Below are 62,939 nucleotides of genomic sequence, written 5' to 3'. Positions count from 1 at the left end.
ACACACCAAATGAGACATGTGCTTTTGAGGTAGTTTTTAACTCTATCATATGTCTGTATAGGTTTACCCCAGGAGATCTAGTTAATCTTGCAGTTCACAGGCATGCATGTTAGAACATTTGGAGATTGTCGTTCTGTGTGTTGATGGTGGTCTCTCCATAATGTCTGGGTTGGTTCTGTGGTGGATAGGTGACCTACCAATGGAATTAGACACCATTTAATAGACAAAAATAAAAGAATGAACGTTCACAGCTAAATAACTAACATAGAACAGCCGTTTATTATAGCTGCAGAATGTAATTTACATTTTTGTTAAAACTGTCACTATGTTATATCAGCACAGTACGAGACAGATCATTTGTGAAAAAATAAAATAAAATCTGATTCCTCTGCCTTCTCCTATTGCTCCCAGTGCTAACCAGAAACAATCAATAGAAGCCAGAAGAAGGGTCTTGGCAATGTCAATCATGTTTATGTATGCACTGCACTTAAATCCTTGTAGAGCAGTAACTTTAGTTGATGTTCCTTTTAACAAAAGGTGGAAGTTCTGTCACAATTAAGCCTCATAATATTCTGTTAAACCCAAAGTTATTCATACTCCTGGCATATTTAGGTTTAATGTAAAGTTTTAATTTAGCCAATATGTTTTTTCTAACATGCAGTAATATCAAATATTTTGGAGTAGCCCAGCCAAAAATGCAACTTGATTCCGACAGTGTTGGTGGTTATCTATACAGGTCATTGTGCGAGAGGCTCGGTATACCCAGAACAGGTCACCACATTCAATACACAGAGACCAATTGACCTATTGTTTATTTTTGGACTGTGAGAGGAAACTGGAATACCCAGAGAGGAACAGGTAGAATATGGAAACTTTACACAGAAAGATAACAGGCCAGAAAATGAACCCAGGATCTTCAAAGTGTTGTATTGTATTATGCATACAATGCAGTTGTAATGTATGCATAATGTCAAATCTTTGAGTAGTAAATGTACTTTGTTCTTATTTTGTTAAGTCTTTGTAAATCAACAATATATACAATAAAAATAATCATAAAAATAAAATGCATTCAAAAACTGAATTAATAACATAAAATCAATGATTAAATGTCAATATGAAGAGTTTACATACCTGTTATAAGTGGAGAAGTCAAAGTCGCCTCTGCTTTAGCTTAGAGCTGAAGAAGGTCTGACTGAAGAAACAAAGAGGAATTTATACCACTGAGACAGCCAGATCACATGATGCTTTCTGCTTTCTTCCCCTGCTGCCAATATGGTTCCTCAGACCTTCTGCTAATACGAGGAGTAACATTTGATTCTGCAATACAGATGTAATAACTTGTGCACTCATTTTGTTAATTCAAAGGTAATTCACAAATGTTCCAACGAGCAATAACAGGATTTACTCCCATGACATCATTCTTAAATGTCACTCAAGTTAACATTTGTAGCATGCACCCCATCTGTCCCTCAGTGTTACCTTTGCCAATAGGGTGATATGAATCTTTTCTAATTAAATGAAGCCAGGAACAAGATTGCTTGGCTAAGATAATTTGTTGCCACCTTGTGGGCAAAAACAAATGCAACAGCATAACAGTTCAAATTTATTTATGTCACACACTTTGATGGAGCTTTGACAGATGGCTCTTAGAGGTAAGACAAAAGTACCAATGTCTTATAAACTGAGTTGTAACAAACAAATGCATGTAATTATGTTTATTTAACAGCACAGCTGACAAAAATATAAAGACTGGCTAAAAATTAGACTTTCATTTTGTTAAAATAGATAACCATAGATCACATTAATGCCAGCGTGATTTGCGGCAGTGTATGTAAACTCCCTACAGATCATTGGCTCATTTTCCAGACTGAGGCAGATGCTTCACAGGGCAGAGATGCTGCCAAAACGGTGCTTTATGGTTGTCACCTACTGTGCTGCTGGACTAAGAGCCTTAAAGACAAACACACCCAGCCATCAGACCTCTACCACTGGAATGGCTCCATCTGTGGGCCCACCTCAGGTCTGTTTTGGTAGAAAAATTGTCAGTTGGAGGGGTAGGAATACTTTTATCTGGAACACGTTGGGATAGGACAGGATGACTGTGTCACCTTTTGATGCTGAGAAGATCTATTATTTCACAGCACAGCTACTAGTTGTACTTTGAGGCAGCAGTTAAGGCGGCATGGCAGCAATGTAACATAGCTGATATCATGAATGGCTGAAAAATCAACAATTGTATTTATGGGGATCACACACGCACACACCCCCACACACACCGACATGCATGCAAACATTAGGACTTTGTATTGACTTCCATTCATTTTAGTAACTCCATTTATGCTTAACCTTGACATTTCCCTTAACCCTAACTGTTACTGCTATGTTCTTATCCCTATCTTTGGCCAAAGCCTAATTCACACCATACCTATAAACCCTGAGCCTACACAAGGGGGCTCCACTGTATTACGACTGGTTTTTGGACCTCATATTTTTAGCAAAATTATGAAACCAAAACAACTAAACCAAAACAGAACAAACAAAAAAGGAAACAGTAGACTTCCGTGAGTTGCTAGAAGGAAATTAACCTCCAGTCCCTCCAGAGAAAGGCATGAGCAGGAAATTATATTTCCTAGGGAACACATGAGTTACGTAGGATCCCTGGAGCTCTTTTGTTTGGTAAAGTATCGGTGGAGAGCCTAAATCACAAGCGAGCAACAGAGTGGGCAGAGCCGTGCAATGAGGTTCAGTCAGTGTGAGAGCTCCAAGAGCAGGGGTGTGAGCTCTAACTGTGCACCCCTCGGACGCCCCGGTGAGAGGTGAAAGAGCCATGAGAATGAGGCATGTGAGCGGGGAGTAAATAGTTTGCTGCAGCTAAATGTGGCCTGTAGATAAGACTCACACAGTGATGGGGTGAGTTCATGGTTAAGCTTTCAGAAACACATTAGACGACATTACCAGAAGTTTTTATGCACTCGTAACCTGCTAGCATTATCTAGCTCTTGAAAGTTTGACTCATTGATGTTATGCGAATTTTGCTGTTTAAAACGCTGTTTATTGGTTCGTATGGATTAAGGTTTATATTATAAAACTTAATTTCTTATGTACTTTAATAAGGACTCAACCAATTGACATTGATCTTCTCTCTTACTTCTCTCCAGGTGTTCTGCTTCGTTTAGCTGTAAGCTCTGGTAGAAGAGTCACCGTCAGCTTGGTGTTTAAATCTTGGTAAAATGAATGGGAAGAATGGCACCTTTTCAATTCCAGGGTTTTGCAAATCATGGATATTAATGATCTGATCTTTGCCTGAAGCATGGAAATGATTTAATATAAATAACCTGAAGTGGTCTTTTTCTGTATGACTTTATCAATAATTGTTTTTCCATAACACTATGAATTGATAGATGGCAGGACTCAGATTTACACAGTTATAACGGTTATAAGGACAACTTACAATTTAACTCTTCAATACTGCTAAATGACTAGTGTCCAGGTCTAGCAAATCATCACCTTTCTACTAACATATTTTAAAGTTGCTAGTTTGTTTTCTTCATTCAAGGTACTTTAACTTCATCTGTCTTAAGAACAATGTTCTGATATTTCTTCAGATGTTCATTCACACTTTTGAAAACTATATATTATTTTAGGTTAGAATGTACTTATTCTTTGCAATCCATCCAAAAATGCAATTCTTGTTTTTTTTATTTTTATTTCCAGTTGTCCTGCTGCAAACCTAAACATTGAAAGGTAACTGAGGGTAGAGTCTGCATTGGAATTTTTATTTTTCAAAAACACCCAAAGGCATAATCTGGCCTTTGTGTGTTTTTGTGGAGACATCCATTAAGATTGGGAATGGTAATATTTTCTAATGACCAGTTAATTTTGATCAGTATTTTTACAGTTAAATTCTGTGGAAGCATCAAAGATATACTTAGTTTTTCACTCATGGATTTGTAATTGTGATGATGTTGTTTAAAAAATGTTGACATTTTGAAAGCTGGGGTTTATTTTTGTACATTTGAGGTTAGACATAAATAGTTGAAAACTCTCTCTCTAAATCATGCCTTGACACATAAAAAATATTAGTAACTCTAGTGAAAGAATAATTCCTTATATTATGACTTCATACATGTTATTTTAAATGTACATAAAGTTACACTCTGACTCATACATGTTTATTTCATTGGTAAATCTCTGTTGCCCGCTGCACTCTGGAGAAATCTCATAGGTTGCTGGAAGAGCAGCAGCTGAGTGTGGGAGTGATTGGAGATGAAGACTTTAATGACAGACTTGTTAGTGTGGATAAAAATCCACAACATTCTCAATCTCCAATATGGGTCATTGGTCAGAGAAGCTTTCTTTGCAGGCGTGATGAAGCTGTGGTGCCTTTGAATCATTTGCTGATACGATTGGGGTTAGAAGAGGGAATGGAATTAGCTCATTCTTCTATCTGTACAAAAAAGGACCTATATAGGAATAAATATTATAAGGTGCCTACATTTAATGTTATGATTGGAAGTAAAACAAGATTTGTACTGAAACACACCTCTTTAACTTGAGCTTTCACTTAAAAACACTGTTCTTTTGCCTACTTCAGTTGATCAGCTTAAGTGCTCCTTTATTGATTATTTATGTAATATTTTTTTTCTGTTTTAGGTAATAGCTACCAGGTACACAATAGATTTATGGTGAACTTGCTTCTTGTTTATTGGTTCGTATGGATTAAGGCTTATATTATAAAACTTAATTTCTTATGTACTTTAATATGGACTCAACCAATTGACATTGATCTTCTCTCTTCTCTCCAGGTGTTCTGCTTCGTTTAGCTGTAAGCTCTGGTAGAAGAGTCACCGTCAGCCTGGTGTTTAAATCACACTGAACATCTCTGATAAAAATACTGAAGAGTGAATGGTTTTAAATGTTCATCACAGCTGTAGAACGCCTTCAGCTATAGAAATGTTCAATTTGAATATAATGCTTTAAGTTTGAATTGTGCATTGACTGCTTACTGATGCTCAGCCCAAACACTGTTCACACAACATACATCGCAGGTACACCTTGATGGCGATGATCGTCAAACTTTCACTGTTTGAGATCCAAAGGTTGACCTGCAGAGGGCACCAAAGTTCAATTATTCAAACTTTTGATCAATCATCACCAGTTCTTTAATGTTTTACACAGTCAGACTTTGTTGAAATTTAAAAAGAAAGAATAATTCATAGGAATCTTTATTACACCTCAACATCATCTGTGTTTATTCCTAAATTAAAAGGATAAAATTTTGCCTTTTCAATATTAGTAAATATCTAACTCTGAGAGATGGTAGAAATCTACTTCTATGGTTTTAGTCAGATCCCTAATGAATGAGATATTCATCCAGCCTCAGCTTCAGTCCAAAACCCTTCTACCTGAAAAATCTTTAAAAAAAAAACTTTTAAGTTTTATTGTCCAAATATTATGCCGACATTGTCTAATTAAAAATGATCATGGGCCAGAAAAACAAAAAACAAAAGCAAAACTCAAACATAGCATAGTTTAATAGAGTAGTTAGATTTTTGTAGTAATGGATAGGTTAATCAAAATTAATAAAATATCACCATCACTGAAGATAAACATGTCTGGCCTTTAAAAGTATATGTATTTGTTAAATTTAATTATTATTATTGCTATTTATCAATACCTGTTAATTTTTTGTGCAAAGCAAAGAATTAGCTGCCTTCATGAGACTGTCGTAATTAATAAGTCTTTTTGGAGATTTCTCATTTACTCCCAAAAACATAATTCATGTTATTCATGTATGATTTGACTAATCTTTGTAGAAAATCTAAAAAGAAAAAAAAAAAAAAAACTCATTGATATGTTTTAATTTTATTTCTGGTCTCATATTTAGTCACAAAATTTACACTTACAGAGTAAAAAAAAACAAAATCATATATATTTACCACAAAGACAAATATCACCCAACATGGAACTTTAGCATACACATATACATTTTTTACATAAATTGTCAGCATCACAAAGCAATATCACATTATCTCAGTCTAATATATTACACATTTAAATTTCATGACAACATGCAGAACATTTTGAGGCAGAGCATGCAGGGTTGGATCAGAACACTTGATCACTGATGAAAGCTTTTGGAAAACCTGCTGAGCACACAGAATGCACACCGAAGTTTCTGCAATACATAACTACGCTGTTTCATTAAGACACAGTGCTGACAAAATCCTGCAGAACATGCACATCTTTTATAAATAATGGGATAAGTGAGCTTTAATTAGTCACAAACCTTTCTAGCAGAGCAATGCTATCTTAAGTAGTTACAGTAGTTTCAGGAGTTATTCAGAGGTGGTACAAATTCCCAAATATAAATAGAGATTTATATTTGGGAATGTAATGTTGGTGGATAATTACAGTACCTTGCAAAAAAGTAATTCCTTAAATCTTCTTTTGACATTTTATTACAGTACAGGCACAAACTTCAATGTAACTTATTTACATTTTGTGATTTTTATGTGACAGACCAAACCAAAGTAAGGCATACTTGTAAAATGGAACATGAAAACAAACAAATAAAAACCTGGAAAATATGGCATAAAAATGTTTCCAGCTTTCTTTACTCTGATGCCCCAAATGAAATACAGCTCAGACAACTCCTTTCAAAAGCCATCTAATGATTAAATGGAGCCCACCACTGGGTAATTTCACATCGACATAATTCTAGGCTGGTTAGACAGCATTATTGAATAAACAGCATCATGAAGACCAGGGAACGATGGCATGTAAGCAGTAAGAAATCCATGTGCCCCATGCCCTGTTGGAGGCAGATCACATGGAAAATACCACTCTAATAAAATGAGACCGAGATTAAACATTTTGGTCAAAAGGCCAAAATGCAAAAGTCTACTTGTGGAAACAGACACACTGGACACATCATGCTCCATGCTTAAACACTGTGGTGGCAGCATGATGTTGTGTTTTCAGCAAAAGCTAGTTCTACTGAAAACTTAATCAGGGAAGTTGAATACAAAATTTATGTCATTCATTTTAGATTTTCATTCATCACAAAAATGTAAGTATCATTTTCCTTCCACTTCACCATAAAGGACTCCTTTGTGTCAAGCTATTAAAATGTATTAAAGTTTATGGTTTACAAAATATGAGTAGTACAGTATGGAATACCAAATTTGCGACATAATAAGGTAGTGATTGTTTTTTGGTCTTTTTCTTTTAAAAGTTTCACTGCTCATATTTTACAGCTGAGGTTTTAAAGCTTTGGACGTCTCCGTTTTCACCGCAGACCAAGAAGGAGGACAACTCATCTGTTCACAGTTTCTGTCTTTGGCCGTTGTCATTTGACATCGCAGGAAACGCTGTTTTTGACTTTGAGGCTCAGTGCTTCAGAGGCACGAAAAGAGAGAGCGCTCATCTTAGAGCTGATGCTAGGATGAGGCCTTGCAGCTCTGCGTGGAGAGCATCGCAGCAGTCTCAGTAAGTTCTTGCGAAAGTTGCGCCCTACAAAACTGTACACGATGGGGTTGACGCAGCTGTTGAAGTAGGCAATGCAAATGGTGAACGGCATGGCAGTGTCAATGATTTCCAGGATGGTGCAATTGTTAGCCAAGATAAGCTGAGTGAGCATCTGCATGAAGTGAAATACTTGGTGGGGTGCCCAGCACAGGAAGAAGGCCAGAACAGCTGCCGCGAGCATGTGCAGCACCTCATCATCCCGGGAGCAGGAGCTTTTCTGGATATGCTTCACCCTTAGCAGGGCCCGCCCAATAAGACAGTAGCAGGTGATGATGATGACAAAAGGTATCAGAAAACCCAGCAGGCTTTTCATGAGGCTGATGCACAGGAGGAGATTGTTTAGCCTTTTGACGTCTTTGTCGTTTGGGTGTAGAATGCCACAAACTATGGTTTTAGAGTTTTCAATGTAGTGGACATCCCTGGTCAAGGCTATGGGAACGCTAAGCAAAAAGGCAAACAGCCAGATCATCACACAAGTGATGTGTGCGTACAGCACGGTGCGAAACCGCCGGGACCGCACCGGATGCACAATGGCCAGGTAACGGTCAATGCTGAGGGCTGTGAGGAAAAAGATGCTTGTGTAGAGGTTGAACATAACCAGTCCAGCGGCAGTCTTGCACAGAAATCCTCCAAAAGGCCAGTGGTAACCCATGGCTGCAAAGGTTGCCCACATGGGCAGAGTGATGACAAAGGTGAGATCAGACACGGCGAGGTTGAGAACAAAAATATTGGCCACAGTTTTGAGCTTCATGTAGCAGTAGATGACTGCTACCACCATGCTGTTTCCGATGATGCCGATGACAAAGTTGAAGGCGTAGACGATGGGCACCAGGGTGAAGATGAACTCGTGGCTCCCAGACATGCCACATGTCAAGTTTATTCCTGCTGGCTCGTCTCTCGTTTGGTTCGGCATTTCCCCACCCCTTTTTTTTTGCAGTGCCAGATCCTTTAGAGCAGGGAACCGTGTCAGTGGGGGGTGCGTCTGTGGCAACTGATACAGGCCTTGGGCGAGGGCCTCGGCACGTCCTATAAAAGAAAATACAACAGAAATGTCACAGACAGTCTGGGAGAGGAGCCGTCATTACTGCTGGCATGGTCCATAAACGCTAATCCACACGAGCACCCATGAAAGTGCCCGCCCTGCACTAGCTCATTAAAGACCTGAACATTAAAGCCATCCTGAAGCTTTATGTTATTTCTGTAAATGAAGAAGCCATGAGAAACAGATGTCACATGTTTTTCAATATTCCAAAAATGTCCTTTGAAAGATCATTATTCAGACGGTCTGTTTTCCGTTCCCTCCTCTAATTTCTCCCTCAGCTAATGAAGGGCAGAAGGGGTGGGGGAGTTGGGGGTGTTTATCAGACTTGTGGACTGACAGCGCCCAGATGAACGTTTACACCGGGCATTATGACCTGTGCTAGTTGAAGGCTTTCATGGCAAAGCTCCGAGCTCTGATGACAATGGCAATAAAGGCAGAGGTGCGAGAGGGAGCAGCGAGGAGAGAGTTAAAGAGCTCCGAGGCTCCGGTCGCCGCAAAAAGACCTGTCATGTTTGAAACCCTTGGCGTGCGGAGATACATCGCACCCAGCGTGAGAACTTCTAATCAGCACACACCTAAACAAACAGGACAGCAGGGATTCAGCACTGTGGAAACTTCACTCTGTGAGAAAATCAAACCTGCGTGCCACAGAAAATTTGCCCCAGGGCTAGTTTTTATTTATTTATTTATTTTTTTACTTCATTTGTATGAGCAGAATGAGAGATGGTTGTAAAAATAAAAATCCTCCCATTTGCTGATAGTCTTTATGTTTAATAGAATAGCTTTGTGGTGTCATTAGTGGAACTGATGCAATAATATTAGCATAAGCCGTGTGTATGTAACATTTAGGCCATAAAGACAGTTCCTGTTACTAATTAGGAGCAAACAAGATGTTTGTGGATTCATTAAACCAGGCAGACACACAGAGAGACATGTGCTGAGCTTTGAGCTCAAGAACAGGTAAATAGCTTGAAGATGCTATAAAAATTAAATGGGCTGATTTAGGGAAATTAAGATGACTGTTTTGTGAGATAATGACAAAAGGCAGAAATTAAGCCCTTAAAGTACCAGTTTGGTGAAACTGTGCGTCTTGCCACAAGATGGCACTCTAGCAATACAATTTCACTCAAATGTTCTTTTTGTCTCACTAGAGAGCAAAAAAGTATTGCATTGAAAGATTTAGGCAAAGATAACAGGCTAGTGTTTGTTAAATTAAAATTACATTTTGTTCTTTGAGAAACTGGGTTCGTGCTGCCGTCGGAGTGAAGTTAAAGCTGTCTGAGCCGTGAAGTGGAACGCTTTTATCTTAGATTCGGGGATCTCTTCATTTTCCACCAGGTTTTAGCGGATGAATTCTCCGAGTGCTAAAGCAACAGTGGTATCGGTTGCAGATGGGGTACTGCGTCTTTGGTGTGGAAGGTGCACGAGTGCCAAGGGCAACACCGTAATGAAAAGTTCTCAGAGTTTCCTGCACAGACCTTCCTTTGTAATGGCTACAGAGCAAAGAGAGACCAGAGATGTCATTGGTGGGATTTCCTAGACATATTCTTTTCTGTGTTTCTGTCTGTGAATCAAAATATCATTCAAAGAAGAACCACACCATTATTTAGAGGTTGAGATTACAATGCCTTGCAAAAGCATTCAAAATCATTGAATGTTTCCATAGTTTAATAAACTTTAATGCAATCTAGATAACATAATAACACAAAGCATCACCTAATGTGAATTGTGAATTGAAATGAAAATGATTAATAGTTTTAAGCATTTTGTACAAATTGATGCCATTAATTTTTCTTCAGTCTTTTTGGTCTGTTACCTCAAAACTGGATGAAGCCATCAAAAGTTATCTCACTGGTAGATGGAGTTCCCTTGTGTGTAATTTAGTGTCAATATAAATCCAGCTGTTTAATGGAGGCCTCACAAGTGAGAGAATGTCAGTGAAGATCAAGAAACTCAGCAGACAGGTCAAGGATAAGACTGTGGAGAAGTGTAAAGCTGGGTTAGGTTACGAAGTAATATCCAGAACCTTGAACATCTCTCAGAAGACTGTTCAATCCATCAACTGGAAACAGAAAGACTATAAAACTAGAAAGACATGGCTGTCCTCCTAATCTGACAGCCCAGACAATGGGACCATCATGGTAACTTTCATGGTAACTCTGGAGCCTCATGGTATCTCTGGAGGATCTGCAGAGATCCATAGCTCAAGCACAAGTCATACAGGGGACACAGTAAACATGTGCAAGAAGATTTTCTCATAACTCAAACATGGTTGTGACAACATCATGATTGTGAGGATGCTTTTCTTCAGCAGGTACAGAGAAACTGCACCGTTGAGACAAAGATGAATAGAGCTCTATGTAAAGCTATATTGAAAGAAAAGCTTTTAGAGGCTGCCTACGCCTAGATTAGAGTAAAAGTTCCCCTTTCAGCAGAACAATGACCCTAAATTTACAACCATGGTTATAATGAAATGATTTAGTACATGTACAGTAAAAGTCACAACTATGGCTAATATTAGTCTGTCACATAATCCAATTAAGTACGGTACATAGAATTTGGGGTTATAACAAGACATAAGGTAAAAAGATTTCAGGCTCTAGAGTTACAGTGAATCTCTTGGTATTCAAAGCATTTCAGATGACCGCAAGTGGAAACAATTTGACAACATATGGACTGTACAGGTTATATCCCAGTATGTGATTAGTTGACCACTGGTATTTTTCCATGAGGGGGATAGTGATTGCTAGAGCAGTGCTATTTAAGCAAAGCTGAAAGTCATGCATACGTATGAGAATCCTGTAAAAATTGTGAGGTAGTTCCAACAGAAGGTTGATCGGCAACAGGTTAATAAGCGCCGCTCTGTCCAGTGAGCTTCAGTTCTGAATGAGATGGTACAGTACTAAATGGTAGCCATAAACCCTGGGTGACCACACTCAGGAAGGTAAACATCTACTTCACAAGCTCCATGAGCAAGCTGCATCCTCTAAGACAAGACAAAGGTCTGTGTGTCACTGTGCCTGTCTACAAACACAAAGCTGCTTACAATGAAAGATAAAATCAAAGTTTTGAGGAAGTTTGTGGACTTTTCCGACCCAAAGCGTACTGACTGAGTTCTGAGTGACACTGTAGTTGCAACATTCCACATCTAATCCTATTTTAGGGGCATTCAAATGTGCCTCTTCCTGCGTGAACTCATGGGAATCCTGCTGGAGAAAGTAACCCTGGCGAAACAGAAATGAGGTTCCCATCAACTGAGTTATTCGAAGCTGCACGCAGCTGTAGCACCAATCCGCTCTGATATGAGCACCACCATCTGGTCAGCCATAGCGAGAAGCAACTACAGTATCTGGCTGATAGAGTTAATGATTTATACAAAGCCCATTAGGAAGCAAGGTTCACCATGCCATTAGGAGACATGCATTAGCCATCACCTGATCGTCCTCTCATTTCAGCCTCGTTTGGTCAACAGGAAGTTCCTTTAACAATAGGCGCTTTCAACTGTTCACATCCTGCACATCTAAACAAGTTAGAAGAGCACACATTCACTTCCATTTGTCACAACTAACTCACGCTTGCATTAAAACTGCAAGACACTATAACTTATCAGTCTCTCCCTGAGGATTAATATTAGTTATATCTAACCATACCCTCTCACAACTTTCCTCAAAATTATTAAGCTGGCATTTCAAGTGAAGTTCAAAGCTTCTCGTACTGTTTGTATTTTGCATATAAGGTATTTTGCATCTTTATGTGGAGGAAAATGAAGTAAATAAGTGACAGCATAGTCACCACCGTGAACATTTTATCCAGGAGCCCCTGATAAAATTTCAACAAAAACGTGAAAACCACTAAAGATCTATTTTAGAAAACATACAAAAACAATGACTGGAAGATATAAAAGATTATGTACAAAAACGGACTGTTACGAAGTTGTACAAATAAAATTGCACAACAAAAGTTTAAAATATTTAAGAAACGTTGCATATATTTGCCGTAAGTGGGATAGTTTTAGAAAAAGATTATGCATGCTGAAGAAAACTTGAAGCAGTGATTTCTTCTAAATTCCAGGTGCTGTCTGTCTTTGTGTATGTGCTAAAAGAGCTTTTCATAGTAAATGTGTGTTCTGAAACTATTTGAAAAAAATTGTGCATGTATTCATTCATATTCCACAAAGAGTGGTGGCAGCATTGTGATGTGGCAATACATTTTTCTTCAAGAGAAATAGAAAAAAGATAATTAAAGGTGGGTTGAGCTGAACATGATCTGTCTATCTATATTTACTGTACTGCCAATGAAGATAAAATAAATTTCCTACTATTTCAGATACACCGGTTTCATTCCCACTGAAAACAAGCTTTATATTTGAATGGAAATGACTTTTAATCTATATTTGCCAGAGGTATGAATAACTGCAAGATTTAAGAAAAATAATAATTGCAACATTGTTGATTATTGCATATTCTATTGTGAATAATCCCTATTTTCCTCATTACTCTTTTTCTTTCTCTACACTGTTCTCCCTACATCTATGTCAGTTGTAGGCATAAAGGACAACGAAAGTCTTTCCAAGTAGCCAGTTTATATCATTAGAATCCATGTCTCTTTTTATTCTTGATATCTGACATAATATAACAAACCAAATGTTGCAACCAAGTCATTTTTTGTGATTATGATATTGCACAGATTCATTTTGCTCTAATATAATTAACGTGTTGTGCAGTTTAAAATAAACATAGAGATAAGTTAGATAGTTGCAGCTAGACTTGATTTGTATTGAGATCTTGTGCCCCCACTGGGCTTATTGTTTAGCATAAGGTAACTGGGTCATGTCTTACGGTTTGCTGCAGAGCAGCTAATGGAAACTGTATACTTCAAATGTCAGGTCCACAGTTGTTTGTCTACAGAACTGAGTCCACATGTGACCTGGACAATTAAATAGAGCAAGGTTCTGCCCATGGAGTGGGCTATACTGTACTATACTCACATGTCTATTTACAACACAACAGATAAGAAGTCATTTTCTCACCTACTTATTTTTAGTCCATTAGAGGATTACTTTGCTGCAGAGCTTTGACACTGCCTTGCTTATAAATATGAAAACATCTAAGGCTTACGAATCATCTGAAAAAGTTAGACCTATTTATATATCTCACATTCTAGTCAAGAATAAAGTCTTTCTGAAACAAGTTCATGCTTCATTAATAGTCTCCTTTATTCACACAGGCCCACCTGATTTTATTCCCCAAACAGTTTTCGCTTACCTTTAGATAACATTCTTTAAAAATTGGACATTTCAGCAGGAAGGCAACTTCTGTTTTGTCAGGAAGCAGATCTAATCCGATGGGTCTATGAACATGATACTTTGCATAGGTTGCGAAATATATTGCAGAATTCCCTTCATGCCATTTCAAATGCTAAAGCAGAAACTTTGCATGTGTTTGACATGAATAACCTAAACAAACAGCAACAATGGGCCTCACCAGTCAAAGCTGTGGTTACAAATAACATGTGGAGTTGTCATTACATAAATATTATTATAACTGCCAGCGTTCTGCCCCAGGACAGGGGGCTACTAGCTGGCTACCTGAAAAATACTATTTAATTACTAAAAGCAACAGAAACCCAGACATTTCTGGCATTAAAACTTTTGTTAGAGTGTGAGCTCTTACCTTCAGCTGTGGAACCAGGAGGTCGTGTGACGCCTTCAGAGCTGGATGAACAGAGGGACAAAGAGAGACCACTGCCAGCGGCTGTCTGTGATTTAACTTAACTCATGGAGTGAGATGAGCAGGACTCCTGCCTGACACACAGACAGACCCCCTCCCCACGCTTCCAAATTCTCTCTCTCTCTTTTTTTCTCACAAACAAGACACACACACATACACGCGCACCCCTTCACATGTACACACACACTACAATGATAAATGGAGTTTATTGGAGCCAGTTAAGTTTTGTCCTGGTCCAGCTATATTTACCCAACAGGTCATAGTCACACTCTCACACAAACAGCGTCACTAAAGTTCTTGCTCTTCTGTTTTGACTATATTCTGTATCTTTTCAATCACTTTTTGCTTTGTACGAACTGATTTAATTTGAATATCGCTGCCATGCAAAGGGTATTCTTGATGTTCTTGCATTTTCTAGAGCTGTATGTTTTTAATCACTTTCTTTTGTATAAACTGAATTTACTTGAAAATTGCTGACATGCCTAGAATTTTCTTGAACTTCTTGCCATTTCTCGAGCTACGGCCATAAAGTGATCTTATCATATCAGCACCCTGTCCGTCGCCCTCAATTCATCCTGAAAGGAGCAACCAGGCTCTGATTATGATGGACCCTGTCATCATGCGTTATTAATAGCTGCTAAATGCTGTCTCTCAATTTGAATCAAGCAGCCTTGTTAAAGGTTCGGGGGTGGGGATCTCAGAAAGGGGCTAAATTGGGGCTGGCAGGGAGGAGCTGGGTTTTACAGTCATTGCTGGGTTTCTCCAAACATTTCCTGTTTAACAGTGTGAGATTCAGCTGTTCTTATTTTACTTCTTTATTTTATTATTATTAATTTTATTACACACTCCCTGGGATTCTGTTCTATTCCCCCAAAGTTCACCATTGTTGCAAGGTCTGCTGTATGTAAACTGGCTATTACTGGTCCTAAGTGGGTAAAAAATGTCCGCTGTGTGGATTTAAATTGATGCATGTTGATACGAAATGTCCTGTGGCAGACGGCCCTATTTTATACCAAGTACCAAACAACCAAAACTGCGAAAACATAAAATATATGGACAGGCACTTCTCCAATGTATCTCTTTCAACTCTCTTGTGACTGAAGTCTTTGATAAAAATAATTATTTAAAGCAAGATCTTTAGCACTAAGGGAAGTAATCTGAAGCCTGCCCACTTTGAGAACGTTTAATGCAGCTACGTTATAAAGGAATGTCTATTTTTAGGGACCACATGCAACTTCAGGCACAGACCGGTACTAAAGGTATTTGTCTCTCACTATTTTCTCTTTCAGGATCCTGACAGAAGTTGAGAAGTTGCCTCCCTACTTAAAACATGCTGAGGTGTAGCGAGGCCTTGGCTGTTGTGTAATAGGTGCACAGAGTTTTAGTAAACAAAGAGTTGCAGATGACCAAAGTTGTGAATGTAAAATAAAGGAAACACAAACAACTGAGGAGCTGCAGCTAGCCCGATTGGTGACTTTTTCTCACTCTGGTGTGACCTTACCATTTGAAAGTGTCCAAGTTAGAGCGAACCTCGACAGGTGAAAATACCCAGGAGGTCAAAAGGGAACTAACACAAAAGTCTGGAGAAACTCTTGGAAATACAATGACATGCAGGTATATATCTCTTCAGTTTTATACCTGTTGTATTTCAAAGAGGGCAGTTTATGTCACAGTTTATCTTGCTTTGCACAGCAACAGAGCCATTTACACCTCTAGCGGGATTACAGTTCAGCTCCATTATATCTTCAATTACTGCGAATGATAAGAACTATCCATTAGGTTAGGTGTATTCTATGAGAGCAGAAAGAGTCTGTGGCAGCAATTCCTCGCTGCCGCAGGAACAATCAACGGCCTGCATCTGACCCCATGAGACCTCTCAGGAAGCGGAGACGAAGAGTTATGCATCAGGCCCTGAATCTCTAGCTGTATATTCTACAAAACAAACATTTTTTTATTTTTTTTTCGTGGGGACAGGATGTTGTTGCAACACCCAGCACTATAACAGTGATTTACACTCTTGGACTACAAGCAGAAACAGATGTTGATAATTTAAAAATGGATATTTGTGAGAATATGATGTGGGAAATATTATTTCTCCAGGGACGGTACTATTATAGAAAGGAAAAATGGTGTTTGTCTGAATTTGTGGACGGTACAGCAAACCAAAAGAGAATCCCCTTTCAGTAGTCGATCCAAGATATGTCTAAAACAATGTTTTGCAATGTTGTGCAACCGAGGTAAAATACTGGCTTATTTATTTCATTTATTGATTGCATGTTGCATCATTTCTGAATGAGTAAGGCCAGAAATGGGATGAGGCTTAATCTCTTACACTTATTGCCCTGAGGTATGGTAGTGCTTAATGTTCTTGCTAATCAAATCATTCTAACAAGATTAGCTTGGTTAGCGCTTAAGCTGTTGTAGAATGAATTGTCGTAATTACTGGTAGCACAGGGAGCACTGCGGGGAAGGACAGACCTTGTGCAGCACAGCAACACAGTCGGTGAAATGCCAAACCCAAAGCAGAACCACCTACTAGAGAAACACAATACTGTGCAATATGTGAAGATTGAGTTCAGACCATAAAGTGCTTATCAAGACTGAGTAAGGTGCTGTTTAATCTTCTTACGGAAAAACAAATCTCTCCCTCCATATTTATTAGCACACCTTGTAAAAATCGGTAAAGAGATTCCAATATCTTAAAATAAATGAAAATGTAATTTTTATATAATCACGTTACATTTGCATCAGCTCTTCAAGACTTTTTCTTTTATTAATTAAAGGTTTTTACATACTGATCAAGTTTAAAAAGTACTTAGGGGCACCATAAGTTATGGTACTGATGATTTGCGAAAAAAACAAAAACAAACAAACAAAGAAAATAATATTGGGGATTGTCTCCCCATTTAATAAAAGTAAGCAAATTTTATAAAGTAGATTTTAAAAAAATTTGATGCAATTAGAGATATGCTTATTTTAGAATCATTTATAAAGCTTTATGTACCATTATTGTACATAACATCGACAGGTTTATACTGTATGGTTTCTATAAAATTCACGTTGTGTGAACAGATTGCATTTTTAATTAGCATTAACAAGCCATCTTGGATTTCATCATAATGAATAAATACAGAACACGAATACATTTTTTTTCTTTGCACATATGGCATTCATTAGTTTAAAATATTCCAAACTCTCTTTTGTGTATTGCAACATTACTCTGAGCGCACAACAGGCAACATATATCAGAGGTGAATGACATGCAGTCTTAATGATCATCATAAGTTTTTAATAGAAAACTGTCCACCTTGTAAAGTCTTTCAGTTTCTAGTTGCTATGCATGTCTTCCTCATCATTCCTGTGGGAGCTGAACACATTTTATCTTGGCAGGACTGACACAAAGAACAGGTGGAAATGATCAAATATTTTCTGCCATGAAAGCTCAGTTCAACTTTTACTACTTTTTAAGGTATTGTAAGATCTTTGGCTGTTCCAAGGGGATTTAAAGTATCCCTTAGAGCAGAACGGATGATTAGTTCGAGGATTCACAGAAAATAAAACACAAAAGTTGTAAAATAAAGAAGAAAATATGTCCCCCTACCTCTCTGCTGCTCTACATCTCCTCCACCACAGTAGAGCAGGATAGTTAGCATGACCACCAATGACATCAGACAAACAGTTTTCCTGTAGTATTAGGTTGTTTCTTCGCAACAATCTTGAGCTTTAATGCGCTGAATGGAAACTAGGTTGGTCTCATTGGACCAGGCCTCCATCTTCTAAATGCTTGTTGCAGTGTTTGTAGCAAACAGCAAAGCTTTTATGATTTTGTTCTTGCCACTCTTCCATTAAGACCAGATATTTTGTATGCACAACCAAACTGTCAACGAACTCTTCCACAGGAGCTCTGGCTCTTCAACTTTTCTAGAGTTACCATGGGCTGATTCATGCTTTTCTAGTCAGTTTTGGTGCTAGTTTTTATACAGGGGTATCAGAATAAAGTTGGCTGTATTTCAATCCATGCCACATATTTCAGAGTTAAATAAATAAAAAAAAGAAGCTAAAAACCATATATTTTTCATAATCTTTTCATGCTCTACTATGTCTTGGTCTATCAAATAGCCAATAACATACATAGAGGCAAAATAAATCTTCCTCAGATGACCCAAACATGTTAAATGTGACGTTAAGTGGTCTTTTAATTCCCCAGTGTTACGTGAAGCTGTCAAGGACAGCCCTCTCACCATCCTTCTTCCGTAGTCAAGGTTCAGAAAATATTTACTGCACCTCTTACTGGACCTGTCTTGTTACTCCCATGACCAACATATGTCAAAACTATGACTCTACCAGAGGTTGTGTGGGAGGATGACAGTAACATGACCAAAACCTTAAAAACATAATGTCCTCTATCACATCAGCTGGGTACTCTTTTTCATTAGTTCAACTTGGACCCAGGATTAAACACGCTTTTTTTGTTTGTTTTTTTTTTGTTATCATTTTTTATTTAGCTTTAACCATGTTACAACTACAGTACATCTTAACACTGTGGAAATCAATGACCCAAAGGTTGATTCTTGGCATGTAAAACTATGTTGCCGAACTCCTTTAGTTTGGAGAAAATTAACAGAGATGTACAGACAACTAATCTTTTCCACAAACAGGAAGTGTCTAAAACACTGGAGGAAGGCCTGTGACAGATGCTGAATTAGTTGTTGTTTAGTTCTGAGCTCCCCAAGGTTACTTTTTTCTTCTTTTTTTTTTTTTTTACATCCACACATTCTTTAAGGGAGGGATGGGAAAATGCTGAGGGGGGATGCTGAGGGAGGCTTGCTACTTCGCATTCAGCATAACCTCTCCCATGAATGTTTTGGGCTCCTTATAAGATCTTTAGTGGATAAAACCATTTTTGTACCTCCTTCCAGTCTAGTGAAGTATTTCAGTTGGTGACGTTTAAATTAAATAAAGGCCGTGAGATGTCATACTGCTGTTTTCTACTCCCATAAGGTAACTATCTGTTCTGTTAAGCAAGTATTATAGACTTTTAAATTCAATAAAGGCAGTGAGTTGTCATATTGTTGTATCTAACTCTCTTAAGATACCTACCTGTTCTGCTACTGGAGTATTATAGACTATCCCAAAGGAAGTGATAGATTCACCTTCAAGCTAAAATTATTTCTCTGAAGACTAATTTATGTTTATTAAAGACATCTTTCAATACATTTAGACATATCTGGATCTAACAGAATCAACCCAGACAAATAAATATGCCACTGTGTGTTTTAAAGTAACTTTTCTTTTTTTTCGCAATTTTTTTCAACTTAGATTTTACTATTGAAATGTTAAATTGGAACCAATTTGTAATAAAATCTGGCTATACATTAGGTTTCACTGGTTACCGTTGAAAAGCTGTGAGTGGGTGTTCATCGTTGTAAATGTGTCTGAATATTTCTGTGCAAAGAAAATGTTTTTAACACTCAGTGACGTACCGAAACCGTCTCCAGGACCCTGCCAGACTTCCCTTCTGTAAACATGTGACCATCAGTGATCTACCTCTCCCCTGACCCATTTCTCAAAAGAGCTGAACAGCCTTATGAAATTAAAAAGTCAAAAGTAAAAGCCGGTATTAATAATAAACATCAGATAAAACAGGCCAAGCCTCTGAATTTCTCTTTTGAAATTAATCTCTGAGCTTTCACAGCCCATGTACATACACTCTTCCCATTCAGACCCCTTTGGGCCGTCCTGTAACTTTGTGAAATGTTGGGGAGTGCAGGCTCAGCTGAGTCAATAGCCCTGGGCCCCCTCTGAATCATATAACCAGCTCCAACATCCAGTAAGAGCCATGGCAGAGATGTTGTGTCATCTCCTCATCCCTCTTGAAACAAATAAAATTAGTCTTTGAGTGTGTTCAAGGGAATTGGCTCAGTAAATGATTATCTTGTTTTACCACAAATAAACAAACTTTTCTCAGATATGGCCTGGCTTTTAATTTTAACATCTTAAGATAAACACAAAACAAATAACTGTTGCCTCAATTACTTATTGAAATTTGGGGCTGATTGCTGAAAGCCGGTGGGGATTCAAAGCTCTAAAAGTTTGTGTTTTGTCACAGAGAAAAATCTGGGTTTAAGCCAAAACCCTAGCAAAACAAAATGTATGTACGTATGTACTGAAGGTTCTGGGAAACATATCTGTTCTCTAACAAATGTACTGCTTTATATTCCTACAGTAATTGGTAGATTCAGATTCAGATTTATTCATGTACCAAATGGATAATTATTGTTACATCAAGTACAGTAAGAGCTTTCATAGTTTTTTTTTTTGTTGCTACTTTTATGATACGCACACCCACTCACCACTGAATGCATTGGAGGCAAAGTGCAGTTCAGGGTCTCATTAAAGGACACTCAAACAATAAAGGATATTAGAATGTGTCATGGGGATTGATCTATCGACCTTCTCTATGTTAGACAATAAGCAATGTTATTGTCTAACAAAGCAATGCCACTGCCTGGTTTCCTTCTAATTCAAAGGAAATGGGTGTTGGACACAAGGTTTTTACCATTTTGCTCACAAGTTCATAAATGTTTCTTACGCTTTGCTCATGTGCCATTGTAGATCCTTTCATCACACTCCCAGTGGATAGTCATGTCATTTCTAGTGAAGAATGGCTTCCATATGACACCTCAGCTACAAAAACCCGATTGACAAAGAGGCTGTTCTTCAGCAAGTTCCCCTCATTCTTAAAATCTTATTTATAGTAACCATTTTTGTTAACCTTCCAGCCAGTCACCTTCATTCTCAATAGGGATGGGCTATGATATCTGCTAATTCCTGAACCGATGACAGCTATACTGTTCTCATGCCTTCCACATTTAGCCTTTTTAAAATTATTTTATGATGCCACCCTAGAGGTCCACGAACAATGGCTTATTTTTACTGCCTTTCTTCCTAGGTACATTTCCATCAATGCTCTGTTTTCGTCATAATCTGAGGTAAAAGAAAATCATGCCATTAAATGTCTAATGTCACTTACAACTTGTAATGTAAATTTAAAGTCCTCCCACTCCCCAAAAAACAAAAATAAACTAACGAAGCCTGTTTCAGATTGACACAACATTCAATATTTTGTGAAATTGTGTTTAGTAAGATAATGTTTTTTTTTGTTTCATAAAGCAGTCCTTTATTTATAAAATAAATAAAAGTGACTCAGATACTAACCTACAATTCACACCACAGCCGTCTTATATGGCCTGCATTAATGTTTTATTTTCTTCCTCTGACTCACTCACTGCTGACGTTCAGGATGCTACAATCTCTCCTTACTGTTTTTCTGGACACGTCAGGTGTTTTGTCCTTGCAGTATCTCCTGTACAACTCTCCTCTCTGGTCCATCCTGGCGTCGACAAGATTGGGAAAACTTCTCTAATGTTCTGACGCAACTTCACCCCAACACATATTGCTTTATCACTTATTGCTGATGAACCATCTGCATGGTGGTATTACTGCCTCACAGAAAGAAGGTTATGGCTTCAAACATAGGACCTTTATATGTGTGGTTAGTATTTCCTCACCCTGCAGGTGTGTGTTTTCTTGTGCTACATGTATTTCCTCTCTCTCTGTTTTGACATGACTCTTGTAACATGTTGCCTTGCTGTTCCAGTTTATGTGTTGACAAAACACACAGAACGATGTTTCTTTCACTTGAAACTGCTGCTTCCACTTATTGCTTTTAGAGACAGTTCATAAATTTTACATTTTATTGCATTAACAGTCCAATTTCTGTCTGACCATAGTGGGCACTTACAAACATTGCACATCACCAGTTATAAATACATAATCTCCATGGTGAAACATGATAATGGCAACATACTGCTGACAGAAAGTTAAATAGAGGACATTCATAAATAAATAAAAAAATATAATAGGCTGTAGTGTCATATTAAATAAATCAGTCTCAGTGGAATTTATCTATATGCAACTCACTTACTGAATTGGGGCAATAAAATAAATAAAGTTTGCCAAATTACATTTTCAAAAATGCAAATTTTTGAAAAGAATTGAGTGTAAAATATTTAGGCAGAGATTTAAGCATGAAAACAACAATAACTAAGCTTCATTTAAGATGTTTCAGATGAAATTATATTAAGTACCTGTAAATTGACCTGTATATTTGAAAATACTTCCAAGGCAATATTGCAAACCGTTGACTTTGGTCTAATAGAAGCAACTATTATAATTAAAGTTATAAAACTTAATCTGAGGATGCAAAAAAATATACTGAGCAGTATGGAAAGTTTGAGTTAAAACAGCAGCGTTCCACCTTTGTATCCTTCACACTGAGCTGAAGTGTAGAACTCAATGTTTCAACAATTATCTGTGGCTGTATTACAGACAAAGGCAAGGTTGGAGATAACAACAATTATATGAGGAAAAATACACCATTTAACTGGCCTATTTAACTGAGTACTGCAGTAGAGTACTCTTGGTACTCATATAAGGAGCACATTTATTTAATCCCCACCTTGAGCCAGTTAAGCTGCTTGTGGTGGTATAATAGTGCAGAAAGTGTTTTCTTAGTTTACTTTGAGTCTTCAAATGTCAATGAATCATGAGTCTAATGACAGTTCATTAGACTAGTTCAGTTCATCCAGCTTGGAAAGCACATTAAGGCATCATGAAAAAAAAGAGAATAAATTAAAAAATAATTGTGCCAAACACCAAATCTAATGACATAATCTAGCTACATGCTGTATGAGAACTGACACACATCAAGCCAGAATTGGAAATAAAAATGATTATTAGGGAACCTAAAGACACTCTCATAACCCTGTTGAGTTCTCTTTGCCAGTAATCCTTGTGTAGATATTAATCCCCTGTGTGCTCTAAGAGACATGACCTTTAACTAGAACATTCTGTATTGCTCTGGCACAGCTCTTCTGTAGACATCAAATGGAAACATTAACTTAAAGTCTGAAAACTAGACTTAAAATGGCCTTTACCAGCTTTTTTGAGTCATCCTTCTTCGTCACCAGGTTCCTGAAAGTTGGCTGAGTACTCTGTGACTCTGAGTTCACTTGATCTAAATAAGCAACAGGTCAAGACCGATCTTCTAGTAAACTGCAATTCCCTCAACTCTTGTTTGTGATACATATTTAAACAGCACATCTAGACACCAATAATATGTTTACAAGACATGCAAAACTGTATGATTTCTTTCAGTCTCTGGTGAGTCTGCCTTATATTTTTCTGTTTCTATTTACCACTGCCCTATTCCAATTATTTATTTATTTTTTTTAAGCTGTGGCCTTTCCGTGGGAGCTTATCAAGTCTGTGTTTTAGAGGAGTGCCAGTTTATAGATGGCACCAGGGTCTTATAACTCAGCCAGCTATGCTGCAGTGTCCCTGAAGAGGAGGAGTTTACAGTGTATTGGTTTCCAGTATGTGTTTGTGTTCTAATTCTATTGCATTTACAGTCAGAAAGGAACCCGTAACTGAACAGCCTCTTCTGATTCTATAAAGCCTGTTAATTATAAAAGTAGTATCAATAACATGGGTTATTCTTGAGAATATTCTGGTGTGTTTGTTGAATTAATTAAAACAGAACATTTGTTGTTCATGTTATTAAAAAAACAAAACAAAAAAAAAAAAAAACTGTTAACTGCTCTTAAGGCTCCAGATGAAAACAACAATCTTTAAGATCATTGAACACATCATCTTGATTGACATGTTTCACATTGGTATGTGTTTCTTGTGTAGATATTAATCCCCTGTGTGCTCTAAGAAACATGACCTTTAACTAGAACATTCTGTATTGCTCTGGCACAGCTCTTCTGTAGACATCAAACGGAAACATTAAATGTTTCACATTTCCAGAATTATTTTAAAATGCTTCAAATTTTACCTTCCCAACAGAAGCTTCAGTGTCTGTTTAAAAACAAATCATATCACATTCTAGTTATCTATGTGAAGTACCATAAAATATTATTTTGGGATAACTTAAAATTTTACACTTTTTGGACATTTCATAAAACCAATTAAATGTTTTTCTATACATTTTATATATCTGTACCATATCTTCAAGTATTCTGAGTTCTCTAAACCTGAGTGGTTACTCTTCAACTAAACTGTAAGAGTATCTGGTAAAGTTCATTTGATATTCTGCTGTCAATCAAATTTAAGGAATTTAGGCTTCTGACTATGTTCTATTTAAGGTGATCAAAAATTTTTGGGATCTTTTCCATCTCTCCATACCCACTTCAACATGTAGTGGGTTATTCCTTTTGCCTGAAGTCCACAATAAACTGCTTGGTCTTTGTTGGGTTCAGAAGAAAGTTGTTGTATGCACCACACTTTCAGTTACTTGACTTTGTTCCTATGGATTCATCCTACTTTGAGATGAGTTCCTCCACTCTAGTGTCATCTGCAAATTTGTTGACATATTTGTCAGTTGTGAGTTGTGGATTGCAGGGAACAGAGTGAGGAGGATAGGGCTCAGCCCAAGGTCCTATGGAGAGCTGGTGTTTGTGCTAGTGGGTGACCATTATGACCCTTTGCATGAGCTTTATTAGAAAGTCCATAAGCCAGAGACAGGTGGTTTGGGAAAGGCTCTGGGCTAACAGCTTCCAGTTCAGTCTGTGATACTGTGGGAGGGTGGTTTTAAAAGCATAACTAAAGACAATGAAAAGGAGTTTGTGCATAGGTCCTTTGGTGCTTCAGGTGGGACAGAACAGCTTGGAGAGCAACCACAATGCCATCTTTGCTAGATCTGTTTGCTCTGTACATTGACAGAGGGAGGGATCAATGAAATGAAATTACTCTGAACTCAACACACTTCATCAGCACCGGAAAAAGCCACCAGACAGTAGTTATTTAGACCAGTTGGATACCCCAGTTGGTTCTTTCAAATCAATCATGCAGTTGATAGATGACATCATCAGGTCACAATGTGATTGTTCTTGTGGCAGTACAAACATGTTTATGTAGTGAAGTGTATGCAGGAATCGTCAGCAGTGACATATGGTCAGACTTAACTGAGTGTGGGAGCAAAGTAGCTTTAAGTTGCACACTTTATGAGCCATTGACCCTTTTTGAGAGCTGCTTTTAAATCCACATATTCGAAATTCTCTGCTATTAGGAATCCTGTTTAGCTAGGGACTAATGTTGTAATGAAGAGCCACACTAGCATCAGCAGTAGGTGGAATGTAAACAGCAGCTATCATTACTACAGATAATTCCCTTTGCTAAATAGATGGGTCTGTATTTCACAACCATTTACTTCAGGTCATGGGAGCAAAGGCTGCCCAGAGTTAGTGTCCCTGACCCAGTTTGTGTTAATGTCTCTACAACGGCCAACCTTCCACTATTGGCTCCGACTGGAGTACATCATCCTAGCAAAGCAGAGAGTCCTATCGCTGGTTGTCTTTATACGTAGTAAAGTCTGGTACACATGAATGGAGCCAGGTTTCTGTCATCAAAACTAAACACCTGTTGTTGGTGAAGCAACTTGTTATTTCTGGAGCCTGATTGTTGATTAGGAAAAGGGCTATGAGAAATTGCCTCTGTAACCTTGCTTCTGTTTAAGTTCTTTAAGCTGAAAGCTGGATGTACTACTGAATAATTTCTACTTTTCTCTATACTTTCACCTGCTGCCATTTATGTCTTTATAGAGAGGCATTATCTCTTCTGCCAAAAAGTGAGACATTTGGTTAATGATTGTTATAATCCACAAATATGCTGACAAAAACATGTGCAGAAAATCCCATGTTTTATATAAAATACAGCCCAGAGTATATTATTTAAATAGCGTCTTGGAGTCTTCTTGAATTTTACACATCGATTAATAGCTTTTTTCTTCAAATTGGAAAGAATAATCAGTTTATCATGTTTTAAAATGTGTAGCAGTTGTAAAATAACATCACTGTTGGACCGTGTCTCCTGGTTCCATGCATGAAGGGTTTGCTGAGCTGGAGTGTTCCTTATGTGATAGTCTGATGCATCCCAGGCTCACAGATCCTTCCTCCCACTAATTGTCAGTCTTTACAAACATCCCTCCTCTCAACAGACTCAAGAAAATAAAAGGGCATTTAAGCCATCTTTCAAACATAATAGAAAGGATAAAGTCAATAATGCCAATTATACAGACAAATTGCATGGTGTTTAACATATATTTTTTTCATTTATATTCATTTGTATGTTTCTTCAATAGAATAACTACATTTGCATTTTATAAAAGAACGATATTTTCCAAATGTAGGCAAACTGACTGGGACTGTTTTGCCAATCACAATGTTTTCACTGGATAGTTCTAGTATTCAAGTAGCACATTTTAAATACATCGTGTATTACCAAGGGAAAATAAGTGAAAAGGTTTTTTTTTTTTAAATAAGCGAAACATCCTGGTGTCCTTGTAAAATTCAAATTTGTTCTCCTTTGTTAACTATCAGCTCGATAGAATGTTTCCTCTGATTCATAATTCATTGAGATATACAAGTCCAAGCACAATGAAAAAGACTGACTGGTGTCTTAGACTAGTAAATGGCTCAAGAGATGTGTATTTATTTCCCCCAGATAACATGAGGCACTCTGTTCCCATATGGGTCCTTGTGTTGGAAGTTTCTGAGGTCAGTCAGCCCAAGCTGAGAATGCTGGGATGAATAGACAAAGAAAAATGGCTGGAGGAAATAACACCCCAGCGGGGAGTCTTATGTGCCAATCACTGCACAGCAAAGTGAGAAACAAACATTAGCCAAAAGACTGATGTTAACCAATTTCCCAGGATTGTGTGTGCATTGTTTTACCCTTGGAAGGACAGAATGGTTAATGTGCCTGCTGTAGCTTTTATTTATTCAGTCTTTTTTTTTTCGGGCTGTAATATACTTTAGTGCATGTTACGGTGGTACAAAGACACACATATTAATGTTAAGAGGTGGTATTTTTTTTCTTTCTGTAAACAAAGGAGAAATCCATTATTGTCTCATTTTGTCACTTTTATAATGACATTTAACAGTTGCCACAGTTGCAAGACCAACTTTAAGAGACGTCTTTGGCATGAACACATAGAGGAGGCAGCCCAACAAGAGACAACTACTAATGAAATCCCTTCATGGGAGCTCTGTAAATATTTTCATCCTCTCCCTGAGGCTGCTGATGGACCAGTTCAACCAAATTTTCCTAATTAATCACAGTGGAGTGGTTAGATGCATGAAGATGGGAGTGACTGGACAAATGGACACAGGGCTTTTTTTGGACAACATCCACACTAACACATTGCATGCATTCTTATTATATCCTATTCAGACACACATTCTTGAACATGTGTTCAGAGTGTGAAAAAAAAGTTTGCTAAGCTAGTAGCTATAATTCATAGTGATAGTGCCAGTACTCGAACTGCACGAGTTTAAATCATATATTTATCTTACTTAAGAAGAAGATTAAATACTTATCTCTGTAATGAAGCCTTATCTATAATGTAGGACAAATACCCTCATATATATTATTTATTAAATTTATTAAGAGGTAAATGTTTATAAATCTCCAATCAGACAAAGTGACTGAACTCTGCAACTTGACCTGTACAAATAAATATTTTGTTGGCTTGAACTTAAGACTCGAGAGTTGGCCTTCATGACCAGTCTTTACCTGACGTTATTGAAGTAAAAGTAAACCAGTAACTATAAAATATTTACACTGCATTAACTACATGCTGAGTTAGAGTAGCATGTATAAATGACTGTAGCTTAATTGACTTCTATCTAATGTTTCTTGACCAGAAGTATGAGTCTAGTACTGCTAGACTTTGAGGTTAGCAGTAGCCTCCAGTGTTCTGTGTTTTTCTTTATTGCTAATTTAGATCAGTTATTCGTATTCGTTGGACCACTTGCATTTTCTTCATTTTCAATCTGATAACACTATAATTACATGGTGCTCTGGTTTGATTGTTTTGGTAGGACGTTAGACAAATCACTGTATTCTTTTCTCAGCACTGTGACTTTGATCTTTCAGCATTTCAGCATTTTTGGTTCACCTTTGACCTGCAAATCTGCCCCGTGTTCAAAAATATTCTCTCTCTTTTTTTTCTTCTTCTTAGATTTGCCCTAATGTTATGTTGGAGTTCAGACAAAAGACTAAACTGAAAAGAAGATTGGGAAACTTTTGTTTACTGAAGCCTGCTTATGGTTTTATTTTTTTCATACAATACAAAATGTTACACCTTGGACCAAAGTAATTTGAGTCATTTTGTTTTTGGAAACGAAGTTAATAACCATGGAATATATGGTCATCAATCTTGGACAGGGGACTTAAACCTGTCCAGTTTATTGGCTTTTACATAGTCTAAACTCTGAATCATTCATGTAATTTTAAAATGCCTGTCGTTCAATGGCAGTAATACTGACTGATGATGCTGCTTATTCACATGAGTCTTCAGTTGTTTACCAAAGTCAAGCCACAGACGGGTAATGTGGCTGTTTCATCACACTTAATGGAAAACAGGCATTTTATTTCCATTTTGTTCAGTCTCTGCTATGTTTTATAGTGTATCACTTTGCATGTAAACATGATCTATGTATAACATTTAGAGGGTCAGCTCTTTGAAAAAAAAAGAGTATGATGCATTTTGAAGTGCAAAGTGTCAAATATGATCAAATGAAAGTGTATATCTGAGCATATGCTAACCAGATGTCACAGTAAGGTCCTCAGAAAATTGTCCATCATGTTTATTTAATCACTCCTGATGGGCTTCGGCAGATACAAGCAGATAGTGGTCTCATAGCTGGCACACCGCAAATCAGGTTAGCCCTTACACCGAATGTGGAGGAGGCCTGCAAATCTGCCCCGTGTTCCATTTCCCCCGGCTGCATTACGCACTTCTAACAAAGTTACTGCACACTTCTCATTTTTCATTGGATTAAAAGGACCATATAGATTTGGACATGCGACACTGTTGTACATCAATTCCCAAGTGCATCTGCTCCGATTATTGAACACACACCATTCTCCCCTACCCTCCTATCTTGGTTTCATGCACACCCCCTCACGTTTTCTGAATATCTGTGGCCTATAACCTTCGTCACAAAAGCCCCTGCTCATTACCCCTTTGTTTCTGTTGCCTGTTTAATTACATTTAAAAGAGCTCATAAATGTTAACAACTTTCATTTGATGTTTTCAACCCATTAGAAGCTGTAGAGGAAAGTGAGGTCAACGATAATTGCATCAATAATTTTTATTTTGCATTGGCTTTGTGCAGGCAATTCGGTCGGCTCATTCTGCTTCTCAGAAGAATGAGCATGTGTTACATGTTGTACTAGGTTTGATATAATGATTTACTTCTTATTCAATTCATTAGTCTCATTCTGAGAAGAACTGGAAGCCAACTATGTTTTTCTTTGGCGTGCTTTTGATTTTTCTTTGGCAGCTGGATCCAATCTGTCTTTTTTTTCTTTACTTTTCCAAAGGTCTAGTTTCAAAACTGCTTAACATCATCATTTGAGAGGCCAAGTTTTTGTGATTTTTTTGCACAACTAGCAATTTCTTTTGATATTTGCTGGGAAACTACTGTGGTCCAAGGCACCCACAGCTCCAAACATGCACAGTGCTACTTCTTAACATGGACGCAGTTTCCATTGCAGGAGAATAATTTGGTTCTTTGCATTTGTTGGCTGAACATGGTGTTCTTCTTTTTATGAGTTACTCCATTACTGTACATCTGTTGAACATTTTGTAAGCTCCCCTCCTCAGGGCAGATTGTTTTTGAGGAAGCCCGTGCAGACTGAGTTCCAGTCACATTCTAAGAGACATCTTCCTATTGTTGTCTCCAGCTAAATATACATTTAGTCACATATGTTTCCCATCATGAGAACTTGGGTTCTAAAGTTAACAAAGTCCAAGTTGTTTGTTTAAGGCATTTCTGTTTGTTAAGCAGATTGTGCAATTTGTACAAAAGACTTGTAGGAGGGTTGGTCTTGCCTTTTCTGTGCTTTAAATACATTTCAACAATGTGTTTACGCTACGGTGTTTACTTCAGCTTGAGGCTTATTGTTTTTTTTCCAGGAAGAAATATATCCTTATACTAAAATCTGTCTAACTGGATAATAATAAGTTTTTTGTTGGATATACAGAAGACACCCAAAACTGATAGTGGCCACAACTGCCTCTGAACAGCTGACATCTGTGAATACCTGAGACACCCCTCTACAATGCTTGTCTATTTTAATAATATATACATTATGTACACACTGTGCATTAATATGTACAGCGCAAACCTTATCTGTGACAGTTAGTTTTGGTTAAAATCCAACTGAAAATATCTGGCAAGACATGAAAATTGCTGTTCATAGAGACTTTTTAGCTAAGCTTGAGGTATTTTACAAAAGACAAAAATGTATACAAAAACAGTTTTGAGTTTCCTAATGATCATAGTTGGTAGAGATTTGTAGCTGTGACAGCAAAAGGTAATTCTACAAAGTATTGACTTTGGAGAGCTGAATACAAATGCCTGTCATGCATCTTTTGATAAAAAAAAAAAAAAATCACATAGAATCACATAAAAAGGAGCTCATGCTCATTTTTATGATGTAAAATAGCTTTTTGACCTTTCAAGCAAAACCCTTATAATGTCTCAACAGATTTGTGTCATATGTAGATGACTGTTTATCATTATGTATTGAAAAATTAAAAAGAATGTACGTAAAATATATTTTACTTTTTAAAATGTAAAATATACACCAAGGAGTGGTATGATAGCTTCCATTAAACCTGAATACCAGACTGACTTACAGTGCAATAAAAGCGTCATCATCTATTTGTTAAATGTGCTCAGCTATCACAATGATGTCAACACTGATGTATGTTCTTCGGCTCTTCAACACAAACACTCATGCCACAGGAAGCAGTAGCAGCTTCTGTACTGTTGGACACAGAAGCAGTGGGCCACATGCTCACTTCCAGTCACAGTTGCTGCTCCATTGTGCTCATTTCCAGAGATAAGACTTGTAATTTTCCACACTCTCTGTAAGCAGTCTAGTTTTATGAGGGAGATTCAAGCTTTTGTGGCTCCAAAGGACAGCATACATTGGAAAGGACAGGAGGTTTTTGACATGAATAAGATAAGAATTTTAGCTAAAAACTTATCTAATTAAGATGTGTTATTATCATAACATTAAAATGTCATGAATTTTAATGTTATGATAAAGTACATTTATTTCAGTAATTTCAAAAAGAAAAACTCACATACAAATTCATTCCACGCAGAGTGATAAGTTAATTTCTGTTTATTTAGATTATTTTGGCTTTAAAACTGGAAGTTTAATAAAGAAATGTCAGCTTTATAAACAGATGTCCGTATAGTGTACGTACATTATGAGTTCAGAACTTTGCTGGAACTCTTTTTTTATTAATTACAATATCAGTACAGCATGGCATAGGAGCAATCAGCCTATGGCAGATTCTGTAGGTCTTAGGCCAGCCCAGTTTGCTGGCTAACCAAGCCCAGAAATACTCTATTATTAAATGAGATATTGGTACTTTTGGCTGTGTGAGCAGCCAGGCACCGGGTTTAACTGTAAAAAAAAAAAAAAAATCAGCAACACCATGAAACTTGTCAGCAGAAGCAAACAGTAAGAACTCTAAACGTCCCTGATGGATGGGTTTGTGCTGACTTTGGAACTGAAAAATATACAGCAGACCAACACCAGCAGAGGACAAGGCTCCCAAAGTCGTTTAATATCGGACCTCAACTTGGATAGTATGCCTCCCCACTCTTCTTCCAGACTCACTTTATAAAATTGCAAGTCCTGGGGCATACAACCAAAGGAAATTGGTCCTTGGACTAAATTACATGCACGTTTATTTCAAACTAAAAAGAGCTGGAGTGGTTTAGTACAAAAAAAATTCCACAGTTTATTCCATGTCCTGGATACATGTGGTTTCTTACTGCCTGTTAAAGCTCTGAACTTAGTGACTCGCACAGCTTTTTAAATAACTGTTTCAAACATGTTCAGACATTATTTTCTTTGAGGAGCCAGCTTTCCTTAGTTCTGGCCATTTTGCGGCTTACCTTCATTGTGGAGATCAGATTTAAAAATATTTTAAAATGTGGGCATTTCTAAATAAAATGCACGTCAAGACATCAGTAAATGTCCCTTAAAGAACATAAGATACCGGGCAAAATGACTTTTTCCATATTTTATAAAACAGAAGTCGTTACAAAGAACAAAATGAAGAGTCATCAAAACAGACTTTTCATCATGGACTGAAAGTAGGTTGAGATTTGTGAACTGTGTGGGTGCCATCTTGTGGTTTCCATTCTCAATTGCACAAGAACCTTAAAACCTTTCTTCATGGATACAGAAGCAAGGTTTCTGTACAGACATAGCTGTTTTGAAAATATAATGGTTTCTATTTTAGCAAATTGATAAAAAATACAAGGAACTGCATGTAAATTGTTTAGCAGGCATTCTTTTGTTTTAATGAATGATGGCTTTTCAGGTGATTTCAGTAACTACAACTCCAAGCTCTTTTAATATAAAAGAACGTTCTAATTTCTGGCTATTTTTATGAAAAGTAATCATATTTCCTCATGAGTAAAGTCATGTCAGTGCCTGATGCCTCCACACACAGTTTTCTATTTAGTAGAACATAAAAATTACTCAATGGGTACATGTTGGTAACCATTAAGTTTGACCACTCCACTGGAGCTGAAATGAGGTGATGCAGCAAGCAATTTCTTTCTAGAGGTTGTGAAGTCCCACAGAGAGAAGTTTGGGATGCTAACACCGTGCCTGCCTGCCAACCACATCCACCAGCTAGCCTTGGGCAAAGGAAACAAACATGCTTGAGCGTTCAAGTCAGTCTGCATCCCTAATGTCAGAGGAAAATGGTAGCCCCGCCGGTAACGTTCAACGCTTTACTTGTTTATTTATTTCTGTATTTTTGCCCCCTTCTAATCTCCTGTTCCCGAATTAATTACTCAATTAGCATAGTAAATTAGCGAAACAATTATGATGCATGGAAAACTTCCAGCGCACACCATCACAGCCTGTCTGGATGTGTTTAGTGCAGTAAGGAGGGGGTAGAGGAAGTAAAAAAAAAAAAGGAAAAATAGAAGAACGAAAGCAAGCGGGGAGGCTTAGAAGCAAAGCCAGAGAGTTGCACTGAAATAAAACATTTGAACAAATAGTCCTTCCCAATGAAAAGTGATACCCTTGCCTCAGTGTGGGATGTAATAAACATAGCAGTGTAAATTTATTAGCAAAGTATAAAAACAGCAACGTATTAATTCTTCATGCCTATTAGATGGCTGCATGGAGAGCGAAGAGAATTAAATGCTTTCCTTTTTTTGAGCTGCGATTATGCACACATGCCCATGGTAATGATAATGGTGGAGGTAGTGAAAAACAGGGTCGCAAAAAAGTTGTAGTCATCAAGAATTTCTTGTTCCAGAAGAGAAAAGTTTGGGGAAAAGAATCCACAAAACATTTGGTCTTATTTAATTTTTATCTGTTTTGCACAGTGTTTCTGTTGGTTAACTCTCATATTACAGATACAGTAGGAGCGTACACTAAGCTGCCATTAAGTGTAGGGAAAGTTTTTGTTTGTTCCTGCATTGGCCCGTTGATGTATAAATGGATACAAACACTCCAGTGTTTAGCTGTTTTGTAACTTTCCTGCCCTGCATGAACTCCCATTTAAATCATATTTTTTAAATGGGAGGCCATGCAAATTCAGGGGTATTTGGTGAAACAACATAAAACATTTGTTTCATTGGTTGTTTTTAGCATAGAATATAGGCCTCAACTGGGATATTTGAAAAAATTCTCAAACTGTGACTATGAGACCAACTCAAACGTACAAAACACAATTGTTTGAATATTTTACCTATTCATTGCACCAAATTCATTGCACCAAACAGCTTAAATGGGAGTAAACACATTTAAGCTGTTTCATCTACTCTTCCCCCAAAGGAGACATGGCCTTTTGTAGGAGAAGGCAGTGATGTGAGATTGAGATTTTTTGCTCAGGTAAGTCTTCAATTCTGTTTTTTTGATTGCAAAGCATTTGATTCACCAATCCTGGGTAAGACCAATCCCCCCCCAAAAAAGAGAGAAACTTTTATAGGATGAGAAGGATGACTCTCATGATACTTGTAACTGTAATAAGAAACTCCATGTGGTAACTCACTTGCGAAGAGGGCATTTCCCTAATCGCACCCTCTTCAAACCTACAGGCTTGTTTGCTTCATGGTGGAGCAACTTCGCGCTTCATAAAGTTTTGTCGGGTAGATTGAGGCAAAATACACTAGAATTTATATTCCTGTATGTCTGCTCAAAAGCTTATCTTTCACACTATTAGATTGAAGAAAAAGGTTTTATTTTTGCTTTTCATGTGAAATATGCAAAAAAAAAAAAAAAAAAAACACAAAAAAACCCCACACATAAACCAAATAAATAAAACTCCTATTGATTAATCTTGAGAGTAAAAACTTCATGCAAAAGTCACATTTTGCACATCCCGTCATGGTAGATGTAACGTTTTTCTCCTTCTTTTCCAAAACTCCAACAAAGTTTTCAGGTGACCATTTGGTTGGTCTTTGGAGACATTTACCAGTTCAAGTTTTAACATGCTCACTTTTTATTGTTTTTTATTTATGTACTTAAATTATAGATTTCAATCAGAGTTTATTTTATTGACTAAACTGTGTTGTTTTTCCTGTCAAGCTATTTACAAAAAATGACCACTAATGTCATTGAACAAATAAAACTGACTAGACTGACTCAACGGCACAAAGCAATCAGTCAATCAATCTGCATTGTTGCTCAATTCAGATGTTTTGCTAAAATTTGATTTTTGTTGTCATGGCCTTTCATACTACTAATTGAATCCAACCACAATCACACTTATAGGTATTGCACTGGGAGTTTAAATCCTTAGGAATTTGTAATCTTTGAAATGTATTTGTCTGATGAACAAAACATTGTGTATTAAACTTTGTAGTTTTATGGTGTGCGGCAGTGTCTTTTAGAATTGGCTTATCCTTTTCTCTACCCAGCTGTTCTATGAATTAGATGTGAAAAGGTTTTCTGCATTATTTGTAAATGAAAAGGAAATGGACGTAGGAAATGAAGAAAACAGCAGATCACTCATGCCTGAAATACGAAACGGTTCAGGATTGCTCTGACCTGCAACCTCTAAAACGCTGTATCATTTAACATCATTTGATCCCAGTCCTATAAAGTTAGCGTGACTCAAAATAAATTTTGTTTTGGCTCAAACAAAGGAAAAATCTGTTAAATTCAGAATAGCATCCCGTTTTCCCCTCTATTGCTTTTTACAACTGCATGTCCAATTACTCAAATAGTTTTAAAAGACCCATCATGCTTTCTCTGGGTGTGAGTTTCAAGCAGGTGTGGAGTGGTGGTGTCATAAATTTGCGCTGGCATGTTCCCAGCGGCATAAGTTTCTCGTGAATATCACATAGCCCATTACGCTCCTCTCAGTTTAGGTTCAATGTGTAATTAGTTTAATGAGTGTTGTCCACGGAGAGCACTGTGGAGGAAGCCATCTCTTGAGCTAATGTATTTGCATGACAATATGAGAGGCGAGCAGATTGCACATCATAGTCGAACAGTGGGCTACTCTCCAACGTGTAATAAAAGATCAAAAAGTCACTGGTGGCTGAAGGGAGTGGACTCGACAGCTCTCTCGATTTTAATTGCATTACATTATTTGGCAAATGTCTTCTTTGATTTTTCTGAGTTGTATTTGTTTTCATCTTTGTTTTTGTGTGAGGTCAGTGCAATCTGTTCAGTCCTGTCATCTAAATAAAAGATGCTTCTTGAAAAGCTAAACAAAATCCAAAGTGTCCCACTGACTGCATGGCAACTACATCAAATGACTAGAAAGAGAAGCTCCTATGACTTTTACTGTGTCTGTTGGTGTTTTTTGGTGCAGACCTTAAAGCTGCTCCACAGATGAAAGACACAGCAGAATTCAGGAGCTGCACTGAAGGACAGGAGATGCCACTGACGTTAATGAATGTGGATTTTTTTTTGATTGTTTATGTGCCAAGTTTATTGAAATCTGTAAATTTTTGCAGAACAACTACAATAAACACATGCAGAGTTCCTATGTAGTCAAATAAAGCAAGAAATCAATGTAGGAGTATGGAAAAACATTTGTGTTTTCTGTTTTTCTTTCCATCTTTCCATCTCGTAGTTTTTGCAGGATGGATTTTGTTCAAATCCTACACACATTTCATAAAGTTTATTCAGGTTTATCTGTGTAGCACATTTCAGGAACAAGGAAGTTCAGTGCTCTACATGAAGAAAACATTACAGTTATTAATTGTGCGTAACAAACATTACATTTTGTGAAATGCCATCATCACAATCATCAATAATAATAATAATAATAATAATAAAATACATGAAATGTATTAATCAATAATCTATGCAGTTTTCTGGAAGTGTGTTCCAGATTTGTGGTGCATAAAACTGGGTGTTGCTTCTTTAGCAAAGCAGATTTAAACTAGGAGACATGAGTCCTTTCAGATCTCCTAGTTAAAGACCATAGATCTTTAATGTATTTTGGTGATAACCCATTCAGTTATTTATAAACTAAGAAAAGTATTTTAAAGTTTATTTTCTAAGCCGTCGAGCTCAGAAAATAATTTCAAGCGTTATTTTTGCTCGACGTTAGGCAGTTGATGCCTAACGTCGAGCCATAGGCAGGCAATGCCTGCCTATGGCTCGACGTCAGAACTGGGCTGATGTCCTCTGCTTTCCTAGTTTTAATGAGAACACAATCAGCAATGTCCTGGATTAGCTGCACGCTGTCTGATTGACTTTATAGGCAGATCTGTTGCAGAAATCTATGTTTCTCCAGATCGTGCTGGGACATTAGTCCTTTAATCCTAGAAATATTCTTCAGGCAATATAAGTCCAACTTTGAAATTGTCTTGATGTGTCTGAAGGTGCAGGTCTGAGTCCATTACTGACTGATCGCTAATTTCTAGCTTTAACAACTGGATATAATAACATGCTATTTTTTGATTGTGCCTTTTTAAGTCCAAAGACAGTAACTTCTGTTCTGTTTCTGCTCAGTTGAAGAAAGTTATGAGACATTCATGTATTGATTGGTTCTAAGCATCTGTTCAGTGGATAGATGGAGACATTGTAATGTAGTGCTGTGGATCATCTGCGTAGTTATGGTTCCTAATCTTACTACTTGGTACAATCTGAGCTAGAAGGCGCATGTACATATTAAATAGAAGGAGCCCCAAAATTGAACCTTGGAGTACAATTCTCACCCCGCATGTGAGTTCCATCAGCTCCGATTAAACGTTACCTATTTGCACAAAGAATTCCCTGTTCTTCAGGCAAGATTGGAACCCTTCAGGTGTCAGATTCCTATTCAGCTCTTCAGTCGTTTAATAAACCCATAGTCAACAGTGTCAAATGCGGCACTGAGATCCAACAGAACCAACACTGTGACTCTTCCACAGTCGGTATTCACGTGGATGGTATTTAACACCTTGAAAAGGAAACTCTCAGTACTGAGGTGAGCATGGAAACCGGACTGGACGACGTCAAAGCGGTTGGTCATCGTTAAGAAGTTATTTGACTGCACCGACTTTATGTACCCTGTGACAATTTTTGTCATTTACCTGTTCTGTCCTGAGGGTGTTAGAGGTGATCCCCTGCAGATGAAATCAAGAAGTTTAAATATTTGTTCATTCAAAATGCAGAAAGTTTTTATCTCCTCGCAAATATTTTCCAAGACTAAAAATGTCAGTAGTGGATATCCAACTGCTAGCTCCATAAAAACGTATACGCCCCCTTTTTTTTATTGGTTTATGCTTTTATTAAATGTCTTTTTTATGTATCTTTGCAATCTGATTAAGACACTGGGTCTCATTCTCAACAGAGACCTTTTTTTAATTAAACTTTTAGGTTCAAACTGAATATACCAAAAAGAAAGATTACACTACTTTCTTATCATGTAGCTGCTTCTTCTACTACTTGATACTGAACTTAATCTGTGAGAAGATTCAAGTGATTTTTCAGACTTAATTTAGCCTTAAGAATATTTTTTCAAATCTTTTGATACGTGTGATGGATCTGACCACTGTAATCATGACACCAAAATTTATAGTCTTTGCCCTTCCGCAAAGACTATAAATGTAAAAACAAACATACTCACAATTACCTAAGCAGTTGACAATCTATATTGCTTTGGTCTACAAACTGAAGACTACTGGACTGCAGAACTCCTCACTCATGTATTTTGGAGGTTGAGGAGATAGTCAGAACATCACCACTCTTCGCCTGTCAGGACTGCCACAGCAGGACTCCGCTTGTGAGTTGATTAAAATAGGAGAGTCCACAGCTAATTAAAAAGCTCTTCCCTTTTAATGCGCGAGTGTTAAATAAAGGAGTGGGAGAGGCGATATAAACAGCCTCCTGACAGATCGTTCATTTGCAGACGCTCCAGGCTCCCCGTTGGCTCGGGCGTGAGAGGAGAGTGTTGATATGCATGAGGAAACTCGTCATCTGGGGTCACCTTTATGAAAACACCTTTGTTTTATCGTCCATCTTGCCTCATCTCCAGAGATTCAAATTTTGTGATTTTTGCATCATTTTGTCATTTCTTCAAGCTTACACTTATTTGAGATAAAAAAAATTGGTCTCCTGCCTGTTGTTTTTCTCTAAATGATATTGCAGTTAAATTGTTCAGTCTCAATTGTATGTTCATTTTATAAACAACCACTAGAGACCACTACAACACACAGAGGTGTAGATTTCAAGTTTAGAGACAAGTGTTTTCCCACTGGTTAGAGTTTCAGCATTTATAGTTTGGCCTCCACCTTAAAATAATTTTTCATAGTTATGTTACAGTACAGCATTACTGCTGTTGCGCAAATGCTTTAATGACTCCCACAACCCTTATTAATATTCATCTTGAGAAAAAGGGTTCTCAACATTAGAAAAAGGTAGTCAGTTTATGTATTTTATAAGGTCTTTTTTCCACTAGTAATTTCCACAAATAAAGTAAACCATATGTGTAGAGGGACCTTCGTGGTAAAGAAAGGCACACAGAGTAGAATCAAGCATCAATTCTAAAAATAAAACTGGAAACGTTTCTAAAAATATATTTAAGTTAAAGAAACAAAAAACAAAATTCCTTTAATCTCTAGAATTAAGTTTAGCTGACATTTATTTTTGATTTGATTAACTCCGTTGGGTGGTTAATTAAACTTTATTAAACTAAACTTATGTATAAATGTTTTAAGTTATCACAGCGCACATAGGAGTTCTCTGGTATTTTGATTTTCTACTGCGCTCCAAAGACGTGCAAGATGAGCTACATAAGGTTTCTAAAATACTTTATTGGCCCTTTGATGGGCATTCCCTACCACTTGAGTGCAGACTACAAGAGATATTCCAAGTGTTATCATAAGTAATATGGCCTTCTGAAAAAGTTGTGTCCTTCTAGATTACTTAGACTTAGACTTAGACTTAGTTTCTAGTTTCTAGAAATATAAATTTCGGTATATATTATATTTCTAGAAACTAGAAACTAGAAAGAAGGTTTATAGAACACAAATGTGCATGTGATTTTTCTGTAATTACTGACATTTTGTTTTGGTTTGTTTCATAAAATGGTGTTTTCAAAAGCATTCATCCCACTTGTCCTTCCCCACATGGCATCACTTTACAACCACACTTTTTTATTTCAGCAAAAAACAAAGTAAAAAAATAACTGTGAAGTAGAAGGAAAATTGTGCATGATTGTATAATTTGCAGAAATAAAAATCTGAAAAGTTTGTTGTGCATTTGTATTCAGTCTTCATGATTTAATACTTTGCACTGTTGTCTAAATACACAGGATAGCCTTTTGAGGGTATGTCTCTTCAAGCATGTCTAAACTCTGACCAGATCGTTGTAGTATATCAATACGGTTTTGTTACATTACTATGTGTTTAGGATCAGTATCCAGCTGGAGGGGGACCCTCTGCCCTCAAGCCCTGCTACCTCTAAGAAGTTTCCTTCTAGGATTGATTTGTATGTACCTTGATTTGTCTTTCCACCACATCTGACCAGCTTTCCTGTTCCTGCTGGTGAAAAAGCATACCCACAGCATGACCCACAATGTTTCACAGTGGGCATGGTGTGTTCAGCATGATATGCAGTGTTAGAGTTCTGCAACATAACGTGTTGCACTAAGGCCAAGTACTACGTGTGGCAAAACACCTTCTCATTTGCTGTGTCCCCTACAAGGCTTGTGGAAAACTACAAACTTTCTGACTTTCTTCGTGCCAAGAGTCCAGAATTGTTCGGTGCAAGACTAAAAGTTGATTCTCCATCCTGACATTAGACTTTCTAATACTTTTCAGAGCTTACAATGCTGTTTTATAACCTAACTCTTAAAGTCTCACTTTAGGTGTCTAACTGTTTATCTCTAATGTGTGTGCTGCATTCAGCATTCAGGTTCTATGCACCGCAAATCTGGAACAAACTTCCAGAAAACTGCAAAACAATCGAAACACAGAGTTTCTTTAAACTGAGGCTGAAAACCCACCCGTTCGGAGTTAAATAAAACACTGACCAACATATTTAATCTGATTTAGGATTGTTGTTTTTATGACTTTTTATTTTTCTGCTTTTATGATATAAACCCTTGTTGCTAAAATGTGGTATACAAACAAACTTGGTTGGTTGCTGTATTCCTTGTTCTTCCAGCTGCTGTTTGTTCACTGTTGTTCTCTAAAAATGCTTTGATATCTTCACAGGAGAGACAGAGAATAAACCAATCACAGGTGGACTATATTTACTCTTTAGATGACTTCTGGAGGCATGTGAATGCACTTGGTTATGGGGTGATCTGCTTAAGGCACAACAGCAAGTTTGTATTTGTTGCTTTTTCTGAAATTACTAATTATTTTTCCTTTCACTGCCTTTTCTGTCAATTTGGTTGTAAACACAAGCACCATACTTTGTACATTTTAAAAATATTGACTTCTACTGCTGATTTTGCTGGATTTGGAGCCTGGAGGAGAACATGCTGCTGTGTAACAATAAGTGTCTTTTACAGCTTCAGAGCATATATTTTAAACATTTTATAGATTGTTACTAAAATATAATTGAAATGTGATACCAGAAAATAGAAAAAAAAGAAAAATCTATTCTATGAACTTTGTCACAAGAAGGGGTGTAGCACAAGAGGCTGAGATCAAAATGAATTTTCATCATTCAGCTACAAAAATTAGAAGTGATTTATACAGTTCAGCTTGACCAGAACCTTTAAATTTACTGTAGCTAAATAATTTCACACAACACAAATAATAATGTCATGGCTTTCTATGGTGTTGATACATTAACTCATATTGATGGAGTTTTATGGAATCATACCTGAGAATGCATTTTTGGGCAAAACAGTCATATGCAAGAATAAACTCCAAGGTAAAGTCTAACTAGCCAACTTTGTCAGTAAATGATGGATTGTGTCTCTCAGATATTTATGTGATTTGGTGTTAAACGTGCAACTTGACTGACATGAACTGAACAGCCACTCAGAGTATAAGAAGGCTTGCCTTCAAACCAGATAAAAAGCCAGATTACTGCTTGCAAATAGATTCTAGGGAAAAAAAAACAACTTTATATTTACAGACACCTGCTGTGGCTTGATTAAATTAAAGAGTTTGGCAATAATGACTATTGTTATATCTGGTAGAAGAACTTGAATGCCTTACAGTACAGGAGGGCGAGGTCATGTTGCATTGGTGTTTAGCTGCATCAGGGACTGATGTAGTTCATAAAACAGGTGACATAATGAGGGAAAAAACAACATTGTATAAAATTATTGAAGCAAAATCTATCAACATCAGAGAGGAAATTAAAGATTGAAATTAAAGTCTTTCCAAATGGACAATGACCCTGAGCATGGAGTCAAAGTGGTTGAAGGAGAACAAAGTCAATGTTGTGGTGTGGCCATCAAAAAGCTCTGTTCTCAATTCAAAATGTTCAGCTTTGAATTTAAAGAAAGTTTGAGAAAAATCTCTAAAAAGAAACAATTTCTGATTATTTTAGAATTAAAACAAAACAATCGTGATACTAAAACTGATCTAAAGCCTGAAAAGTTTTATAAATGTTAGTAAGAATAAAAGAAAATGCATATATTTTTATAAAGTGTGTGTAGCTATCTGGTTTCAACCATGCCTACAAGGTAAATAACATTTTAAAAAATTATAGTACCATAGAAACAATTTTTGTTCTCTGGGAAAAACTGTTTGGCATTAAGCTGAAATATAGCAATATGTAAAGAAAGAAAAAGTTGCACTTTCCTTAAACTGACTGATCACCAACTTTTCAAAATCACAGGTTCCCAGAAAATATATCATGAAAGTTATGTTGGCTAAGATGCAGAAGAGCACAACAACAACAATGAAAAAAAGAGAAAACTTGACGGTATCATCATAACCCTTTGGCAATAACACGGTGGTGGGTGATTCAGAAACATGTGCTGCCATTTTATCATGCCGAGGGCCAAGTTTTGGAGCCTTAAACACCCCGCCAAGGCTTGATAAATCTGGCTTGAAAAATCTCATTTGTGGAGAGTTAGGCATCTGCAACAATATTTATCTTCTTCCCTGTCCAAGGGTAATGGGTTAGGCAGGATGGATGAGGGCGCAGTCCTCTTGCCTTCAGGTGCAGCGATCTCACAGAGGACCCGTAGACAGGCCGCCTTATGACGAAGCAAAAGGAAACACATCAACTCGCTCAGTAAACACATCACCACGGCTGAACAATTGGCTATTAGCATAATTAGTCGGCCTGATTTTAGACTTTTTATGTATGAGAGTGCTTGTGTGTGCATATTAAAGGGGGTGGGGGCTTTTTTTTTTGCTGCTGTTCCACAGCAATTAAACCCATCTAATTTCAAGAAGAGCAAACATTCTTTAGTGGCTGCGGGAAGGCTTCAGGGCGCAGAAACTTCAGGAAACATAATGTCCTCTGTGGCACCACGTCTTGTCTGATGATGTTTGGTAATTATGCAGCCTGGTACTTTATGGGAAAAATAACAAAACAAAAAAAAAAAAACAACAACAAAAGAAACAGGCAAGGGTCTGTGCCTGAAGCTCATCAATAAACAAGCAGCCAACTCTATCTAGATGTTGCCTTTTTGTCTTTTGTGCAAAACAGTAGTAGAAAGACAGAAACAGGGGTAAAAAAAAGAACAGTCCAAAGGGTCAGTTTTCAGCAAAGGACTTCGTCTCAGATGTAATTAACCTTTTGATTTAGGACACACTGTCTTGTAAATAATCTGACAATTAGTTTATTTGGCTATCATGTGATGGTAATGACTCTCATTAGCATGACGTGACCTCTTCTAATCTGTTGCCACGCAGACGCGCTACTAGATTTCTTGTCTGGTCCGCTTGAACTAGACTCTGATTATGGCAGATCTTCACTCATTCACTTTTTTCCCCCTCTCCATGTTTTCTTGCCTTGTTCTGTGTTTATCTGCAGAACAAGAGATGTCTTACTACAGATCATGATTTGTTTTTCATATGCTAGTGAACAATCAAAGACCTCATAATTGCTTCCCATAATAACTCCGATAATGTGTCATTTGTTTCTGTTTGATTAGCAAGTACTCCTGTTAGGGGAAATGGATGCCTGCAACCACTTAGATTTGGTAACTTTCGCTCTGTGAAACCAAGATGGAGAAGGAAACGATTGAGATACTGAAACACAATGAAAATGTCTTTTCATACTGTAGTGGAGCAAGAGTTAACGAGGTAGAACACACAGGAAAAACTTGAACCCTAATGCTGTAAACCAGGGCACCACTGAGATGTAAGATGTGTGAAATAGTCTTCGCTGTGCAGTTTCACTCAGCAAGGATCACAGATGTTTAAAATATTGCCTTTATTGTTTTACAACAAACTAAATTTCTGTGAATTTTAGTCAACCGTTGCCTTCTAAAAATCTCGTTTTAGATTATAACAAGCTTGGTTAACATGCCACACTTAACATATATTTTATATTATTTGGGATTATTAGGATCCTACATTATGCAGTTTACACACAGATGCGATGTAAAAGTCAGTAAAAAAGAAAATATGGTTCTGTTTGTGAGCAATGTGTCAGTGAATGCTTTAGGGTGACAAGCTGCAACTGTGCATGGAGCCAGGAGAGATTGATATACTTGACATATCTCATTAAATACATTTATTTATTTTACAAGTAAAGGTAAAGTTTAATAAAATTCTTAGACTGCTGTTTTTCAAAGTTTTGAATGATTAGACAGTTCCAAATAAAAAAAAACAGAAACCTCAACCATTTTTTTTTTTATGAGACTCAATGTTGGAGGAGGAAATACCAATGCTATAATGCTCTACTCCAATAAACAGCACCGTGTAGAATAAAACAACAGCTGTAGTAAAAACATCTGGATAAAATGGGAACTGTCTGTCCTTAAAGCACCAGCACATCTCTAATAAAATTACCCCACCAACAAGTCTCAAAAGTATTTCAAAGTTGTTTCCACTAAAACACAACCCTCTGGCTGCTGATAAGAGATGCTAAACTTCACGGACCTGCATATATAATGGCTCTTGAAAATCTACATACCTTCTTAAAATGGCAGGCTTTTATGATATGACAAAATGAGGCCATGGTGACTCAATGCAAAACTTTTGTTTTCATATAGTCTTCAGAATACTGTTCTCCAGAACATTCCACATTGCATCCTTAGGCCAAAACCAAAGGTTTCAGAGAAATGATGTGATCACAAGGACCTAACTGAAAAACGGTTTTAAAAAGGAAGTGGGTAGGAGAAGTTCCACAGCATTATTTATTTGCCTTTGAACAATGAAGACAGTCATTAATAATAAAAGACAATATGGGACAATGGTGAAAAAAAAACAAAAAACTGTCAGTATCTGGGAAAGGAATAAAGATTAGAAAGAAATCAGTCAGGGAGGCCAAAGAAACACAGATGCAGCTACAGGAGTCTCTACAAAGTACTGGCAGTGATAAAAAAAAATCTAATGACAATCCCAACTCTGCATCAGTAGCGACCAACATACCTATGTGATTCCACAAAAAAACAGAAAGCAAAACAAAAAAAAAAAAAACAAGAAACAATCCTCTATTCATCCCAAGGAATAGGAGTAGCTGAAAAGTTTATTTAACAGAAAAGTAAAAGAACACCACAGTAAAGCACCATGGTGGCTGTATTAAATTCTGTAGTGTCTTAGTTTCGGATGGATCTGGGTTTTTTTAAAGTTAGGTTCAGTTATGAATGGTTCCAAATACCAGTAAATGATGGTGCCTGAAAATGAAAAGGGGTCTTATTGTCTCAGATTAACAGCGAAACTCAGACTAAAAACAAAATTATCGATAGAAATAACTTAATGAATGGAAAGTATATTTTACAATCTAAACCTAATATATCTATGCAATCTAAATCAAATATTTGGATTGCATAGCTGAGTTCAGACCCAAAAGTGGAAAAGAAATGCAGTACCCCTGAGCAAAGCAGTGGAAACGTCTTAGTCTAAAAGTGGAGCACTCTCGCAGCTAAATTAATATAGACTTTCAAAAAATATACTTTCCCTAAACAGAATGTTTTTTTCAGTTCAGTACAGAATGTTCACCAGTTTATAGGAGGATAAAAAATATATTAGAAAGGATTTAATTCACCCAGTTTTTATTACACCACAAAAACTTGTCATTTTCACAGGAGCGTGTATAGATTTATGAGCCACTATACTCAAGCAAAATAATTCAACATGTTTGTATTAAGAGATTTAGGTGTTGGGTCTTAATAAATACACAACAAAGATTTGTTTATTACTAAGGACAGGATAAGACATTGTCAGTGTATACATACTGTATACATACAGCTTTTAGGCATGTCAATGTTGATGTCATTGTGAGTTAATTCCTCTGTCAAATAATGAGGGACAATTGTACTCTCACTATAGCTGAAAATTCCTCTTTCATTATTGTGATAATTGTAGAAAACCACAAATTATAACCAGCATACTAGCTAACAGTTTCCAGTTTTCCTTTTTAAGTAAGCTCTGGATATATTTGTATTCTTGGCAAAGTTTAATACTGACTCATGCGGTCAGCCAGTTCGGTCACCACCAGCTGACTATATTCCACAACAATACCATATGTGTCGTTTTAGTCCATGCACAAAGAAAGTTAATCTACATGAAGCCATCAACGCTCAAAAGGAAACCTTGTTCCAGTTTTTTACCGCTGAGGAAAAACAGAAGAAACAGACCTAATAAAGAGATGATTGGAAACAATTGATCCCATAAAGAAAAAAAAACAAACCTTTCTCTGTGTGTGGTTTCAGACTATCCAGCATGGGCATGTTTTAACTGGCTTTGGCCCATTGTTCACATAACCGTCGTAGGACTTCAAAGACATCCAGCAACAGCTGAGATGTTTATATCTGTCTCCAAGTCTCGAAACAAACCCGGCCAAGAAGAACAATTGTGTTTTCTCACCATCTCGGCGACCTGCTCTCCCTTACACGACTGGCTTCCAAGCGTTCATAGCTGGTGCGGCCATTAAATATCTCTGCTTTGACAAAGAGAGCCATATCCGCGGTGCTGGAAAAGCGTCCCGTTCCAAAAGGGCTCAGAGTTCGGAGAAAAAGAAAACTTCCTCATGTCTGACTCCCAACTATGTTTCCAGATGTGCCAGGGGTCAGGGGTTAAAGATAAAAGTACCAGGATGTGGCATAACTCCTTATAGAAACCGGTGGCTGTGTGTGCATTCCTCACCGGAGGGGGCCGATGAGCAGAGTGCCTCACGTTTCTGCTCTCTGCCACTCCCAGTAAGAGGCCTCATTTCGTGGTGGTGAGTTATGGCACCCTGAGTTTTGTGCTCTCCACTTTGGCCTTGTTTACCAGTGGCACTAAGGCAAAATAGTGTTAAATACTGCGACTGGACAACAAATGAGGAGGCTTCCTTCTATCATGGCCAGAGAATAGGCCTTCGAGTTGCTTTTTACCGTCATGACAGTATAGCATTTCACGTCTCCTTTTATCACTCACATAATTTAGGATTACATCCTTTAAAGAAATTAAAAACCAAGTTCAGGTTTTTTAGAAAAAAAGTTAAGGTGTGCTATAAAGAATCCCAAGCAGGGAGCAGGATTTGACTTACAGCTATGGCCCCTGCTTTCTGCTGGGCGCCAATAGAGATATCACCAGTTACTTACAAAGGTCTGTTACATTGATTCATGAATGTCTGGCAGAAATTGGGCTAATTTCCCCCCAAAAAAGCTAATACGATTATTTGAAGTGTGTCAGAAGGCTTAATAAGTGTGGAAATTGGCCTGTCATACAAGTCGAGAGATTGGTTGTAAATTGTGTGATTACAGTCGCAAAGCCTCAGCCTTCTTTATTGTTTCTTTACACGCAGTAATCTGCTAAATGAAAATGGTCTGGACAACTTCATTAGAATTCAAAGGAATAAAAAAAAAGAGTGGGCAATATTAATATGACAGAGACAACTTTATTGTGGAATTATGGTAATAATGAGCTTTGGAGGATGTGCAAAGATTACATATCCCCTGAGATGGTTTCTTTTATTATTAGGCTCTGAGTATTCAGCTTCGAAATTTGTTTTATTGCCCCTCAGCCTCTGGCAGAGCGGTCCTTCAGAAACATGGCCAAAGTAGAGCCGGTTTCTAAAAGAAAAAAGAAAGACAGAAAGTAAAAAAAAAATGCGAAAGCATGCCATCTGATTTGGAATGCATTTTTAAAATAGTTTGATTCCAATATCGTGCAAACAGCTGCAAGTTTAGTTTGAAGCTGTGCACACGCTGAATAATGCTTGCATAGCCACTAGATGGAGTTAGATCCTTCAGAAGAGCTTCGGGGAGTTTGGCAGAAACAAGACAATAACAGAGCAAGTGGAGCAGAGGACTCAGAGCTCTTTCATGTGCTTGGATCTTGGGAGGAAGTGAGAATGAAGCTCCATCTTGAAGTGGCCCAGTCTTACTTAGCATTCAGCGAGTGTGTGTGATCCATAAAAATAGACTTTACGCATATATTCCATGGGAGCAGCAAACTTTATTAAAATGAAAATGATTATCACCTTGAGTGCAGTCTCCAGCTTTTTAACCTGCCTCATACAGTGAGCCAATTACCTACACGACTGTTGGGACTATCCAGACAGTCGTGTGTTGACAGGGTCTGTTTGAAGGAGCAGGAACTAGTGTTTATGCATATTTGATTTTCTGAAAATAGCAATTTTTCTTTGACTCATACTCAATATGCCTTAACTTTTTTTCAAATCAAACCTGTAAAAAGTCCACAGAGGCTTACGTTCGGGTCTGTAGGAAACATATTATTTTTAGGCAGGGGGGAGGAAAGGAAGTTTAAAGGGAAAGACAAGAATCTGTCTGGAATAAAAACATTCATGGCCTCACACTAAAAACAATGCTGGCAAAGAAGCATTTTGTTTTATTTTTGCTTTAAAGGAACGCCAAATAAATGGAAAAGTAAAATTCTGTATTAAATCGCCACTGTCTTTCATTAAAAGAGGGGAACAAAATCTGGTTATTGGAGGGTACTAACACATTCATTCTTAGACTGGATCTACCTCTTACTTAAAAGTAGTTATTATTTGTAGTCATGAACTCAGTTTTTATGAACAAAAATTGACTCTTAAGGAAATACATTGATTAATAAAGCATACTAAATTGAGCTGATTCCAAAACAACTCACTTTTTCCCACAGTTCTGTGGGAAATGTAGTAATGGGTAAAAGTCTTGAGTGGTCCCTTACCCCTTTAGGTTTTTCATCTAATCTTTCTCAGTTATTAGTTCTTCAGGCTTTCTATAGATCTTTAAAATGGCTACGTGTCATTTCCCTCTTCATCATTCCCAAGCCCAAGTTCACACATACCTACTTAAATTTCTACTGTGAATCGCTTTGTTTCTCTTGGCAGTTAAGTGTTCTTTTGGATCCTTGAGACACCTCCTCCCAGCAGTGCTCAAATTTCATAAATATTGTGATCTATTCATAAGTTATTCTAGAAATTATACATTACTTGCTATGTACATTAATTGTGCTGCAATCTAGTTGTTGACTTTTCCTATGAAAAATGACAAATTTTCATTTCAGCTTGAACCAAAACACGTTTATGATTAGATGAATTTATTCAGATTAAGTAAAAGAGCCATTTGAGCACAAACACTTTGCGCACCACATCTGGGTCTCCATATGTGACTGTTGTGCCACCAACTCGTATTTTAGTGTTTTGACTCGTGCAACTGAGGGAAAACAAATTTCAGAGCTGGTGCCGGAGGAGTGAATGTGAACTCTGTCAACAGATGTTTAACACCCTAAAAAAAAGCAACAACAAAAGAAAAAAAAAAAAGTGACACAAATTCTCCTGATGTCATGTGTGAATCGCACCATTTAAAATGGAGCCGTTGTGACAGGTAATTGACTACAAATATCCAAGCAGCAGTACTTATGTCACAGTAAAAAAAAATGCACTGTTTCTGCACCTTTATAAATATTCATAGTTCATGTTGATGGAGTGACATTAAACAAATTATTCCATAAATACATCTCGTTTGTTTTTTATTTCACAAATGCACGGTTTAAAGTGCCTGTTTCACCCGTTCAGCTGGCATCTCCGGCAGCTGATGCATTGGAAATGGCGCCATGAATTAACCATTGTTGTTGGATGATTTCATTTACGCTCCTCCTTTCAGCTCAAACTTCTAATTGTCTTTATACACTGAAATATTAAAAGCCTAATATGTCATCTGTCATGGCTGTCATTTATCATTCCAAGTCTTGTGGGCCTTTGAAGATTTTCCCTCAAATTACCTTTTATTAAATTTTCAGCATTTGTTCCCGTTACAAGCCTGTCAGTCCATTTCATTTCCAATCTGCACATTGCGTTTTGTCCCTTTTTCATTGCCGTCACTCCCAGAATGATCCTGCTTCTGTCTGACCTCAGACAGCTGAACTGATTAAGAAGTTGACTCAATTTATTCCTTTTTTTTTTGTTACATATCTATTGTTTGATTTTAAGTTTGCCCTGATTCCTCTTAGATAGAAGTCACGCTAATTTTGAATCCTCTTTAGAAAAGCTGTTTAGTTTTACAACATGTGATGGATCTGATTAGTCATTCAGGCCAGCCTCTGCTTTTATGCTTACATTAACTAACACAAAGAGCCCCCCCTACAGGTTAAAGTTTAAATGTGGATTAGCAGATAAAGCAACTCCTGATTAGGTTACCGTGGGGCTTAGAGTAGAAGGAAAAAGAAATGGATTTTCCCCGCACAATTTTCCACAAACATCTTCTCTCTGCTTCTTCTCTGTTCTCCTCTCGGCATCATCCTCTCACACTCTCTCCCAGCATGGATATCTATTTTGGCGCAAAATCTTTGAACAATTATGCAAATGCATGTAAGGCAATGCACAATACAGTATGGAAATGGCTCGGAGAGAAAATGGACTCATTAAGGACAGATGGCATGAGCGCTGAAAGCCATTTATTATGGATGCAGGAAGACATTTCAGACAATGTCAGAACCTGGGAGACATCAGTTTATGATTTTTAACAGCAAACACTGTTTGTTGTAGTGATGTAGTTCTTGATTATTTCAGTGTTGATGATTATAAATGAGCAGCAGAAGAACACGCGGTAAAGATGTCTCTCACTGCGTTTGATTTCATTTTTTTGAGTTGATGTTTCATCTCTTTGACAGGAACCACTTTCATGCTATGTTAAATTACATCCTCGATTACTATGAGACCTTTAAGGAAATTCTGCATGTTGATCAAAAGTGTTAAGTATGGAAACTTGCATCGTGAGGAGAGCTGAATAAAAAAGCTGTTGTTAAAATTACATTCTGCAGTCATGCTACAAACATTTTTAAATTCCTATGAGATTAGTTTCTATACACTTAAATGTGCTTTACAATTGCAATGCATTCAAGACAGTCAAAGTGAACAGTGGGGTTTTTCACAATTAGGAAAATGCAAAAGTTTACTCTCTTTTTCATTATGATCAGATGCTTTGTTATCACCCAGGCTGGTGTTAACCCTATGGGTGGCAGAAAATTATGTGCCGCATAGATAAAGCTTTATTCATGGCGATGGCACCATAAACATGAATTCACGGCAGCAGGAAGACCTACAACAGGAGCACGACTGAAGGGGGAGTTCTCGGCGGAGAAATGTGGGCTTCGGCACTCTTTATTTTTGTATTTTGGCCCCTCTGTGGGCTTCCTCAGCACCACTGTCTGGGCCTTTGATGTCACTGAGGTTATTGTTGACTATTCTCTCCTGTCGGCCTCAATATCCATCCGAGCTACTCAAGGGATGCAAGAGAGGGAGAGGCATGGGGCTGCCGTTTATTTCTACACTAATTCTTGCTCGCGATGCACGGCTTCCTCGTCATTCCTCACAGCAGAAAATTTGGTATCTTCAAAAATTATGGAACTAACCAAAAATCTTTGTAAAACAAAAATGCTGTAAATTTACAAAAAGGCATACTTTTATGATAAATGTATACAGCCTTCATTGCTGTCAGTTCACACCAGAAAATAAAGTCATTGAACATACTGAAAATTTCTCAAAACATTCAGTGGGCTTTCAATTGCAATGTCAAATATTTAAAAAAATCTCCAACTCAGCTAGAAATCTACAAAGTTACAGTAGGCAGAGCCTCGCAAGAAACTCACACATTGTCAGATAGGTTTACTTCTCTGTGACAGTTACAGTAATTGCATTCAATTATTAAATTAATTATTTGAGGATGATCTTATGGAGCAGCTTCAACATAAAATGTAACAATCCCAATCACAGTCTGAGTTTTGCTGTTGCAAAATTTTAAATCTATCTCAATTTCTACAGAATGACAAATTTAATCAACATGCTTTTCCACTACAATGATGAATGGCATAATAGTTGCTGATAGTTGATGTAATATTATTTGTGTTTAAGTGATGAAAGTCCATTTGGGTGTTTTTAATAAATTTAAGAATTTTGATTGGTTGGACTGCTTATCATTCCCAAGTTTTATTTTATTTATTTATTTATTTTTGCGTTAGCGCTGGCATCAGAACTTCTAAAAACTTCCATTGCACCGTTTTTGCCACTGAAGGTGCTTTTTAGCAAAAATCCAGAGAACATGCCAAAACCACCTGGAGTTTTCTTGGGCTACATGGAGTACTGAGTAACACAGAAGGTCCCACTTGCTGAGCCTTGCCAATCTGCTCAGCTATGTAAAAGCAGGAACTGACACTTTCCCCCTTTTTTTTTTATAGGAAAAACAAATTCTGATATATCAAACACCAACAACACAGTCAATGTGTGGAAGCTAAAGCAGCGCCACCTACTGGTCAGCTGTAACAGGCAAGGTTTGAGCTGCATGCCTGTCAAGCAGCTGACAGCAGGTTCAGTCCATTCTGATGATCAGACTTATTAACCAGCACATCTTATATTTAAAGGTTTCACGAAAGTAGAAGAAAAGCATAGTATTATACTTTGTGAATAAGCACCTAAAAACTACTGGTACTTTGAGTATTTTCTTTTCCATAGTTTTGTTTACTATTTACCATACACTAATAATAAATGAGTATTATATAAAACTATATAGATAAATGTCCTTATTTTATCAGCAGTACAAAATATGTAACTTTTTAAAATGAAAGAAATTAGATAATGTTATATTTACTGTATATAAAGTTTTGTACCATCTGAGGCCTATTTCTGACTATGTAAAAGATTTTAAAAAATTAAAAAAATAAAAATCCAGATGCCTAAAGTTTTAGTTTTTTCTATCATTTTGACAATACGGTCTGTCAAATATAAAAGTCACCAAACACACAAATGAAAACTATCAAAGGCTTTCACATTCAACACTCCCTTTGTTGGGGCCAGGCTGTTCTTTTGTGCCTCCTGCGACTATTGTGACAGGACACAGAGACTTCTAAAGGGCAAAGTTTCTTATTAAATTATTTCTGGGTGAGATGGAACAGAGGCCTGAATAGAATCATTAAAGTTCGCCCGATTATAGGAATGCATGCGCTCGCGCTGCCGTCTGCTGTGAGATGAAAAGCCGTGCGTTTTCATGCCCCCCTTTCCTCCCCTTCAGAACCTTTAACTCGGCGTGAAAAGATATGACATCAGTCCTGGCAAAAACACAAGGGCGAGAAATGAACGATACCATTGTGGCTCCCCGAACATCAATCATGCTCAATACTTTTGGGGAAAAAACAATGCAGTTTTGTTTGCGTTTCAGAGGTGACAAACAGCACTTGTGACTGGCTTAACACTGTCGATTCCCATTACTCAAAACCCGAAGCAAATCACAGTTAAACTGTGGCCCTGTTGCTAGGCAGCTGAGTTCTCTTGACATGGTGGTTAGTTTTTCTTTCATTGCTTGACAAGAGTGGAGTGAAAGGAGTTTTGAAAAACTTGCTTAAGGCGCTCAGAGGAAAGGGATAATTGGAGTCTGCGGATTGTATAGCAGCCCTTGTGTGGAAACTTCCCGAGCGGGAGACAGAGAGAGTTGGATGCAACAAAATTTTAACTCTTGTACACAAACTTGACCCCGGGTCTGCCAAAAGGGGGCTTTTCCACACTTCATTTGCAGAGTGTTTGCCCCAGTGTGGCCCAAAGGTCCGGTCTCAACTCTACAGGCACAATTGAAAAAAACGGAATGCTGCTGCACAACAAGCTGATATACTTCCAATTAGATTTTAAAGCCCAGCTAATGTCTTAGAAAGTCAACAAAAAAAAAAAAAAAAAAATGGGGACCTGGAAATGGTAAGAAATGCACAGGTCATAGCTCAAATTTTGCACTTTGTCATTTGAACAAAACATTATCAAGTGAGGTCATCGAGACACTGTGGCTGCAGTCAATTTCATCAGCACGTCTCTTGAAATATAGAACAAACTCGTTAAGCAAACAATGAGGAGGGGTTTATGCCTTTAATGACCCACGGAGGAGCCCAGCCGGTGAAAATGCACACCCATTTTGAGAGGGAACCAATTAATGCTGGATTAACATTCATGGTTATTTACAGTTGCCTTTGTGCTTGTTTCTGCTCTCCGATTTGAGCAAGAGAGAGAGGGACAGAGAGCGGGGAAGAGGGAAGGTGGGGGGTGAGGTGGGAGGTGGGGTTTACGGAGGGGACTTGGAGAATGGGGGGTTGTTTGGACGCGAGAGGTGCAGTGAGGTGGCTGGGTCCATTGTGAGGACACCACCTCTCTCATTATGCCCTCTCAATCAGCACTCCTGCTCACAGGAAGCCCCTGTAAAGCCCATCTGCCATAGCTAATCTACAGGCAGCCTCTCGCTTGCGTCTGGGCCCGCTACCCTCAGTTGCATTATTCCCAGATCCAAGGCTTCGCCAGGGATCAGCCAAAGCCCATTAAAGTAAATAATAGCCAGAAATGACAGGCTTAGCACGGATTGGGGAGGAAGTTGAAGACCAGTTTGAGCTCTGAGCTCTGATTAATAGAGAAAAGCATTTTTTGGGGGGGTAGTAGGGGTTAGATGGTGAAAGTGATGGGAAAGCAGGAGGGAGAAAGAATGAAGGGAAAAATTACCTTAGTGTGGTAAAAAGAATTTTTCAACCGCTGTAGATTTTTTCAACGAGAGTAGTTGTAGTTCACAATCTAAAACATTAACAATCCTTGAGGTATTGTTGCTTTGATGAAGCTCCAGCACCATCGGGTGAAATGGAGCTGATATGTGGAACTGACGAGGCATGCCTAAGAAGAGACGGTCAAAAGTCATTCTAAATATTAACTAAAGTTAGCTTTAGTTAATATAAGCTAACTTATACAACACAATACTTTTTTGAGACAGTGCTGCTCAAAAATAACACCTATCTTCATCATTTCTATGTGTCCTGGTAAAATAAGAAGCCCACTGCAGGTTTGCCACATAGCAGCTAACCACGCTTGATCAAATTAAAAACATCAGTCTGTTAGAAAATTGATCTCAGTTCACGAGGAGTAAAAACTGCAGAAAAGACATAATATTGGATAGCTAACTTTGAAATGCTATTAAAGCTTAAAACGTCAACATATTTAGATTTGAACAGTGGCAGTGAGTCGATAAATGCTGCCTTGGGTACGACCCTCCTTCTGCTCCCAAGAACGAGACAAAATGTTTAACCTCTTAACTTTTTTGTATTTTAAGATCTCTTTATACAGCCTCATACAAAACATCTGTTTGTGTTTGTGTTTTTGTATTACTCTCTTCACAATTTTCTCTACAACATTGTTATTTGTAGTGGAAGTAAGCCTGTTGGCCACTTTCAAAAGGCTGTTTCGTCATGGTCAGCTTGAGGTTAAACAATTAAACTGTTCCACGGAGTCGAGTTAGTGTCAAGTTAGGAATGGAGACCAATGGTTAAGTTAGTTAAAAAGGACAAAAAAGGGTGTGCAGTCAAATCTGATTAATACCTAACTGACCTGTTGACACCCTCCGACTTCTCAGCGAACATGAACACTAACTAGATGCTATTTTACCTCCAATTCACACTTAAGAACAGCTCATCAGGAAGTTTCACTTTCATTTTAGACGTATTTTAGTTCATTAGAGGAGTACTGTATGTCTGGCTTTACATGTTTATTGCTTGGAGGAAAGTTTCCTCCACTGTGTGCATGAGTTCAGGCTCGGATTTAACTTGATTTGTCACTGGGCCGACAAGTGGAGACGGCCCGAGCGAGATTATGTGAAGCAGTTCCACCTCTGCTTAACTACTGTAAAAATTGCTTATATGCCTGTGAAGGAATTGGAATGTGTTTAGGACGCGACTGAACGGGCTTGGGCTGCTTCTTTCAGGTTCCTCTGATTGGACAGGAAGCCCTCAGCTGAGCTGGGAGCTGCAGGAAAAAACAGGTTAGTGCCGCATGAAAGGTGCGCTTGCGCTTCTCTCTGAGTGTCGCCTATTGATCTATCAGTTACCTGGATCTTCAAAAACAATGAGGAGGGAGGGGGAAGGAATACAAAGCTGAGGCGTCTACTTCAGAGGTGTAATGAAGAATTTAAGATCCTCCGAATTTATTATTGACAAGCCTGTAAAAAGATATGATACATCGAAACCGACAAGGCCTCTGGGGAAACACTTACGGTTTCTTAAAGAAGTGTTTAATGGTATTGATTTTTATTGTTCAGTGAGCAGCATGGAGCCTTTGACTGTTTTATTGAACGGATTTAGGCACATGCTTTTAAACACAGAAAGGAAGAAGACTTTTCAGTTCGCAGATTAAATCCATCAAACAATACGTGCATTGAATTTTAATAAGCTTGCTGACTATACCATGTCACAAACAGCTGCGCTCGCATTCAGCTGCTTGTTTTACAGTGGCAGCTTTCCCTGAACTGCCTCTTATGTCATAGTCCCGCATGTAGGATGGGGTTTGTGTGCCACTGATGCGACAGATGTGTTAGGACCTCAGCAGCCAGCAGAGGCCTCTCATGTCTTGTTCAACCCCAGAGACAATAAAATGGAGATTTTTTTTTTGGTATGATACAATGCAAGATATTTTACAATTTCCAGCCAAAGATCTTCTAAAGACGTAGTGCTTTAGTGGGCTTGTGAAATGCTGTGTTGTTTGAGGAATAAATGTAATTGTCACCCTCTTCTTTTGGTTTAATGTTTGTAGCCACATCACAGCTCTTCACTCGGTCTGATCATTGTTCTTCTGTAAACTGGATGCTCATCTTAAATGAACTCCTGTTGTTGCCACAAAAGTGCCACTGTGTGGTGTCAACCCAGGCTTTCCTCCCAGGAGACAGCGTGATTTCTATATCCGTTGTCATGGTGATGTGGCGAGGAGGGAGGAAAATGGAGCTCTAACCTCTGGCTCTAGCTGCAGCTCCCAGGCCAGACGGTTCACTTGAGGATAACAGGAAACTGCTCTGCCTGTTTGTTCATGTGGTGCCAATGGCAGTACTTGAAAACGTGAAAAAGAGACATTGTGGAATTGTCTGTTGGTGACCAACAGTTTTTGGGGGAATTACACACAACTGATCATCCTTGGTAAGTATATCTATAAAGCCTTAAATTAAAATCATATTTTACTGCAGTATCCTGGTATTGTACTGAATTTATTCTAAAAAATCAATAATTTATTCATCATGGATAAAATACCATTTTGCCTTTAATTGAATAACAAAGATAAACTTCTTGTTGTATCTTTTTGTGACACAAAATAAAGATTTTTACCAATGAAAGTAACATTTTTTAGAGTCTGCTAGAATGATGTTACAAAAAACAAATTCATCCACATGTAAATACATGTACCCCACATACTGATCATTTTATTTATGTGCTTTTTTATTAAACCCTATGGAGTAGCTAACAGCTGACTTAAAATATGACTAATTTAAGTTGTTATAAAAAATGGTAAATGTACCAGAAAATTGAGCATCTATTTCTACAGGGTTCTACGCAGTACTAAAAGTATGGAATTTTGTTTGAATATTTTAAAAGTTATGAAAAAAAAATCTATATACAGGTATATAGATTTAGTTGTGTCTTTCCTTTCCTTTTCTAACTGCAATTCCTGTCTTCCTCCCTCATCAAGTATAATATTTTTTTTTCTACTTCTCATATTTTCACCTTATTTCAGGTACTCAACAATTCAAGCCATTGCTGCCCCTTTGGAAAAACAGATCTACACATACTAATGTGGTGTAGTAATGCATTATGTCTCCACAAGTCAGATACTAGGAGTTGTCTTTTGCATTGCCCAGTACCCCAGAGGTAAGGCAAGTGTAGACACAACCAGACTTTATTGCTTTAAAAGACATATTGTTGATTTCGGAAATATGTTTTATTAAAATGAAAAATCCTGAAATATTGGCAGATGTTCGTTTTTTTTCTCTCTATTAGTGTTTCTTCCCACGACGGGAGTATATAAACTCCGCTCTTCCCTAATTTATACTATTTAAAGCAGGAAGGCAGCTCTCATCCCTTCATCTGTCAACTGAAGGGACAACCTTTTAAAACCTTGCTGTACCTTGACACTGGTAAACACCCCATGCCCAGCTATCGGTCACTTTGCTGGACAAGGACTGGTATTTATCTTGCCATCAGAACAATAAGTAGGATGGTAAGGAAGGTTAAATAAAATCCTCAAACTCACTGCTTGAAAACTGCAGAAAAGAGTGGTATGTTAGGGTTTCCATAACAACTATTACATGCTACCTAAATTACACCCACTTATTTGAGTGTGATTCTAGGGTTACCTAAACTAAATGGGAATTTAACTGGAACATAGTATTCTATTATTCTCAAGTAAATCTAAGATCTTCATTTTTACCAACAACCTGCAGTTGGGTTGTGCATAAAAAAAAGAATTACATGGAAAAGCATCTCATGTCCTTCGTCAAGTGAAGTGAATAGGTGTTGTTGTGGGTATGTTTCTCCTCCAGCAGTCCAGGAACCTTGCTAGAAGGCATATGACATCATAAGCTCGGAAAAACCAAGATATTTCAAATAAAAATGTGTCGACCTCTACAAAACAAGAAATTAAGAAATAAAAATGGATCATAATTAAGTTGTTCAACTTGTTAGTGATCCAAAAAAATAGGGCAAATCAACAAAGAAATGGGTCACCAGATACAAAATCAAATCTCCAAGTCATTCCAGTCCCCAAACCTAAATGAAATAGAAAGACTGTGAAGTAAATTGAAAAAATGAAAGACTGAAAGATGACCCATGACTGAGGATGATCTACAGAGATGGTAGAAAGAGGTATAGACGAGGTTCCCTCTGTCTGTATGACTCAGCCTTGTAAAATGTTATTTAAGTGGTATTATCAAATGGTACTAATGGTAAAGATATTGGCAGCAGAGGTACCAATATTTGTTTTCCCTACACAATGAATGTATTCAAATGTTTAATGATTTTTAATTTTAAAAAGTTATAAAAACTAAATGATTTGTCTCAGTAACAATAAGACAAAGGCAAAACAAGCACAGAACACTTCCTACTCAAGACCTATTTCATAGGTCTTCCATTTTAAAAGATCACCCTCAAATACTCTTCCCAGAGACACCTGATACTCCTTGAGCTAAAAATCAAAGTACTCTGCAATTTTTAAAAATCTTAAACAGGGAAAAGAGGGGCTGAATCAAAAAGCCCACCGCTTAGGGAGGCTGGGAGGTAACAACACCAAAAAATACAAAGATACTAGCATTAATAAAATCAAGTCTGAAATGGCTCACGTTGCACTTGCCTTCTAATGACGAGGGAGTGCCATGACCAGTGGAGGGGAAGAGAACACCATTTTCTATTCATCTGGCAGCGTGCCCAGATCTCATTCAACCAAGAAGTCTTCTCAATCCAAACTTAATCCCAGTCGATTAAAAGGTGGCATTGCCTTTCCGCCTCTGTTGTTACGCTGATGAAGAGGCAGTTTATCACCAGGAAGGCAAAAGCTTCGAAGGCAAAGGCTTAGAGTTTTTTTTTGGTGAGGGTCAAAACAAATTAGATGAATTTACATGGCTTGAATCTCTTTGCGAGTTCCAATTGTAATGAACTTAACACAAAACATGGATTGATCTGGAAGAAAAATGACTATTTCTTGATGAAGAAAAGTATGTTTTGTGTTATTTTCCCCCCTGACTCCTAGGGGGAAGGTGTGAAATCTAATAAAGCCATTCTCAGGAGGGGTGTCTTTGATCAGAGATTCTCTAAACAAGCAGCAAGTCCCACGAGAGCACACGATCTATATGCTTCAACATGTGCTATCTTTACATCTCGACTTCTGCTTCCACTAAAACAGAGCTGTCGTATTGGAAACAGCTGAAGCATTTCAATTTCAGCCCGAGGCAATGTTCCGTCTTCAAAGAAGCATTGAGATGCTCCGTATGTCGAGTTATTTTCTGTAAATTTGTCTGTTTTCCAGTCTGCCTCAGAAAGGTGCAAATGCATTGTTTAGCTGAAAACATGATGGAAGAATAAATATGTACATTATGATCATGTTGAAAAGAGAAACTGCAGTTCACAAACTCATAATTTGCTTTAAGTTTATGAGCAACGTGTACTGGTTAGGGAAGTAAAACAAAAGAAAACCAAACACGAAAAAACTTGTGCATATGACACACTGCACTTTGAAAAGGTGTTTGCTCCCTTACAAGACCAATGTTGATATTTCGATTCAACTATTCAGCTTCCACTATCTGGCTTTTGTATCCATATGCGACATGAATACTTTTGAGGACTGTTTATCAGATGAAAGGTACATTTATACAATTCTTCACAAAATACCTGCAAAGATGATCAAACAAGTAAAGACGGATGCTGAAGCAGATTTGTTCCCTAGGTGGTCTCCTCCATGTATAAAAGGTGTGTGCAAATATAAACAATCCACAACCATGTGACTGTGCGTTAACTGTTTGCCTTTGGATGAAGTATGGGAAACCTTTAAAAGATGAATTGTCTTGAATTCAAGAAATTATTCCAGAAAATTACATTGAGAGCCATTGTCCACACATTAACCATAAGAAAGAAACTGTGTAAAAATGGCATTCATAGGAGAGTTTGAAGATGAAAAACACTCCTTAGCAGAAAGAACAGAAACCCCTTTCTAATAATTACCAAAACTTTTCAGAAACCCGTAAGACACAAAAGGGAAGCTAAAATGTCTAACAGCAAAACATGGTGGTTTAACATAGACCACAGATTTGTAGGATTTATTTTGTATGTTTATTGACAATGAGAATACCATCAAAACTGATTTGATGCTTTCAGCATAAACACATTTAAGAATATTAAATTATTTACATTTAAAGGAAGATTTAAAAGAATTGTGAAGTTTATTTGAAGTGTGAAGAACAATCCTCACTCTGATTGTTGAGGTTGGTTTGTTCACAAAAGCATATCAGCAAATATAAACCGATTATTCATAATTCCTTTTAAACTCAGCCAATTTAACCTCTGCCCTTTCTCCAGATTCCACAAAATTTGTTTTGAAATGCAGCAAGAGGTGGTGACAGAAAAAAATTCTATCTAAGTCTGAATACAACCTTGGGCCAGCCTGGGCCTTTTCAATGATTCAATATGAAGTTGACATAATGCCTAAACATTACAATGCCTAAAATGGGATCAATAATTATCATGTTTGAGGGAGAGGAGGTAATTCAGTATTCACATAGTGCCATGTTTGATTCAGATGGCTTTTTCCTCTAAAAAATATCATCACCTCTTGAAAACTAGTTTATGAATTTAATCAATTATGCTTGTCCAATAATAAGATCTGAACCATTTCAGTGTGATAAAAAAGCAATAATAAAAGAAATCTGTAAGGAACTATTTAACACAGCCTTCTAAAAGCATGATGTGTGATGCAGCAGAAGCTATATGCTGATCCAGTGATGTAAAGTGGGGAGTGCTGGTTTTGCTGCTTCATGCAGAGAAAGTGTGTGTGTCACACTGTGGCTGCTCTCACACTCCAGAAGGTCACACAGGATGTGGCTCTAACACATGCATACACACACAAACTTTGGGCCAACCTCCTAAAATAGCTATAAAGGTCTTCTGGTAGTGGTCAGTGCAGGCTCAGTTTGAATAAATACTGATAGCATGGCAAAACCAGCAAACATTCTTATGAAATGTTCAAACATGGGTTCTTTAAATTAATATTATGTGAGGTTTTAGTATTTTTTCTTTGGTATATGTGTCAATTTATTTGGCTACATTGCTCCAAGGGTTACTTTGGTGCACAAAAATATCACATCAATAGTCACTCACAGATACAGTAGAATAATAATCTGAGGCTGCTGAGCTCTTTCGGGAATTTGGGACAACATCCTCCATTACCGAAAGCATTAATTCTGCAGAAAATGCAAAAGGAGAATGTCCATCAATGAATTCCTAACCTTAACCTCAGGCACACTTGGGTTTTGCAGCAGGAAAGCAAAGTCAATTCAATGATCTAAATACTTATAACAAGCAAAAGTATGAGTGGTGAAAGTCTGGGCTTAGATCTAGATAACATAGTGTGGCGTAACCTTAAAGAGGCTGTTCCTGTTTAAAAATGCTCAAATGTGACTGATGTAAAAAATAGAAAATTTATGGCAGTGCTTCATGACGGTCATTACAGTCAAGTGGATCACAACCAGGTTTAGGGGCAATTACATTGTTACATAGGGCTAGATTGGGATCTTGTATTAATTTTATTTTTTTTAAAAAATTGCAATGATCCCTCACTCAAGTCTAACAAAAAATTATATATATATATATATATATATATATATATATATATATATATACAGAGAGAGAGAGAGGTTGCTATATATTGCACTGTGAATTACTAACACAAACCATAGCAGCCACAGAAACCTGTGCTAGTGACATAGTCATGCAGGCGTGTGACAGGGCAAGCACACTTAACTAACAACTTCCTTCACATTGGATGCCCTTTGACAAACAGCCCTGCTTCTCAGCGCTTACGCCATGTGCCTCAGCATTAACGCTAACGCCCTGTGGTATGGTCGGCTGGACAGGCACTTGACTGATGGCTCTATTAGAGCCTCCCACAACGTCAACTACTCCTATCATAGGTCCTTCCACCAACTGGATGTGTTGCTGACAACGCACCGATGGGGT

At 37.5% G+C, this 62,939-nt stretch overlaps 1 protein-coding gene across 1 annotated transcript; it reads right to left on the bottom strand.

Annotated features, from left to right (window-relative positions):
• Nucleotides 1-5,849: 5,849 nt before the first annotated feature.
• On the bottom strand, nt 5,850-14,389 carry LOC114137076 (type-1 angiotensin II receptor). The gene is made up of 2 exons (XM_028005589.1): nt 14,245-14,389; nt 5,850-8,556 (listed from the first exon to the last, which is right to left on the bottom strand). Exon 2 carries the CDS (start codon nt 8,441-8,443, stop codon nt 7,352-7,354), a length of 1,092 nt encoding a protein of 363 aa, XP_027861390.1. The 5' UTR covers nt 8,444-8,556; nt 14,245-14,389; the 3' UTR covers nt 5,850-7,351.
• Between the last annotated feature and the right edge of the window lie 48,550 nt (nt 14,390-62,939).

The sequence above is a fragment of the Xiphophorus couchianus genome, chromosome 21 (genome assembly GCF_001444195.1).
Source record: "Xiphophorus couchianus chromosome 21, X_couchianus-1.0, whole genome shotgun sequence".
Classification (NCBI taxonomy): Eukaryota; Metazoa; Chordata; class Actinopteri; order Cyprinodontiformes; family Poeciliidae; genus Xiphophorus; species Xiphophorus couchianus.
This window is presented reverse-complemented; position numbering and strand designations above follow the sequence as displayed.

Bases quoted from the DNA above. Each gene is read 5' to 3' on its own strand.
- LOC114137076 (XM_028005589.1), bottom strand. From the start codon at position 8,443: ATGCCGAACCAAACGAGAGACGAGCCAGCAGGAATAAACTTGACATGT.